Below are 72089 nucleotides of genomic sequence, written 5' to 3'. Positions count from 1 at the left end.
ATACATACATGGGATCCCAAAATATTACAAATAGATGTTTAAAAGGGTATATGCAATTCAAAAGTACAATCATCCAGCCTAAGCGGCAAAATAAGTTATACGACCCTAGTTCCTTTGAGGTCATGGTGGAAGAGCAGCCACATATGTAGACGTTGTCACCGAATCTCTCCCACTAATGGCTGGTCAAGCTTTCCTTTTCCCTTACCTACACCACATAGCACCTGTGAGCCAAGGCTCAGCAAGAAAGCTTAAACATGTGTGAACAGTAAATACATATTCCAAATACATATCTAGCATGCCCAGCAGTAATAACCTACTCATGCATGCATACAATTACAAATAAATGATCATTGGATCATTCTGGGGCCCGCTGCCTGAATAGTAGACCATAGAGTCAACCCGGGGCCCTATGCCCTAGCTATGTGACCATAGAGTCACCTGGCACCCTTGCGCTTTGTTTTCCAATGACCATAGGTTTGACCAACGTAATAGTATGTTCCTGATTAGGCATAAGCCTCATGACCAGCGCGCAACGCGCTATTGTCACCCTTGACTAATAAGTCAAGGCTTTAATCAGACATTTAGTTAACCAGATAATCAGATACATATACAAATAAGCATACCTCAGACAATACAAGTATGCATACATATAAATCATAGTATCTTAACCAATCAAACACAAACACAATAATAACCATGTTCCTTAATAGGGTCAAGCCCTACCTATGCATACAAGGCAACCATTCATTAAACAATTATCCAGATACAAAGCAAACAAGCATAACCTAAATCACATTCATTCTTAGGGGTCGAGCCCCATTCATAGTTATAATCAACAATCGAGCCAAGCCCTAATCACATATATCACGTATTGGGTGCAGTTTTCTAACCTCAGGTCCGAGTGCAAAGTACAATAAGAATGACCCTCGAGCACAATCCCACTTCCGAGCCGCTAGCGATAACCTAGTCACAACCATAATATAGGATCCCGTCAATAACGAGCAAATAAAGGCTTATGGACTGAGTTCTAGCCTCCGGGGCGTCGAATTCTACTAAACTAGATAGTGGAATCGCTCCCGGACCCTTAGGTTTGAGTTTCTATCACTAAAAACCTAAAGTGGCCAAAGTTGCCCAGGCGGGCCACGACTCAACCCTAAGGGTCGTAGCATGCCTCCCAAAACAAGAAACCCCTCCTATCTGGAAACAAGACACGGGCCACGACTTGCCCCTGAGGATTGCGGCAAGCCTCAAAAATAGAAGCCCCACCTGGCCCTGGGTTCAAATGGGTCGCGGCCCGAACCTACGAACCCAGAATTCCCCTATTTTTCCTTATAAAAAAATCACAAAAATCCTCTCAAATGATTTCCTAGAACCATATTTCAATCCTCAGAACAACATCAGCATAATACCAGCAACAAAACCAAACCTAAAACTTGACTAAAAACTCATAATCAACCACTTGAGCCACAAAGCTCAAGAACACCTCAAGAACTCTACAAAATCATGACAAAATTCAACTTAAAACAGGGACTAAAGCTTCCCTTAGCAGTGTTTAATGACCTCCCAGCTGCAACAAATCCAAATTCTAATCCAAGCCTTCAATTCCCTTAGCTTTCCTCAAGAAATCCACACCAAACTTGGGAGAGAGAGAGAGAGAGAGAGTCCGTTGGGGAGAGAGCTGATGAGAGTATTTTGTGTTATTGTGTAGTTTACTCAAGGTTCTAGTAACCTTAAGCAAATCCGAGGCTCGGGGTACCAAAAATGTTCCCATGTGCAAAATGGTCAAAATCCCCGATATTCCCTCCTATTCTCACTAACTCCAAATATATCCTCGAATATTTATTCTTGTTACCCGATAACTCAGTAATGTACTAGTTACCCAAAATACCCCTTGACTCACCCCGAGTCAGGTATTGGGTCTCGTTTGACTTTCCCGCTAACTTGCTCCCCATGATCGTCTCGTGCCGAGTATCCAAAATAAACCCACATAATAATGTGGTCTCTCACATATATGCACATATATACAATTATGTCCATAACAGGCCAAATTACAAAAATTTCCCTTATAATAAGAAACGGGCCCACATGCATATTTAATACACCTAAACATGCATATCTATTAATATTATAATATCACTCACATAATCACATAATTGCACACATATATATCACATAAACATATAATTTCCATAAATTTCCATCCTGGCCCCCAAATTAAGGCCTCAAGCCTTATTAGGTAGTTTGGGACGTTACATTAGGGGATACTTTCCTTGATTATAATTCAATTCAAATTAGAAAGATAATGGGAAATATAATAAATTAAATGTAAAGTTTGACCAATATTTACATTTATTGTGTAATATAATTTTAAATGGGTTTCCTATTTAATTTTAGGAAACCCTATGCGTTACTTTCCTATTTTAATTGAGGGGTTAGCACATTGTAAAGGATTGAAAAAAAAACATATACAAACATTCTTGAGAGAGGGCTTTGTGCTCAAAACTCTAGTAAAGACTCAGAAATAACATCGACTCATGGACTAGGTGGATTTTAACTTTTGAACCATTTAAAAATTTCTTTTGTTCTTCACTATCCTTCTATTAATTCGGTTTATATTAAGCACATTCTCCTCTATTTTAATTGACAAAAAACTGTGTAACATTTTGGTGCTTTCATTAAGAGCATTTTGCTTAATTTTCCCTTTTGTTTCATTTCTTCCTAAAAATACTCCTGAAATATGGTAATGACGACTAGGCACTCAGCTCGAGATGGAGAAATATTCCTTCCCACTATTCAAGAGGTATACGTGCTTGCAGTCCCCACTGAAGAAGGCGATTCATGACGTGCTGAGAAGCATCCTCACATTAGTTTTTGAAATAACCAGTGAGAATATGCAACGATGTAATCCTCTCCCTCCAAACCTTGTATAGAAGATCGTCCGTTGGTGTATAAGAGAATGCATAGTTTAAGGATCTGCTCAAAAACACCATTAGGTGTATCAATGAGATTGTGGTTAGATTGCCACCTATGAATGGACAAAATGTTTAAAGAGAAAGGACCAACAGAAGCGATAATTGTTCCATCAGAACTGTAACTCCCAACACTCAGGGGACTGGAGATAGAAGCGTACAACCATGAGGAAACAATCAACCTCAGGGTCAGACAACTAGAGGGATTATTCAATCCCAGTGCCAAACAGCCAGGAATATGGTAGCTCGAGAAGGGAAAAATGTCACCACCCCTGCTGATACTAGAGAAATCTAGATCGATGTTGAGCAACTGCAAGCGATGCAAGGGACGTAATGGAAAAACATGCATATCTCGTCTCCCATTAAGCATCCACCTTCTCCAATTAGGAGTCCTTCACCATCGCGAGCAAAATCTCCACGTCCAAGGTCTCATGGGAATTCTATTTGAGAATAAAGAATAAGTGTTTCTACTCTTGGAACAAGACAAAATAATGTTGAAACATCTTCAAAACCACGAGCCAAAGCAAGTTCTATATAATAATCCCATAATACTGGGATCAGGATCCATGTGAATAATCCTCTACATCCTCGACCTTAGCAATGAGCCATTATGTAACGCCCTACTACCCTAGAGTCATTACCATGTGGTTTAAAATGTGCATTTGACTCGCTAATTGAGGTGTTAGACCCAAAATTGTGATTAAATTAAAGTAAGGACTCATTCAATAAAAATTCAATATAAAAGGTTTGGACATTCATTAAGATCATAAAGGTGTTACATTGGGATCCCAAAATATTATTTAATACACATTTACAACTCAAAAGTTATTAGACAATCGACCTAGGTGACAAAATCATAAATTTATAATGTGTTCCTCAAAACTACCCCAGTCATGGTAGCCGAGTAGGCCAAACATGTATGCGCTGCTCTATGCCCTCCAACTCATGCTTAGTCGGCCTTTCCCTTCCCCTTACCTGCACCACAGAGCACCTGTGAGCCAAGGTCCAGTAAGAAAACTCCACAAATATAGCATATAACAATTCATTTAAGTAAATGCATAACTTAGTAAACACAACAGAGAATTCACAACAGCGGCCTAAGTCGATCAAGATGCGTTACCAAGCACCAGGTTCACAGTCCTAGCCAAGCGGGTGAGTACAGCACCCTTAGATGGCCATGCCATGGCGGCTTGCATATAGCATGCTTGTTGTCGATCCCATCCATTACCGATCTCAGCCCTTGCCACTCAGTCACAAACACATATATTGCATAACAATTAAAGACATTTACACATAACACTAAGCACAGATAATCAGGCCATGCCCTGCTCTACGCACACAGACATTTTCTTACCTTGAATCACAAGCTAATAGTACAAGGCGATCCCGAGTACGATCCCTAATCCCAAGCTTAGCAGTAAAACCACAATGAAGAATCACGACCCTGTGCTGTTGTTAATCACTTCCCAACTTCAATTCCCTACAATCCCCAAGCCTTTTCCTCAAAACAAAGATCAAACTTCCAAAGCCTTAGAGAGAGAGAGAGGGGGACACACGAGAGAGTGAAAGTGAGGAGTAACTGAGTGTTTTTCTATTTTCCCTTGCTTCCTCAAAGTTCTATGCCTAAATCTTTCCTTAACATCAAAAGACGAAAAAGCCCCTAGTCTTATCCTTAGTCCTCTAATGCCTCCAAGGGAAACCCGTCATTTTCCAAATTCCCGCTAATATTCACATTATAATATAACTCAAGTAATCAAGTAATGATACACATATATCACAAATAATTCACCTAATAATGCAATTAAATAATTTATTGCCCTCTTGGCACACTAATCAATGCATTAAGCCTTATTAGCAAATTTGGGACATCACAACTATCCCCTCCTTATAGAAATTTCATCCTCAAAATTTAATTGAATAGTTCGAGATGTCGATCCCGCATATCAAACTCAAGCTCCCATGTTACCTCCTCGACTTTGTTGTTTCTCTATAGCACTTTCACTAAGGCAATGGTCTTTTTCCGCAAGACTTTATCCTTTCTGTCCAGAATATAGACTGGCTGCTCCTCATAAGATAAATCCTGATCCAATTCAAGGAATTCATAACTCAGCACATGTGCAGGATCTGATACGTACTTTCAGAGCATAGACACATGAAATACGTTGTGAACCCTTGATAAAGCTAGAGGCATAGATAATTTTTACGCCACCTCTCCAACTCGTTCCAGAATCTCAAAGGGGCCAAAAAATTTAGGACTTAACTTGCCTTTTACTCCAAATCACTTCACTCCTCTCAAAGGAGAAACTCTGAGAAACACATAATCACCTACTTGAAACTCTACACTTCTACATTTCAAGTTTGAGTAACTCTTCTGTCAACTCTGGGAGGCAAGCATACGCGCTCTAATCTTCTCAATTGCCTCATTAGTCCTTTGAACTGTCTCAGGACCTAAGTAATTTCTCTCACCCATCTCATCCCAATGAATTGGTGATCTGCATTTCCTCCCATAAAACTCAATCATATGGAGCCACTCCAATAGTTTCCTGATAACTGTTATTATAAGAAAACTCCATCAAAGGGAGATACTTACTCCAAGATCCTCTGAAATCTGACACACATACTTGCAACATGGCCTATAGTATTTGAATCGTCCTCTCAGACTGTCCATCTATCTGATGATGACAGGCTGTACTGAACCTCAACTGCGTGCCCATAGCCTTCTATAGGCTTTCCCAAAACTTAGAGGTGAATTTGGGGTCCCTTTCTGACACTATCGATTTTAGAGCCCCATGAAGATGCACGATCTCCTTTACATACCGCCCAGAATATTGATCCACCATAAAATTTTCCCTAACAGCCAAAAAGTGGGCTGATTTGGTGTACCTATCCACAATCACCCACATAGAATCGTGTTGTCCCACTGTTCTCGGAAATCCACCACAAAGTCCATGGTAATATCTTCCTACTTCCACTCTAGAATCCCTAAAGGTTGTAGCAACCCTGGTGGTCTTGGATGTTCGGCCTTCACCTGTTGACAGGTTAAGCACTTGGCCACATAATCCACCACGTCCTTCTTCATTTCTCGCCAATAATATAGAGCCTTTAGATCTTGGTACATCTTCTTCGTACCTGGATGTAGAGATTAAGGAGTGGTATGAGATTCATCTAGAATCTCTTGCCTAATACTAGCATCCACCGGAACGCAAATCTAATTTTTATATCTCAACAAATCTGCATCTGAAACAATAAAGTCTCTCTCCAGTCCAGCTAAGACATTCTCCCTATGTTTCTTCAATTGAGGATCCTCCTTCTGCGCTTCTCTGATTCTCTCAAGGAGTGTAGACTGAAGAGTAATGTTGGCTAGCTGACCAACTACCAATTCAATTCCTGCTCTCGTCATTTCTTCAGCTAGCTTTTCTAATATCTATCTCAAACTAAACAACTTCCCTGGACCCCTCTGACTCAATGCATCCACCACCACATTGGCCTTTCCTGGATGGTGCGAAATCTCACAATCGTAGTCCTTTACCAACTCCAGCCAATGCCCTTGGCGCATATTCAAAACCTTTTGTGTGAATAAATACTTTAGACTCTTATTGTCAGTGTATATTTTTCATTTTTCTCCATACAGGTAGTGCCTCCATACCTTTAGTGCGAACACCACCGCTGCTAGTTTAAGATCATGAGTTGGGTACCTCTGCTCATATTCCTTCAGCTGTCTAGACGCATAGGCTATCACTTTTCCAGCTTGCATCAATACACAAACCAAACCCTGCCTCGAAGCATCACATTAGACCATAAACTTTTCCTTGTCTAATGGAAAACTCAGTACTGGTGCAGTAATCAGTCGCCACTTCAACTCCTTGAAACTGTTCTCACATCTATTTGTCCAGACATACTTCATCTTCTTACACGTCAACTTAGTCAATGGTGTTGCTATTCTGGAGAAACCCTCAACGAATCACCGATAGTATCCTACTAATCCCAGGAAGCTTCTAACCTCGAGTACATTGCTCAGTCTCGGCCAGTCTCTCACTGCCTCTATCTTGGTTGGGTCCACCAGAATCCCCTCCTTACTCACGATATAGCCCAAAATGTTACTTGGGGTAGCCAAAATTCACATTTACTGAACGTATCATATAGCATATGCTCCCTCAACCGTTGTAATACCAAACAAAGATGTTGCTCGTGTTCTGCTTCTTATTGGGAGTACACCAGTATATCATCAATTAACATAATTACAAACTTATCCAAATCCATGAAGGTTGTTGGGGTATTGGTTAAACCAAAAGACATGACAAATAATTCATAATTTCCATACCTTGTACGAAAAGTGGTATTTGGTATATCTTCTTCCTTGATCCTTAACTGATGAGAGTCGAACCGATGGTCAATCTTGGAAAATATTGGCTTCCCTTGTAGTTCATACTTATTCTTGATAGTCATCTTATTCAACTCTCGGTAATCGATGCACAATCTTAAGGACCCATCCTTCTTCTTGACTAATAGCACTAGAGCACCCCACGGTGAAAAGCTGGGTCTAATGAATCCTAGATCCAATAATTCCTGCGACTAAATCTTCAGTTCCTTTAACTCTGCTAGAGCCATTCTATAAGGTTTCCTCGATACCGGTTCTACTCCTGGTGCCAATTATATGACGAATTCAATCTCTCGGTGTGGCGGTAATCCTGGCAGGTCTTCTAGAAATACATCAGCGAACTCACACACTAACCTGGTCTCACCGGGTCCAACCAAAATAACCTTAGAGGTATCTACTATGTTTGCTAAGAATCCTATGCAACCTTCTTGCAACAGTTATCTAGCTCTCAATACAAAGATCATAGGTACTCGTGGCCCACTCACCGTCCCCACAAACACGTAGGGTTCCTTTTCTTCGAGCTCAAAAGTTACCATCCTTCGCTTGCAGTCTATCGTCACCCCATATTTTGCCAAAAAATCCATCCCTAGAATCATATCAAAATCATCCATCACCAATTCAATCAAATCCACAAACAACTCCCTACTGTTTATCTCCACTGGCAACGCTCTAACCCACCTCCTAGAGACTACCAGTTCCCTAGTTTGCAACAAAGTTCTAAATCCCCTATCTTACAAATCACAAGGCCTACACAAATAGTCTTTCACTCTAGCAGACACAAATGAATGAGTAGCTCCTGAATCAATCAATGCAGTAAACGAAGAACCATCACTAGAAATCTGAAATGTCATGGCCGAGGGACTAGTCTCAGCTTTGGTCTAGGTCAAGGTATACACTCTGGCTAGAGTGAGGTTGTTGTTCCACTTTGGTTCCTCTTTCTTGACTTGTGGACAGTCCTTCCTCAAATGACTAACACTCCCACAGACGAAGCATGCTCTGACTCTGCACTCTCCCAGATGGCATCGCCTGCACCGTGCACACTCTGGGAAGCTTCTCTAGTTCTCTCCCCCGCCCTGATGGCCACCAAAGGCACCCCATGACCTCCTATCTGGACTAGGAGGAACAAAAGAATCTGGGGCCTTTCTCTTTTTCTCACTGAGGCCACTACCTTGGCCAAAACCATTGAAGGGAGGCACCACCCTTCGAGCATCATGCCTTTTGGCGCTTTCCTTCAATATCTGATCTTCAGCACCCTCAGCAGTAAGGGATTTTTCTACTACCTAAGCATAAGTGGTAGTCCTTGGATCTAGTGTTATCTTGACATCCTGGGCTATCATTACATTTAACCCACGTAAAAATCGGTCTATCCTTGCCGTATCAGTAGGCACCAAATCTGGTGCAAGCTTAGCTAACTGGTCGAACTTCAAAGCATACTCTATTACAGTCACCATGTTCTGAGTTAGATTAGTGCATTCATCCCTCTTTGCAGCTCGAACTGCAATATTGTAGTACTTCTCATTAAAAACTTTCCTTAACTCATCCCAAGTCATAGTGGCAACATCTCTCCTCTGAGACACAACTTCCCACAAGATGCGGGCATCATCCCTTAACATATAACTAGCACATAAAGTCCAATATAAAGGTAATCATGTTCATCCACTGCTCTACCCACAGTGGGTCCTGACCGCCCTCAAAGGTGGGAGGGTGCTGCTTTCTGAACCTCTCATACAAAGGCTCCCACCTATTCTCCATCACAAGATGGGCTAGCACTGGTGCCACAGCCTGTGGAGCCTATAATCCAACATCCCGAGGAGGTGCCCGTTGTCTTAGCTCTCGAAATTCATCTTTAGTCCTCTGAAGTCTAGTTTGCATTTATGCAAACATCTGTTGCCAGTTTTGTAAAGCAGGTGGAGGGTCCTAACCCTGGTTGTTATCTTCGGCCATATTGTTGCGGAATTGGTTTGATCACCGAGGCATAACTTCAATATGCTTGCAATCAATGACGTCGCACATCAAGCATGATAACAACATCCAAATAAACCACCCCTATTTCAACCGATCAAACGCAATTAGCAAACCAACAAAATGCACACACAACATAATCATATAACAATCTAATGGGCCATGCCCTAGCATTATATACACATCATGCTCTATATATATCAACTGGCAGTTAGGCAATTCAGATGGGCCATTAGACAAATATTTCACTTAATACAGACCAACCCTAAGTCAAGCTTGTCTCTAGCAATAAGCATACATGTTCGGCAATCTCAAAGAACCATAAACCTTGGCACGCTCTGATACCAAGTTGTAACGCCCTACTACCCTAGAGTCGTTACAATGTGGTTTTAAAATGTGCATTTGACTCGCTAATTGAGGTGTTAGACCCAAAATAGTGATTAAATTAATGTAAGGACTCATTCAATAAAAATTCAATATAAAAGGTTTAGACATTCATTAAGATCATAAAGGTGTTACATTGGGATCCCAAAATATTTTTTAAAACACATTTACAAACTCAAAAGTTATTATACAGTCAACCTAGACGACAAAATCAGACATTTATAATGCGTCACTCAAAACTACCCCAGTCGTGGCATCTGGGTAGGCCAAAAATGTACGTGCCACTCCATGCCCTCCAACTCGTGCTTGGTCGGCCTTTCCCTTCCCCTTACATGCACCATAGAGCACCCGTGAGCTAAGGCCCAGCAAGAAAACTTCACAAACATAAGAGACAATTCACAACAGTGGCCTAAGCCGATCAAGGTTCGTTACCAGGCACCAGGTTTACAGTCCTAGCCGAGCGGGTGAGTACATCACCCTTAGATGGCCATAGTCACAAACACATATATGACATAACAATTACAAATATTTACACATAACACTAAGCACAGATAATTGAGCCATGCCCTGCTCAACCCGCACAGACAGTTTTCTTACCTTGAATCTCGAGCTGACAGTACAATACCTAATCCTGAGCCTTAGCGGTAAAACCTCAATGAAGAATCTCGACCCTGTACTGCTGTTAATCACTTCCCAACTTCAATTCCCTTCAATCCCCAATCATTTCCTCAAAACAAAGATCAAACTTCCAAATCCTTAGAGAGAGAGGGGGGGTCACACGAGAGAGAGAAAGTGAGGAGTGGCAGAATGTTTTTCTATTTTCCCTTGCTTCCTCAAAGTTCTATTAATCATACAATACTATTAATCATGAAACAAATATGTATACAAATATACAATATATTTATATAGAATATATAAACACAAAAATAATTCAAGAACATAAACTTTTACCTCTTAAATCCTATCAAGTGTCCTTGAGTCTTTTTGTAGTTTTCACGTTCTTCCTATCCAAATTTTTTAGCACTAAAACCACGATCTTTCAGAGTGTTCTCTACACCTCAAGATGTGTGTGGGCACATAGAGAACATGGGTTTGTATTTTAGGAAATCACAAGTATTTCTCAACACATGAGAACTTGGATTATGGTCTGAGAATGGCTAGAATAAAAGAAGAAGAAGGAAAAAAAACTTTTTGTCTAACAAAAAGCTCTTAATGATTTGTAATCTCTGTATTGTGTGTATGTTGTGTATTTCTCCTCTTCTTCTATATCATATATATAGAGATTTATATTACCATATTATTCATAATAATAATAATAATAATAATAATAATATATAATATAATAATGGTGATAGGATATGATTTGAGTAAATATCTAACTTACCAAATTTGAAAAAAACTATTTTCAAATTATTAAACAATTAAATAAATAAAATAAAAACTACACTGATACAATATCAGTACAAGTAGTACACGCATGGCACAGTCCTTGGACTGTGCCAAGCGTGTACTGCTATTCTCTTTTCAGGGATTTTGTATTTTTCTTTTATTTAATTATTTAACTAAATCAATCTCCTACAAAATAAGATATTTATCTTTTTAAGGAAAAGATGACAACCATATTTCAAATTTTAAATTCAAAATTCAAATTGATGATCATCATTATTATCATCTTTAAAATTTAATATCAAAAACTATTTTTGACTTACCAATTTTATTTTCACCCACTCAAATAAAATAATTAATTTCAAAACTTAATTTATTTATATATATATATGAAATTCGAAATTTTATATATTTAAATTAATAAATATATTGTCGAAATGAATAATTAATTATTCAATCTAAATTATCATATAATTGCATACTTGACCCGAAGAAAAAAATTCTTCTCAAATTCACAAATTACAGTTATACCCTTGTATCAACTCTTACCTTGATATGGTGTTGATAAAGCCACCCTAAGGACCTATAGGCCTATAATATCAAGCTCCAATAAATATTACATTATTAATCAAAGCACTTTGATTCAATAATTATATTTATTAATCTCGTGATTACTCCACTAAAAATATGAGATTGAACTCTTGATGATTATAGACATATATTTACTAATTACTTTATTAAGAATAAAGTGTTCATTGATATAATCATAACATAAAATGTTAATCCTCTATTAATGGTTCATAATTAAAAGGGAATAAAATCACTGTTTTACCCTTTTAGCTATATCTTGTTCCTAGAGTGCCATTGACCTTACTAGTGAAGGTTGTGTCACAAAAAATTTGCGACGTAGCGCTCATGACCTTTTCAGTTCCAAAAGTCAACCCAATAGGGAACCATTATTCAATCTATAAGAAGGTATAGATTCCATATCTGTTAAACTACATCCCTAACCATATACATCATTGAGTCCCCAAAACAATTGTTCTTAGCCTAATTATTCTGACAAACCTTAACGCATGAATCAAAGAATCAGATGACATATATAGGAGTTCATAGTAACCTTAGGATTAAGATCATCATTTGATGTGTTTGATTAATACTTTCAAACGGTGTTTAAACAAGTATTAACAAATCACATGTGGTCCAGTTCTACATACTCTCAACATGCAAAGTACCTCCACTAAAGTTTCCTACTATATTAGTAACCCAAATTTAGGTCACATGTATTCATAATACTAGTGGACCATACTAGCAGTAATTAATCTAAAGATTCCATAACTTTATTTTACTATGAACTATTTAAGTTTATTATCTTAATATTGATCCTCCCATACCAATATGAGATTAAGATCACATAGATAAACTTTGAAATTTTCTGATATTCACTTAATATTATCATATAATATCGGACATAGTTTGTATATATATATAATAATTCAATTCAATTATTTATTTCATTTAAAATATTTATTAACTACAATTTCTTTAAGGACTCTATTCCCAACATCCAATAGGTCCCCAATTAATCTCGACATACCCAAATTAATCACTAATAATTACATGTTATGTGATCAACCTTGAATACACACTACATTCCCAAAATACCCCTAGGCTCGCCCCAAGCTGTGTATTTGACTTTGTTGTCACTATTCTGCTAATCCGCTCACTAGGACCGCCTCGAGCCCAATATTTCAAATATGCTCACATAGTAATGTGGTCTCAGTCATAACACACACATAATTACACTTATGCCCTTAACGGGCTAAAATTACAAATATGCCTTTATTAACTAGAATGGGCTCACATGCATATTTAATACACCTGAACATGAATATATATTCACATTATAATATAACTCAAGTAACCAAGTAACGATACACATATATCACAAATAATTCACCTAATAAGGTAATTAAATCATTTATTGCCCTCCCGGCACCCTAATCAAGGCACTAAGCCTTATTAGCAAATTTGGGATGTCACACATTAACTTCCCAAAGGGAAGCTACTATCCTGAAAGTCGATATCTGAGCATATCAGTAAGTGTCTATAATACTGACACCATTCTGCGGAATTATTATAATCAACTGTGGAAACGACAATAGCCATATATGTGAGAGCATTTGAATAAAGACATCGAGATCAAACACCATCAGATATGTGCGAACACTTGAATGCACAATGAAGACTTTAGAATTACGGTCGATAGCAAGGATATAATTGGCATGGAAATGATCCAGCTAACCCATAAGTAAACAAGAATGTCCCTGATAACCAAGCTCTAGCTTGAGAGCACCCTAACTTGTAAAACGCACCCACGGAGGACAAAAGTTTTATTCAGGTCTCGTAAGTTTCTGTCATACACCGAGATCCAACTTAGGAGAGAATTCATTTCTCGAGGAATAAATGAGGCTTCTACTGGATAAAAAGAACAACGCCACAATTTATTATTCAGATAAGGTGCTCGAACCTCTTGCGCCCCATATAACGTCAGCTTCATATCCACCAGGATTCAAGATGCCACACATGGTATCATACGACTAAACAACTGATTTGAGTTGCCATGTAGGCACATTTAATACCCTGATGCGAGCTCATAATGTAGGGTTTAACCGACGATGTGTTAAGTTCCTTACAAAGTTAACTAGAGAAACCATAATGTGGTTTGACAAGTTTAGGAGGCATGTGATAGTCTCATAAGATCAGTTGTCATATGATTTCAAGAAACAGTTCCAGGCAACCAGAGAAAGTCGAATAGAGGCCGAATAGAAAACATAATGCAGTAACCGAGGAATCCATAAAATCTTTTGTGAAATGATTCACGAACGCAACCACTCGAATTTGAGATATTGATGATCGTGCAAAGTTGATGGCTATGTGAGCTAGAATCACTTAGAGAGGGCAGTTTTGGGAAGACCTCCAGAAGAAAGGAGTGAAGGATACTGAAAAATTCTTTTCTCAAGCTCAAGAATGAATTATCTTGGAGAAATCCAAGTCTAATATAAGAGAGGTTGCCAACTCAAACATTCAGCAAACTATGACAACAACATCAAAAGTAATTGTCGCTCTTGTTCAACACACCAACAGTGGGCAGAATGTAAATAATTAGAGAAAGAGAAATAATGGAGAGGAACAACCCAACTCGAACCCTAAAAATAATAGAATTGGAGAAAAATATGATTTGATCTACAAGGTGTACACCAAGCTAACTGATTCCCGAGAAAACATCTATTTGGCAAATGTAACACGTGTCTTGATGAAAAATCCTGAACCTATGAAGAATAAGCAATCAAAGAGGGACCCTACGAAGTTCTATCACTTCCACAACAACATTGGGCATACCACTGATGAATGCCAACAGTTGAATGATGAGACCAAAACTTTGATCAAGGCAGGCCCACTAGCTCATTACATAAAGAATCGAGCACTACAAAATTAATAGCCTGCATGTAAGACCCTGCTAATCAAGGACTGTTACACAGTGTGTTTAAAATAGTGCTTAGCTCGTTAAATGAGTCATTTGGACTAGAAATGATAATTAAAATTAATACAAGTTTTGGTATTAAATTTTTTTTTCAAAAGGTTTAAACTTTAAACATTTACAAGGGATCCCAAAAAGAGTTTTAAACAAAGTATAATGACAACCAAAGTTACAAAAATAGTTGACCTAAGCGGAAAAAATTGGACTTATACTCTAAGTCCCTCAAAATATCTCGACCGAGGCGACCGAGCAGGCTGAACATGTACACACCGCTCTAGAGCCCTCCAACTCATGGTTGGTCGACCTTCCCCTTGCACTTACCTGCACCATAGAGAACTCGTGAGCCAAGGCCCAACAAGAAAACCAACATGGCATAACAAATATCCAATTTAATATAAATAGAAAATAACATGCTTAACAAATAATAAACAACTCATCCTAGCCTATAAATCATTTACACGATTTGTGCTGAGCTAGTGGGTACAACACCCTTTTGGTGGCCCCGCCATCACGGCATGCATTTCGCATGCTTATTGACGAATACAGCCTATGCCAATCAACCATAGATAAATATAAAAGCAATTAGATGAAACAAATAGAATTACCAAACCATGGTATACAACCCTAAATAGATTCAATGCATGTTTATAACTGTGTCAAAATATTAGAGCCAATGTCCAACTCTAGGTGCATGTGCCAGTTTTCTTACCTCGGGTCTATTGTGAGAATCAAGACGACCTTGAGTGCGATCATCTCATGAGCCTTTCGAAAACCCTAGTCACAACAATCTAAGGTAAGTTTAGTTTCCCATAAACAACGACACATCATAATTATTTTGTAAACCTCACTAGGCCCTAAATACTCTTTAAACAAGTCTAATAATGTTAGGGACCTTAGCTAATGATCGCCTAAGGTTTCCCATCAAAATCCATTGAAAAGAAACTAAAAACCTAGCTACCAGTAGAGGTCGGTCGACCGCCTGCCCTAGGTCGGTCGACCGGCTGGCCAAAAATGGCCATGCCAACCTAACACGCAGGTCGGTTGACCGGGTACCCTAGGCCTCTCAACTGACTCAAGTCAGAGAGCTAGCTCATAACTTTTCCAAAATTCAGAACTTAGCCAATTTTGATCTAAACTTGTTTTCAACTAATTAAAAGCAAGAATTTAACCTAAAAAAAATACACAATACCAAATACATCACTTTGGCACCACATAAACACTAAATTTCAGGTTCTAAGCAAGAATTTATATTCTAGGGTTCTAAACCCAAATTTTTCCCCAAATCTGAAATTCAAACTTAATTCATTGATTAAATCCAAATTAAAGCCAAAAATAAATTAATAACTAGGTCTCTATCATCAACAACTATACAAAAATGACCTAGCCTCCTTAATTTCAAAAAATCAAACCAAAATCCCAAATTACACTATGAACATGAAGAACGCTTAGAACAGAGTTGAAAATCCATACATTATGAAATGTCAAATCCCTAGCTGGTGGTAGAAGACATTGTCGACCCTAAATTCCTTTAGTCCTATGAGTTCTCTTATAAACTCCTAATTGTTTCAAGAATTTGGCTTCCTAGCTTTGATGGACTCATGAGAATGAAAAAAAATAACACACTAGATGGAGAGGAAATTTCTTGAACGTGTATGGGATCAAAGCTTCAGCACTTTTTAGTTTCATGGTCAAAAGACCATTTTTCCCTTCTTCCAAATAGACTTGCCAACTAACCTCAAGGGTATCCTAGTAATTTTACCACTATCACTAACCACCAATTTAATTAATACATTAATCTCCAATTTATCACTACTATCTATCAATCATAATTTTATTTTCTCATATTCCCAAACTACCCCATTGCTCAACCTGAGTCGGGCATTTATCTGCATTGTGACTTTTCCACTAAAACCACTCGAAAGGAACCACTCATGCCGAATATTAAATATATCCACATAATAATGTGGTCTCAAGCACATAATGTTGGTATTAAAAGAGCAAATCAGAGATACGCAGCGGGGAATGGGTCCTTTTTAATAATTATTAATACCAGCCAAGATCATACACACACACACACACACACACACACACACACATATATATATATTAAATCATATACAACCTGATTAGAGATTACCTCTTGTTGCCTATCAAGTGTTCTTGAATCGTGCGTGGGCAAGTAGGATTCAAAAGGTTGCTTTATGACTCTCTAGATGTACTCAACACATGAGATCTGGAGAGGTTTAATAGAGAGAAGAGGAATTGAATAGTTTTCAAGTTTAGGAAAACTATCGTTTCTGTTTTCTGAGAGAGAGTCTGTTTCTAACAATAATTTAATTTTTAGGTTTATAAAGATAATTAACTTGTTGAATTAATCTTTATTTTATTAAAATAAAAATGATTAGTTATAACCTTATTTAATTATTTAATTTAAATAATATTTAAAAAGAATGATTAAATAAATAAATTATTTGAAATTCAAAATTCAAATCCCAATGATAGAAAATATCACTATGTGGCACCACTCACTGTGCAAAACAGTGAGTGGCATGAGCCACATTAGGGTTTTCTCTAATTTTCTCATTTGTTTATTTAATTAATATTTAAGACAATATATTTATCCCAAAATTAATATCAGTTAATTCAAATAAATAAATATCTTATTCTAAATAAGATAATTATTAATCTCTCTTTATATATTATTCCAAACAAGATTAATATTTATTTTAACCTATTGGTTTTTAAAATAAAAACTATATAGTTAAATAATTAATTAATTCATAATTAATCAATTGCCCATAACTATCACATAATTATTTCATTGCCATGGAATATTAATTCCTTTGCAATTAAGTCCTTCTCTCTACAAATCTTTCTTTTGACATCCTTACCCTTGACAGTATAGGACAAAGGTTATCTGAGACCATGGACCTATAATACGAATCTCCAATAAACCAGATTATTAATTAAACTCGTTAATCCAATAATCTTATTTATTAACTCCATGATTACTCCACTATAAATATGGAATTGCACTCTAAGTATTTATAGAATTATATTTACAGAGTTTTCTCTTATAGTCCATTGATATAATAAATAAATGTAGTTTTGTCCTGCATTTATTGGTTCGTTAATTAGAGTTGGTCAAGATTACCGTTTTACCCTTCTAATGACCTCTTGATCCTTAAGTACCATTAATTCACCAGCTAATAATTAATATATAATCAAACTATAGATGTGAGCTCAATAACTACTCAATTACAAAATTAACCCTTAAGGGAACTAATATTCGATCTGTTAGGAAAGTATTGATTCCGTTATTGTAATTCATGTTCCCAGCCGATCATGATATTGAATCTCCAAAACAAAAGTCATTAGTCTCATTATACTAAGAAACCTTAATGATTGAATCAAAAGATCCAATAAACACAAACAGGAGTTCATGAATACTCAGGATTTAGACTGATCTACAAATGATCATCTATTACTAACAATTTTATTCATTATATATGATCTTAATTCTCTCATATTAATACAATATCATACTCTCATTAATAAATAAAGAATTTTCTTGATATTGTCATATAATTAATTCAAGCAATAATTATAATATTCAAATATCTAATAAAATTTTCTTTTTATTTAATTCAATAACATGTATTTACATACTTTTAGGGCATTAATTCTAACGCGTAACACAAAAATTACAAACATACCATCAACGAGTCAAAATTACAAAAAAACGCCTTTTTTAATAAAAGCAAGTCTTTAAACACATTTAATACACATAATTATGCTTACTCAATCATATAATAATATAATTCACACAATTCACATAATTACCCCACTTGCCCTCCCAGCACGCTAATCAAAGTATTAATTCTCATTTAGGAGTTACGAGACTCTACAACTATCTCCTCCTAATAGAAATTATGTCCTCAAAATTTTCATGAACAACTCGGAATACTGATCCAACATATCCAACTCTAGCTCCCAAGTCGCTCCATCTACCTTTTTCGTTCCTCCATAATACCTTGACTAAGGGAATAGTCTTATTCCACAAGACTTTGTCCTTCCTATCTAGAATCTCTCATAGGACAAATCCTGTTGTAACTCTAATCTCTCATAGGACAAATCGATACATGAAACACGTCATGAACTACTGATAGAGCTGGAGGCATAGCCAATCTGTAAGCCACATACCCAATCCTCCCCATTATCTCGAATGGTCCATCGAATCTAGGGCTCAACCCAAACCATTTTAGTCATTTCATCAGTGAAACTCGAAGAAAATCATGGTTCCCAACTTGGAACTCCATGTTCCTACGCTTTTGATTTGCATAGCTTTTCTATCTACTCTGGGAAGCGAGCATTCAATCTCTAATCTTCTAATGGCCTCACTGATCCTCTGAACTGCCTCAGGACCAAGATACTTCCTCTCACCCATTTCATCCCAATGGATGGGTTCCTACCAAACAACATCTCATACGAACCCACTCCAATCGGTGGCTAATAACTGTTGTTGTAGGAAAACTCAATCAAGGGAATATACTTACTCTAGGATCCCTTCAAAATCCAATACACATGCCCATAGCATATCCTCCAGTATCTGAATCATCCTCTCAGATTGCCCATCTGTCTGAGGATGATAGGTTGTACAAAACTTCAACCGTGTACCCATAGCCTTTTATTGTCCTCTCCAGAAATTAGAAGTAAAGGTGGGGTCCCGATCTGATACTATAGACTTTAGTGCTCCATGCAGATGTACAATCTCCCTCATATACAACTCAGCAAACTGATCCATGGTGTAATTTGTCCTCACAAGAAAAAAAAGTGAGTTGACTTGGTATATCAATCCACAATCACCTATATCGAGTCGTGCTATCCAACCGTCCAAGGAAATCCGACCACAAAGTCCATGGTTATATCTTACCATTTCCACTCAGGAATACTCAAGGATTGTAGTAACCTTGTTTCCCTCTGGTGTGCAACCTTTACTTGCTAACAAGCAGGCACTTAGCCTTGTATTCGACCACATCTTTCTTCATCCTTGGCCACCAATACAAAGATTTCAAATCTTGATACATCTTCGTGGTGCCTAGATGTATCGAGTAGGGAGTGATATAAGACTCATCCAGAATCATTTTCTTGATACCATTGTCCATTGGAACAATTATCCGAACCTTGTATCTTAACATATTCATCTCGAAGATCATAAAATCCTTAGCCACTCTAGCTAGAACGTCCTCCCAATGCCTCACTAATTTAGGATCATTCATCTGAGCTTCCTTAATCCTCTCAAGAAGTGTAGACCATAGGGTAATATCAACCAACTATCCCACAATGAACTTTATCCATGATATAGTCATATCCTCTGCCAACTTTCCTGATATCTACTTCAAGCCAAAAAAACTTCCCCAAACCTCTCTGACTCAAGGCATCTGCTACCACGTTGGCTTTCCCTGGATGGTAGAGGATTTCATAGTCATACTCATTTACCAATTCCAACCAACATCTCTGTCTCATGTTCAAATCCTTATGTGTGAAGAAATACTTCAAACTCTTGTGATCAGTGTATATCTTGTACTTCTCCCCATACAAGTAATGTCGCCACACCTTCAGTGTGAATACCACTACTTCCAGCTCTAAGTCGTGAGTAGGGTATCACTACTCATACTCCTTCAAATGTCGTGAGGCATAGGCAATCACCTTCCCATCCTACATCAAAACACAACCTAACCCCTGTCTCGAAGCATCGTAATAAACCACAAACTTTTCCTAAATTGTAGGAAGACTAAGTACTGGTGCAGAAACCAACCGTCGCTTCAACTCTAGAAAATTATTCTTGCATCTATTGGTCCAAACAAACCTAGGGGTCTTACGTGTCAACTCAGTCAAAGGTGTTATGATCCTCGAGAACCCTTAGACAAAACGTTGATAGTACCCAGCCAATCCAAGGAAACTTATTATCTCTTAAGCACTCCTTGGCTTTGACCAATCTCTCACCACCTCGATCTTGGTCGGATCTACCATGATCCCATCCATGCTGAAAATATGACCAACAAACGTCACTTGAGGCAACTAGAATTCGCACTTCTTGAACTTAGCATACAATTTGTGCTCCCTCAGCCTCTGTAATACCAAACGGAGATGATCCTCGTATTCAGTCTCTGATTAGGACTAAATCAGTATGTCTTCAATGAACACAATCACAAACTTGTCCAGATAATCCTTGAACACCTTGTTCATCAGATCCATGAACGTTGTCAGTGCATTGGTCAGTCGAAAAGTCAACCAAAAACTCATAATGTTTGTACCTCATGCGAAAGGTTATCGTCGGAACATCCTCATCTTTGATCCTCAGATGGTGATAACCAGATCGAATATCAATCTTTGAAAACACTATCTTGCCTGGTAATTGGTCAAACAAGTCATCAATACTAGGTAGTGAATACTTATTCTTGATAGTCATCTTGTTCAATTCCAGATAGTCGATACACATCCTCAACTACCCATCCTTCTTCTTCAAAAACAACACTGGCGCACCCCACAGCGAGAAATTAGGTTTGATGAATCCCAAGTCAAGTAACTCTTGTAACTTGACCTTCAATTCCTTCAATTCTGTCAATGCGATTTTATATGGTTCCTCTGGTTCTATTTTTGGTGCCAGTTCGATAACAAACTCAATATCTCAATGCGGTGGTAATCCCGGTAGATCTTCTAGAAACACATCCAAAACTCACAGACCAATCTAGTTTCCTCTAGTCGGACTGGTACAGCCTTGGTTGTATCCCCCACACTAGCTAGGAATCCTATGCAACCTCCTTGCAATAGGTTTCTAGCCCTTAATGCTGAAATCATAGGAACATAAGACCCATTCACAATACCCACAAACACAAACGGTTCATCTCCCTCTGGCTCAAAAGTCCCATCCTCATTTTACAATCTATGGTCGTCCCGTACTTGGCCAACCAATCCATACCTAGTATCATATCAAAATCCTCCATTGCTAATTCAATAAAGTCAACAGACAACTCCCTACCATCTACCTCTACTGGTAATAATCTTATCCACCTCCTAGATACTACCAATTCTCCAATAGGCAACAAAGTCCCAAACCCCATAGCATACACATCATAGGTTCTACTAAGCCTGTCTATCACCCTACTGGATACAAATGAATGTGTAGCACTAGAATCAATCAATACTGTATAAGAAGAGCCAATGCTAGAAATCTAACATATCACCACCGAGGGACTAGCCTCAACCTCTATCTGCATCAATGTGAATACTCAGGCCGGAACCAAGTTGTCACCTCTCTTTGGTTCCCTTTCTTCGACTGCGAGCAATCTTTCTTGAGATGACCCACCACGCCGCATAGGAAACATGCCTTAGCAGGGCATTCTCCCAAGTGGCATCTCCTGCACTGAGCGCACTCTAGATAATTCTTCCAGCTTTCATTCTTGCCCTAACTGCCACTCTGAGCGCCCCGAAACCTCCTCTTCTGTCCAAGGGTGCTAACTGTGTCTGCGACCTTCCTCTTCTGATCACTAGGGCCTTCACTTCTACTAGAACCAATAAATGAAGGTACCACCCTCCAAGCATCCTACCTCGCGTCCCTCTCTCCATATGTTATCCTCTGCACCCTTAGCAGTAAGGGACTTCTCTACTACCTGGACAAAAATGGTCACTGCATGCACAGAGGTAATCCTTGCATCCCAAATTATCATGGCATTCAACCCCCGAACAAATTGTTTCTTCCTGGAAAAGTTGGTTGGCACAAAGTCAGAAGAAAACTTGGCCAACCTATCAAACTTCAGGGCATATTCAGTCATGGTCATATTTCCCTGAACCAAACTAATAAATTCATCCACCTTTGCAGTTTGAACTACGTCATTGTAGTATTTCTCATTAAATAACTCTCGAAACTCTTCCCAGCCCATAGTATCAATGTTCCAGGTCTGGGATACAACCTCCCACATAATCTGGTCATCATCCCATAACATATATGTTGCACAGGCCACTCTGTCGTTACCCGCCACCTTCATAATGTCGAGGATGGAACTATTCATACCTATTGACTGCTTTGCATTGAGTGGATCTAGGCCTCCCTCAAAGATTAGAGGGTGTTTCTTCATGAACCTCTCATACAATGGTTCGCACCTATTTTCAATTTGTGTCTATGCTAAAACTTGTACCACCACAGGTGGCACGTATGGGGCAGTGTTCCCTGGCAGAACCTATTGCCTCAACAATCTAATATCTTCCTTTTGCCTCTGAAGCGTCACTTGCATATCTGCAAACATCTACTACCAATTCTAAGGGGCAAGACGTGGGTTAAGTCCCTAATTATCATCTTCAGCCTCGATATTATTGTCGGCCACTCTGATTGATAGCCTTAGAGGCATAGCTTCCAAATTTTTTTGCAATAAATGACTCGACTTATCATGCAATGATAACATATCCAGAAACCGTCCCGCAGTCAAAACCGAACACATGCGGCATTCACATGCAACAATAATGATAATAAGCATTGCCATACTCACATGTAGCAATAATGCTAATAAGCATATCTTTCATATTCACATAGCAGTCAAGAGCCAGGCCCTATCAATATATTTCATGCTCCCTATTCTAGCATGCAGATAAGGCATATACTTCAATTAAGCAATTAAACAAGTATTCAACCCATTACCCACCGAACCATGAGTCGAACTTGACTTTAGCGAGCCTGCATGTTCGGTCGATCTTCAAGAACCATAAAGCCTTCAAAACTCTAATACCAAGTTGTAACGCCCTACTAATCCAAGACCGTTACACTGTGTGTTTAAAATAGTCCTTAACTCATTAAGCGAGTCATTTGGACTCAAAATTTTAATTAAAATTAATAAAGGTTTAGGTATTAAAATTTTTGGTCAAAAGCTATAAACTTTCTCATTAAATTTTAAACATTACCAAGGGATCCCAAAGAGAGTTTTAAACAAAGTATAATGACAACAAAATTTCAAAAATAGCCAGCATAAGGGAAAAAATTGGACTTATACTCTAAGTCCCTCAAAATATCTTGATCGTGGCGTCTGAGCAGGCTGAACATGTACACGCTGCTCTAAATCCCTCCAACTCATGGTTGCTCAACCTTCCCCTTACCATTATATGCACCATAGAGAACTCGTGAGCCAAGGCCTAGCTAGAAAACCAATTTAACATAAACAACAAATAGCATGTTTAACAAATAATAAACAACTCTTCCTAGCCTATAAATCATTTATTGTGTCGTGCTATTGGGTACAACACCCTTTTGGTGGCCCTGCCATCACGACCTGCATTCCACATTCTTATTATCGAATACGGCTCATGTCGATCAACCACATATAAATATAAAGCAATCAGATGCAACAGATATAATTGCCAAACAAGGGTACACAACCTAAACAGATTCAATGCACAGTTATAACTGTGTCCAAATATCAAGGCCAATGCCCAACTCTAGGTGCATGTGCAAGTTCTTTTACCTCAGGTCTTGTTCGAGAATCAGGATGACCTCGAGTGCAATCTCTTCACGCGCCTTTCAGAAACCCTAGTCACAACAATGTAAGGTAGGCTTAGTTTCCCATTAACCACGACCCATCATAACTGTTTTATAGACCTCACTACGCCCCCAAATACTCTTTAAACATGTCCAATAATGTCCTAGGGACCTTAGTTAATGATCCCTTAAGGTTTCCCATCAAAATCCATTGAAAAGGAACCCAAAACCTAGTTGTCAGCATAGGCCGATCGACCACCTGCCCTAGGCTAGTCTACCCGCTAACCAAAAATGGCCACGCCAGCCTAACATGTAGGCCAGTCGACTGCGTAACCTAGGCTGATCGACCGACTCAAGTCAGAGAGTTAATTCTGTGTTTTTCTAGAATTTTGAACTTAGCCAATTTCGATCCAAACCCTTTTCCAACTTGTTCCAAGCATGAATTTATCCTCAAAAAAGATACACAATGCCAAATAAATCACTTAGGTACCACATAAACATTAAATTTCAAGTTCTAAGAAAGAATTGAAATTCAAGGGTTCTAAACCCAAATCCAAAATTCAAGCTTAATTCATGGTGTTAACCGAGATTTTTGGCAACTCTATTAATGAATAATAATTACTGATAATAATAATGAAAATAGAAGATTGACACGGGGTTTTTACGTGGTTGGGGCGTTAACTAGCCTTAGTCCACGAGTCTATATTATTAGAGCTTGAAGAAGTTGTTACAATGGAGTTTTCTCTCAGTATCTGAATAGAGTTTTTCTTTTTTTCCATCCAAAATCCAGAGAGCGTTTACAGTGCTCTGTAGCTTATATTTATAAGCTGATGGGAATACCGAATCTGGGCCGGATCAGACCCAGTCCCATCGGGGAAACGGATACCAGCGACCTCTCTAGTGGAGGCCCAATACAAAAAGATATAAAATACACGAAATTCAAACCAGCTAAGGCCCAATAGGTTGACCTTAGAACTACGCCTCGCCCGACAAAACGGCGCTTTGGTTCTGATCACTTCGAGTCATGAGGCTGATTCAGGAGACAAGACCAGTCAGAGTACTTGGATGCGCAGTCCTGGCACATCAGTGTGTAATCCCGAGGTGACCTTTTCTGCAGGCGAAAAGTGGGGACAACGCCCACGCGGAATGAGGCGGCCTCAGGGTCCTAGATGCTTGGCCCCTTCAACTGGGGATGAGGTGATCCAGGTCCGTTTACCGTTGTCCCGCTCCATTTACCACAGGCCCGGACCACATCAGGGTCCGGGACCAGGACGCGTAGCCGTGATGATCCGAGCGCTCTGGGCATTGCCCGGACTATCTTCGCTGAGGACGGACCCGGAGGGATATCCCAGACCCCTCCAATGAGCCCAGTCTTGAGTCCCCGGTCCATACCTGTCCCCTTGGGCACTCTCCATACCAAGGGACCTTGGGCCGGGCCCACGTGCTGAATTGGCCTTCTGGCGGCGGGCCAAGACGAAGGCCCAGAGCCCATGCAGGAAATGGGGATAACATTTACCCCCCAAGCCTTCGCCCAGGCTTTCCGGGAGGATGGTTGCATTGTCCCCGCGGCGCTCGCCAGGTTGCCTCCCCAGTTCTTGTCTGAGTTCGGGGGTCCGGTCAAAAGGCCGTGGCATTGGTTGGATGCTTAGCCCGGACCGTTTACCTTCAGCCCGCTTTATGGCAACGATACACGTGTCACCGGGTGATTGCTGCACGGGCCTTGAAGGGTCGCCTAGACCTCCCAAGGGTCGCTAGGTCTAGACTAGGGTGTCAGTGCACGTCTCAAGGCGTCCCATCCGCACGGGGGGCCATCATTAATGTCCCTTGAACAAGGTGGACCATAGGATGGGGCGACCTTTGGCATCCGCCACTCCTGGGCCGTCGGATCTGAGATGGCGAGGATCCAACCTGAAAGGACTCATAAATTCCCCTGCGCGACTCCCGACCATCTGATGAAGAGACACTTGTCCGTTGGATCGTGGGCCAGAATTTGGGGCCAGTATAAATACCCCAAGAAAACCACATTTGGCACTTTTACCTCCTCTAACCAGCTCAAGAAAATGCAAACACTCTTTGAGCTTTATATGTCTGACATCGCCGACGACATACACCGCCACCTACTAGTTCTGCACCGCCGCCTGTTCCCCAGAACCCCAGCTTCTGTTCGTCTACCTGACGATGCTCCTCGGGTTTGTCCCATCGACGAACTACTACACTGGCTGCACCACTTCAAGAATGAGGTTCTGCCATCCTTACAGTCGAATATCCATCATCTTCAACGATCGACACCATTCAGTAAGTATTTTATTAACTCTTTTGCCAACTTTGTGAACTCGTGTTCTTTTGATGCGTGCGTTTAGGCTATGCTTTAGAAATCGTTAGGAAGGCTGCCTGGTTCAGGTTGCTCCGTGTCCGGATGCCTCCCGGACGAGGTGTGGGCCTTAGTAGTCTCCTCTCCCGATCAGGGCCCCAGGGCTCCCCGGAGTCCCGGACCTGATCCGACGGGACTCTAAGCAGTCCTTAGGAGACTCCCCGTACCTTGACCGACTTTCTTTGGTTTAGGTACTGACTGCTTGATCTTTCTTTCTTTGTTCCCAGATCATTAGTTATGGCAACGGGCGTTACGCTCCACTCTGAAGAAGAGGTCAATAGGGCCCCTGTCGTCGTTCCCGGATCCCAGACACCCAAGAACAACAGGTGGGAAATGGACGTAACGGCCAACTCGTTCCGGAATTACCGGATGATGCTACTCCTGGAGCAGCGACTGGGCATCGAGTAAACTCCGGGCCTCTTTCATAACCGCTTGGCCAGGCTTGAGGAGCGGACGCATACGTCCGTGGACGGATTCGGAGCCTGGAGCGCCGGTCACATCAGCGCGGGAGCTACGCTCCCGCTTCATGACTATTTCGTGCGGTTCCTGACGTACGTGGGGATCGCACCGTTCCAGCTGTTGCCGTAAGCGTACCGCCTGCTTGCTGGGTGGAGGGTGTTTTGAGTCGCGAAGGAGATCGCGAAGCCTACCCCTGCAGAAGTCTTGTACTTCTACAAGCTGGTTCCGCAGGTCAACGTCAAAAACAAGACCCTGGACGGCTTTTACAGGCTGCAGCCGCAGAGCGGCTATATTGCTCCTACCAGCTCCTGGAGGCACCCCCCGGATGTCAGGCATTACTGGTTCATGACATCCGGGTTCCTCATTGACAAGAACCCCACACTACTGTTGGACTTCCAGCGAGTGGGTAAGTATCCTCCGGACCCCTCCCTTTTATTCATCTTTTCTACTCGTCTCTTACCATGTCTTCCGGGTCGCAGGGCCCTTCGTTCAAACCCCCCTTACTGAGTTCCTCCTGGAAAGGAGGAGGTATTATGCTAAGTTGATCGCGGAGGAGCTGGACGTAGGGGGCTACGTCAGGGATGACAACCTCTGGCTAGTTGGGATGCTCGCGGCCACCCAAACCATCGTTAGCCCAAGCCTTCGGGGCATCCCATGCGAGAAGAACGCCAACATCCGGGAGCAGTTGGCCCTCGACCACATTGCCACGGTGGTGAGAGCGGTGCGGGCCAACGCGGCCCAGCGTAAGAAGAACCAACTCCCGGTGGAAGCGGCCACCTCGGAAGAGCTGGAGGAGCTTTTTGAAGATGCCCTACCAAACGTCAGGACTCCCGGGGCTAGCGTATCGGGGTGAGGTAACTCCCCTTTAATCTTAACTTATGCTCCCCAAGTTGGGGACTTAGCTAGGGATAGGCTAGTACCGCCGGGCCCCGCGTTTGGGGCCGATGGGGAGATAAGGCCTTCATCTCTGTCCCTGTAGGATCAGAGATCCTAATGTTCTTATCCGGGTTCCTCCAGTAAGGGGGGTTTCTGAACCCGGACGATGTAGGAGATCGGATCCACTCGTTCACTTTAAGGGAATTGAGTCTCTCCCGGGGCCTTGATGAGGTTTCGTCCCGGGCCGCTTTTTACTGCATTGTGTTTTTTCATCTGTTCGGCTAACCGTCCTAACTCCTTTTTCTGTACTTTGGCAGAGGATTCCGACATGTCTAACCCGGCCACGAAATAAGGAGACTCATCAAGGATCGGGCTACCAAGAAGGCGGCCCAGAAAATAAACGAAGTGACGGGCACAGAGCCCACCCCCACCAGTGAAGCACCCGGGACTGGGCCCTGTCCAGGTGAAGCTCTGGCCATGGTTCCATTCCAGGCCGTGGAGCCTGCTGCAGACGTCGCTTCTGACCAGCCCCCCATGATCGATTTGGAGGCGGGCGAAGCCGTCAGCCGGAGCTCCAGGAAGAGGGGCCCGGAAGTCCACGCCGGGGAAGGCAACCTCAGGAAGAGGCCCCGGACGACGCGGGTGGGCTCAACTGAGGAGTCGCACGGGAAGAGTCGGCTGACCGCGAAGGAAATCCCTGCACCGCCAGTTCTTCCCCTCTGCCCAACTCTTCTCGAGGAGGGGGAGTCCGCCTTGCGGGACAAGCCGTCCCGGCTAGTCAACCGGACCTGGGAAAACGGCCGGTGCTGGAGGGACAATGCTTATAAGGCCCTGACGATTCGTCGTCAGGTCGAGTTCTCGGATTGTCCTACCGAGTTCAGCATTCCCCAGCCAATCGTGGACCGGCTAGTCACCGAAGCGGGCTACCACCCAAAGCTCGGTCAGGACATTGCCCCCATGGCGGCTGATCTGCTGGATTAGGTTGGGAGCACTATGTCCAACCTTCAACTGAAGAAGTATGCCACGATAGCCAACCCGGACGTGCTATTCATCTCCCAGGCTCTCCGCCACCAGGCCACCGCGGTAATTTTCACTTCTCTTATACTCTTTCCAGCAATTGTTGATGGTGGTTTTATTTTCTAACTTTTCTTTGCTACAGGTCGATCTATTGTCCCAGAGGAGTGCTAATCTGGTGGCCGAGCTGGCCATAAAGATGGAGACGGCCAAGATGGAGCAGGAGGCGGCCGTGAACCAGAGGGAGGCCGTCAAGGAGACCCTTGGCAGGGAGACGGCCCATCTCCAGGAAGAAGTGGTCCGCGTGAAGACGGAGCGCGAGGAGCTCAGCCGCGCCAAGGTCGGGTTGGAAGAGGAGTTGTCCCAGAAGACAAAGGATGCCGACGAACGGGCGATGCTCTTGGAGACGGCCGCAGCGCAATCCGCCCTAGACAAGGAGGAGATCCTGGCCTTGAAAGCCCGAGTCAGCGAATTGGGCGACTCTCTGCTTCAGGAGAAGGCGGCGCATGAGATGACTCACAAGGAAAAGGAGGAAGCTGAGGGTCTACTGGATGTCACCTTTGATGAGGCCATCTACATGGCCTAGTGCAAGGATAAGAATATGAACCTTCTCATCTTTCCTGATCCTGAATCAAAGCGGGTCGAGTACGAGGCCAAGGAGAGGGAGGACACGGACCTCCGGGCGGATGCGCTGTAGGCCCGAACACCGGCCTTGAATTTTTGTTAGTGTTTTTGGTTTGTAATCATATTTAACACACTGCTACTTTCTTTAGTTTTTACGAAAGCTTCCTTTTATTGTTCAATAGAAATTTCGTCTAGTTGTCGCGACCAACTGAATGCAGGAGGTTTAGTTCCGGTTCCAATAGCCGGGGCTAGTCCCAACGACTTAATTTTCCAAGCAACTAGACTTGGCACTCAGTCCAGGGCCTTCGAGGCCCGGTTTAACCCGGAGATTTTCTCTCCTTTCACCAGTTGTTAGGCCCTGCCTTTGCCCTGGGGCAAGCTGGATGTTTTTGTATTCCGGAAGTCAATTTTTCCGGATTGGACGTCGTTCGCCCGGAGTGGACCGGCCTCGGGCAGGTCCTCTCTTTATTATACCCCCAGACATTGTTCGTCCGGGGCGGACCCGGCCTTGGGCGCGGTCCTCTTTAATTTATACCCCCGGACATCGTTCGTCCGGGGCGGGACCGGCCGTAGGCGCGGTCCTCTTTATTTTATACCCCCGGACACCGTTCGTCCGGGGCAGGACCGGCCTTGAGCTCGATCCTCTTTGTTATACCCCCGGACATCGTTCGTCCAGGGCGGGACCGGCCTTGAGCGCGGTCCTCTTTAATTTATACCCCCGGACATCGTTCATCCGGGGCGGGACCGGGCGTAGGTGCGATCCTCTTTAATTTATACCCCCGGACACCATTCGTCCGGGGTGGGACCGGCCTTAAGCTCAGTCCTCTTTGTTATACCCCCGTACATCGTTCGTCCAGGGCGAAACCGGCCTTGAGCGTGGTCCTCTTTAATTTATACCCCCGGACATCGTTCGTCCGGGCGGAACCGGCCGTAGGCGCGGTCCTCTTTAATTTATACCCCCGGACATCGTTCGTCCGGGCGGGACCGACCGTAGGCGCGGTCCTCTTTATTTTACCCCAAGACATCGTTTATCCGGGGCAAGACTGGCCTTGAGCTCGGTCTTATTTGTTATACCCCCGGACATCGTTCGTCCGGGGCGGGACCGGCCTTGAGCGCGGTCCTCTTTATTTTATACCCCGGACACCGTTCGTCCGGGGCGGGACCGGCCTTGAGCTCGGTCCTCTTTGTTATACCCCCGGACATTGTTCGTCCGGACGGGACTGGCCGTAGGCGCGGTCCTCTTTATTTTACCCCCGGACATGGTTCGTGTAACGCCCTACTTCCTTAGAGCCGTTACTAAGTGAGTTTTAAGACAAAACAGTGTGCAATGAACTCGCTAACCGAGGTTTTGAAACAAAAGTGTGACTAATTAAAAGTTAAGGCTGTAATCTTAGAAAAATGTGTTGTTTCAATAAAACTTCTAGTATTTAACATTTGGGATCCCAAAATGAGGTTTGAAAACTATTTACATCTTAAAATAAGTTTACAATTGATCAGTTATAAAATCATAGATTATTACAGCCATTTTCAAATAAACCCCCAACCAAAGCAGTCGGGCAGGCCAAACATGTACGCGTCGCTTCACGCTCTCCGGACTCATGGTTGGTTGACTCAGACATTGCCCTTACCTGCAAAACAGAAAACAGAGCACCCGTGAGCCGAAGCCCAGCAAGAAAACTCATGCAATACATAACATATGCAAAATATACAGTTAATCATATCAGATAATCCACAGATAAGTAAGTCAACCATTAGACTAAGCAAACACGGCCATGTCGCCCCAGAAGCCTTACCAAAGCCTGGGGTATCGGTCCTCACCGTAAGGATAACACATGTACCCACTGGTCCCTGCCCTGACTATAAGCATCCCATGTGCTAAGTGTTACTTCCGGCCCCACTGCCGTTCTCGGCCTTGCTGCCCTCGGCCATGCCGTACATTTCATTATAATCATATATAGCACAAACCAAGCAACATTCAAACAAATACCAATTTATTTAAATCTGCACCCTAACATGTAATGCAATATAGGGCCGTGCCCTTCAATCATCTCATCATGCAATATAGGGTCGTGCCCCGCAATCACACTATGGGCCCATGCCCTATCCTACGGGTGTTATAGTTTTCTTACCTGTATCCCGAGCTTTCCGATGCACCACGGTCACGAGCACGGTCCTCTAGCACGAGCCTCTCCGAAATCCTAGTCACAACACACATAAGACACTTTTAACAACCTTAAATGAGCTTCCAGGCCAAGTTCTAGTACTCGGAACGTTGAACTTCACCAAACATGGTAAAAGACTCAACCCCGAGCACCCTAGGTTAAATTCCTAAGCCTAAAATCTCAAAATCCCAAAATTCCTTAAGCGCCGCGGCATAGGCCACCCATGCCGCGGCATGGCCCCCAAACAGAACCCCCAAAGGCTCAAAAACAGGTAAGGGCCGCGGCATTGCTTGGGCCATGCCGCGGCCCACCCTTCTCCTTCAGCATGCAACTTCTTCGAAGGGCCGCGGCTCACTAAGAACCATGCCGCGGCCCGACCCTTCGAACCCAGAAAAAAAATCACCATTTTACTCTCTAAACCTCTCTTTAAACCATCCCAAACACATATCTCAACCCCAAAACTAAATTCCAAACTTCATATGAACAATCTAACAACCTATAGACACTAGAATCAAGATCAAAACACAAACATACCCAACAATCCACCCTTAGATTGCAAAATCAGCAACTTCAAACTAAAACTTTAAAAACTTAACTCAAGCTTTAAATTTCACAAATCAAAGCATAAATCAAACTTAAATATGCATAAAATCCTTACCTTAAGTAGAGAATTCACCCAAAAGCCTCCTTGATCTCCTCCTAAACTCCCACTTCAGCCCATTTTTCCTTCTTCTTCTTCTTCTTCTTCTTCTCATTGCCCTAACTTTCCTTCTCTTTGTTTTTAACAAAGCCATCAAATAAACCAAATGCCCCAAACCGTGCACCCTATAATCCCAGCTGAAAATTTTCTACACCCCTTGCCAAATGACCATGCTACCCCTCCAAATACTCCTTTCCCAACTAAGTCCTCAAGGGCACTCTAGTCTTTCCACTTATATTTCAATTCTACCATTTTCCAACTAAACTTGTTACTCACAGCAGTAACTAATGGTTACCCAGGTTACTCAATCACCAATAACCATTACCCGCTAAATCTCAACTTAACCATAACAATTCCCAAAGTACCCCTAGGCTCCTCCCGAGCCGGATATAAAATCCCGTTGTGACTTTTGAGTAAACTAGCTCTCTAGGACCGTCTCGGCACGTGCATCACAATAATAACACCACACTCTCGTGGTACAATTCACATAATACAATTATCATATATCAATGCCGTTATGCCCGATATGGCCAAAATTACAGGTATGCCCTTCTAACACGATCCGGGCCTACATGCATACTAATATACATAGTCATGCATCTCAGATAAACAAATAGTCATATAACATGATTTAAATCATAACCATGCATTTAACTCATCAAAGTCACACATAAATCCCATCATGCCCTCCTGGCACGCTAATCAAGGCCCTTAAGCCTTATTAGCGAATTTGGGTCGTTACAGTTCATCCGGGGCAGTACCGGCCTTGAGCTCGGTCCTCTTTGTTATAACCCCGGACATCGTTCGTCCGGGGTGGGACCGGCCTTGAGCGCGGTCCTCTTTAATTTATACCTCCGGACATCGTTTGTCCGGGGCGGGACCGGCCGTAGGCGCGGTCCTCTTTAATTTATACCCCCGGACATCGTTCGTTCGGGCGGGACCGGCCGTAGGCGCGGTCCTCTTTATTTTACCCCCGGACATCGTTCGTCCGGGGCAGGACCGGCCTTGAGCTCGGTCCTCTTTGTTATACCCCCGGACATCGTACGTCTGGGGCAGGACCGGCCTTGAGCGCGGTCCTCTTTAATTTATACCCCCAGACATCGTTCGTCCAGGGCGGGACCGGCCGTAGGTGCAGTCCTCTTTAATTTATACCCCCGGACATCGTTCGTCCAGGGCGGAAGCGGTCCTCTTTATTTTATACCCTCGGACATCGTTCGTCCGGGCGGAACCGGCTGTAGGCGCGGTCCTCTTTAATTTATACCCCCGGAAACTCTTTATTTTACCCCCGGACATCGTTCGTCCGGGGCGGGACCGACCTTGAGCGCGGTCCTCTTTAATTTATACCCCCTGACATCGTTCGTCCGGGGCGGGACCGGCCGTAGGCGCAGTCCTCTTTATTTTACCCCCGGACATCGTTCGTCCGGGGCGGGACCAGCCTTGAGCGCGGTCCTCTTTAATTTATGCCCCCGGACATCGTTCGTCCGGGGCGGGACCGGCCGTAGGCGCGGTCCTCTTTATTTTATACTCCCGGACACCGTTCGTCCGGGGCAGGACCGGCCTTAGCTTATGCCTCGCCAGGTATTTCGTTTATACCTAGGATGACACCCCCCTCTAGTGAGCGGAGACGGGTCTGGGGTCACTTGAGAAAGAAAATCGAAAGAAATTTTCCCTGAGGCGTACATTTCCATTGCGACAATAGCCCTTTTATGACGTTTTGCACTCGTCATTTTCATTGTTTGAAAGAAAATTCGCCCTGAGGCGTACATTGTTTACAGCGAAAACATTAAACTGGGACAAGATCTAGGACTACTGATAGTATTTGTGGAGGTGCTCCGCGTTCCAGGCTCACGGGACTTCCGAACCATCAAGCCGCTTCAAGCGGTACGTTCCGGGGCACACCTCATGCTGGATCTCATATGGCCCCTCCCAATTAGGGCCTAGAACCCCTACTCTCGGATCTTGAGTGGCAGGGAAGACTCTCCGCAGGACTAGATCGCCGGTTTCAAACTTACGGCTCTTGACTCTGGAGTTGAAATGCTGCGCGATCTTGCCCTGGTACATCTTCAATTGCACTTGCGACTCTTCCCGGATCTCTTTGATGAGATCCAGCGATTCCTGGAGTAAGGTGTGGTTCTTGGTGGGATCATATGTGTCGCGTCGATGGGACGGGATGGTCGTTTCAATGGGGATGATGGCTTCGCATCCATAAACCATCGAGTAGGGGGTGTGCCCGGTTGACGTCCTCTCAGTCGTCGGGTAGGCCCACAGTACGCGGGGGAGTTCCTCGGGCCATTTGCTCTTACAGACCTGGAGCTTTTTCTTCAGTGTCCCCTTTAAGATTTTGTTCACAGCTTCTGCCTGCCCGTTTGCCTGAGGCCTGGCAACTGCGGAGAAACTCTTTACTACACCGTGCCTTTCGCAAAAATCCGTGAAGTGGGCGCTGTCGAACTGTTTCCCATTGTCGGACACGATTTTGTAGGGGAGGCCATACCGACACACTATGTTGTGGATGATGAAATTTAGGGCCTTTTTGGAAGTGATTGTGTTCATGGGCTCTACCTCAACCCATTTTGTGTAATAGTCCACAGCCACAATGGCATACTTAACCCCTCCCTTCCCGGTCGGGAGGGATCCAACAAGGTCGATCCCCCATACTGCGAAGGGCCAGGGACTACTCATCAAGGTTATCTCAGTCGGGGGGGCCCGCGGGATCTTCACGTACCTCTAGCACTGTTCGCACTTGCGGACGTAGTCTATACAGTCTTTCTTCATGGTGGGCCAGAAGTATCCTTGGCGCAAGATCTTCTTGGACAGACTGGGCCCGGCCGTGTGATCTCCGCAAAAACCCTCATGCACCTCATGCATGATGACACTCAGCTTGGTTCCGGACACGCACCTGAGGTAAGGCATAGACAGCCCCCGGTGGTAGAGTTTTTCGTCCATCATGACGTACCGGTGTGCCTAGTACAGGAGTTTCCTAGCTGCGGCCCAATCGCTCGGAACTTCCCTGGTGGACAAGTATCTGATCAACGGGCCCATCCAGGAAGCGGAGTGGTCGGTGGTGTGGACTGTGGTCGGTGGGAGATGATTGACGGGAACCAGTCCAGCCAACTCGGCCTCTGCGTCTGTCGCCAGCTTTGCCAGTGTATCCACGAAGACATTTTGCTCCCGGGGGATCTGGCGGATAGAATGCGCTGTGAACGTTTGGAGCATTTCCCTCGCTTGAGTCACGTATGCCGCCATTCTCTCTCCCTTGGTCTGATACTCCCCTGAAATTTGTCTGACGACCAGCTGGGAATCGCTGTAAATTTCCAGGTTAGCTGCCCCTACCTCCCGGGCCAGGCGTAACCCGGCGAGGACAACTTCGTGCTCTGCCTCGTTGTTCGACGCTTTGAACCAGAAACGGAGGGCATTTTGTAGCTGGTGCCCCTGTGGTGACACCAGGATGATCCCGGCCCCGGCCCCATTCTCGTTCGAGGCTCTGTCCACGAAGACTTTCCACACGGGCGTCGCGGGGTTATCAGGGATACTTTCTTCTGGGGAAATCCCGGAACATTCGACGATGAAATCGGCCAGGGCCTGTCCCTTGATGGACACCCGGGGCACGTAAGATATATCGAACTGGCTCAGCTCCATTGCCCACTTCAGGAGTCTTCCTGACGATTCGGGTTTCTACAACACCTGCCGTAGGGGATGGTTGGTTAAGACCTTTATGGCATGAGCCTGGAAGTAAGGTCGAAGCTTTCGGGACGCAATCAACAGGTAGAAAGTCAGATTTTCGATCAATGGGCATCGAGACTCGGCGTCTAGTAGCCGCTTGCTCACATAGTATACCGGGAGTTGCGTCCTTTCTTCTTCTCGCACCAGCGCGGCGCTGATCGCGTGTTCGGTCACGGCCAGGTATAGATACAGTGGCTCTCCTTCTACTGGTTTCGGGACGTCTTGGACTTGACCAGCATATCATCGATGTACACCTCCATGTTTCGCCCTAGCTGGGCCCGAAACATTCGATTGACGAGCCTTTGGTACGTTGCTCCGGCATTCTTGAGTCCGAAAGGCATGACTATGTAGCAATAGATGCCCTTGTCGGTTCAGAAACTGGTATGCTCTTAATCTGCCACGTGCATGGAGATCTGTTTGTAGCCGGAGTAAGCATCCATGAAACTCAGGATCTCGTAGCCAGACGTAGCATCCACTATTTGGTCGATTCGGGGTAGCGGGAAACAGTCCTTCGGACACGCTTTATTGAGGTCTGTGAAGTCAATGCATATTCTCCAGGTCCCGTTAGGTTTCGGCACCAAGACGGGATTGGCCAGCCACACGGGATATACAGCCTCGCGTATGAAGTTAATGGAAGACAACTTCTCCACCTCCAGCTTCAGGGCCTCGGCCCTCTCCGTCCCCAAAGGTCTGCGCTTCTGGCGGACCAGGGTCGCGTTTGGGTCTACACTTAATGCGTGGCAGATGATATTGCGGTCGATCCCGGTCATATCAGAGTGGGACCAGGCCAGAAGGTCCTGGTTTTCCTGGACTTGGGCAATAATGGCGGCCCGAATGTCTATCGGCAGGCTCTTCCCTACTTGGATGATTCTGGCCGGGTCGGTTTCGCTGATGCATACCTCTTCTATTTCGTCCATTGGTTCCAGGACGCGATCGTCCCCTATCCGCAGGTCCAGATCATCCTCTTCCCGGACCGCTCGCTCAGCAGGAGGGAAGGGAGCTTGTTCGACGCGCTCCTCCCGGACCATGTATATGGGCCAGGTGGAGACATGGTAACACTTCAGGGCGCTCTTTTGGTCCCCCCGGACAGTTCCTACCCCTCCTTTGTCGAATGGAAACTTCATGCAAAGGTGGCGGATGGAGGTGATGGCCCCGAACTCGACCAGCGCGGGCCGGCCAAAGATGACGTTCTAAGCGGTGGGGCAATCCACCACAACAAAGGTGCAAAATTTGAACGAGTGCTGCAACTCACTCCCCAGCATAACCGGCAGCTGGATCTTTCTCATGGGGAGAAGCGCATCTCCATTGAAGCCGTAAATTTGGGTCGGGCAAGACGCCAGATCTGCTTCCGTCAAGCCAATGGCGCCGAAGGCAGCTTTGAACAACAGGTTGATGGAGCTTCCGTCATCCACCAGCACGCGGGACACCAACTTGTTGGCGATTTGTGCATCTATGACCAGCGGGTCATGCTGTGAGAAATGGACGTTGCGGGCGTCGTCCTCCGTGAAGGTGATGGGGAGGTTCATCAGTTTAGAGCGCTGAGCCGGAGCCTGGACAAGGGCGCAAACTTCTTGGTCATGGTCCAACTCGCTCAGATAGCGCTTTTGGTCATTTCTCGAAGGTCCTCCTAGGTGAGGTCCGCCCGAGATGGTCGCCACGTGTCCGTCCACTCGAGGGGGCGCTGCCCCGGAGGGATAGAGCATTCCGGGGCCGGGAGCCTGCGACGCGAGGGCTCCCTGAGGGGCCTGCGTTGGGGGTCCCTGTGCATACCCTCCCTGAGGTGGGAATGTTCGAGTCGTTATCGGGGCCGTGGATTGTCCGGGGCTTGCTGACACGCCCGGGACTCCCACGGGCATTCTTACCCACTGGTGGAGGTGCCCCAGCTTGATGAGATTTTCAATCTCATCTTTGAGCTGTCGACACTCGTCGGTGGTGTGGCCTACGTCTTTATGATAGGCATACCTTTTACTTGTGTCTCTCGGATTCCTTCCCCCATTAAACATGAGGCTAGGCTTCCGGTAGTGGACCGCCCTTTCTGTCGCCAAATATATGTTTTCCCGGGTGTCCACCAAGTTAGTGTATTCCGAATATTGGGGCTCGTAGCCCCTCTTCCCCTTTTTGGCCTGCTCGGGCCGGTTCTGGCCTTTACCCGATCGCTTCCCCTGGGAGAGATTCACGCTTGCCTCAGTCACTCCCGTTTGTGATTGCGGGGCCACGACGGGGGCCATGTTGTGGCCTGCCGGCGTGACGCCATAACCGGAGAAGTGGGTTGACTGGGTCGGGGCGTACCCTGATGTGGCAGGGCCGTATACCGTAGGGGTGTAACTGATGCTGAGCGTGACGGCCGACCCCGGGACTATGGGGGGCATGGCGTATGACTGCGCAGGGAACTGTCCCGCTCCTCCCAGAATCGTCTGAGGGATAGGGTGAGGAGCTGGGGGCCATCCGAAGGCCTGGATCTAAGCTTCCTCCTAGTTGATGAATCCTTGGGCCCTCCTGATGAATTCTTCCAAGGTGGTGGCTTTGCTGCGCTGCATGTCATCCCAAAGGGGGGATCCGGCCCGGATCCCGGACTGCAGTGCCACCAGGCGCTGTCCGTCATCGACTTTTGTCTTGGAGGCTTCCTCAGTAAAGCGCTGGATATAGGCTCTCAATGTCTCCGCGGGTAGTTGCTTAATGTTGGCGAGGGCGCTGATTTGCATGTCCATCCTCATGGTGGCCACGAACTGTTTCCGAAACGCTGACTGCAGCCCGGACCAGAATTGGATGGACCCTGGTTTAAGCCTTTTCCACCACTCTTCGGCGGGACCGCCCAAAGTGATGGAGAAGTAGAGGCATTTGCCGTCGTCGCTGACGTGAGCCACTGTCATGAGTCGATTGTACCGGAACAGATGATCCCTAGGATCGGTATTTCCAGTATAGGTGGTGAGGCTCGGTATCTTGAACCCCTTGGGCAGTACGGCGTCCAGGATGTTCCTCGCGCAAGGCTCTTTATCCTCTTCGTCGGAGTCAGTGTCCGCGCCTTCCTGTTTGCGGACCAGGCGATCAGTGACCTTTTTTAAAGCGGCCATCTGTTCCATGAGCAGCTTGGTCGTGCTGTCCTCCAGGGGGATTCTTTCGTTCCTCCTGTCGTTGATGTCGTTCCTGAGGTCCCCATCTCGAGGGAGGATTTTTTCCTTACGGGCCCGCTCTTTCCGAGCGTTCAGTCCATCGCGTAAATCTATCCAGGAAGTGTCGTTCCCTGAACTGAGAGCGTAACGATCCTCGCGGCGAGGTTATTCTCGATGGTTCTTGTTGACCGAGGCACTTGGGTGCAAAGACCTTTCCCGCCCGTTTGGCCCTGGGGCATTTCGGGGCTGTCCATTCCGTGGTCGCGTCCCCTGCGGATCGATCGGGTGGCCCCGTCCTGGGACGGGGCGCACCTTCTCTTTCCTAGTTAAAGGCCGTGAACGTGCCCCGGCTTTTTCGATGGGGGTGTTCTTCTCCCGGGTCTTTCGTCGTTCCTTGTCCGGGACTCCTTGAGCCGGCTCGGAGAAAGGCTCTAGGTGACAGACCGGGCTGGCACCCCTGGGGGCCCCAGGCTGCTCCTGGGGAGCGGGTTGCTGCGTTTCTGGAAGCGGGCCATGAGCCTGCGCGGCCATGAGCGCCTGCAGGGCTTAGAGAGACTCTTGCATCCGGCGATACGCCTCCGCCTGCTCAGCGATCCTGGTTTCCTGATCCAGGACTTGCTGCCTTAGTCTAGTCACCTCCAAATCCTGCTGATCGTCGCGGGGGGTCCTGGGATCTGCAGCTTCGTTGTGGTACTCCTCATTTTCCTCCTCATAGTACTCTTCCTCGTTTTCCACTTCGTACTCTGTCCTACCCTCGTAATCTTGCGACTCATCTTGGTGAGATGTCTGAGGAGGCACGTCTTCAGGCAGGTCTTGAGGAATATGCTAAGAAGGCAGCAGGTCTCTATTGCCTTGCTCGGGATTTGTAGGGTCGAAGGTGGTGTGTCGTGTGTTCACCATCGTAGTAAAGGCTTGACGTTAGCACTAGCTTCCTTCAGCTCTCAATGAAAGCACCAAACTGTTAACCGAGATTTTCGGCAACTCTATTAATGAATAATATTTACTGATAATAATAATGAAAATAGAAGATTGACACGGGGTTTTTATGTGGTTGGGGCGTTAACTAGCCTTAGTCCACGAGTCTATATTATTAGAGCTTGAAGAAGCTGTTACAATGGAGTTTTCTCTCAGTATCTGAATAGAGTTTTTCTTTTTTTCCATCCAAAATCCAGAGAGCGTTTACAGTGCTCTGTAGCTTATATTTATAAGCTGATGGGAATACCGGATCTGGGCCGGATCAGACCCAGGCCCATCGGGGAAACGGATACCAGCGACCTCTCTAGTGGAGGCCCAATACAAAAAGATATAAAATACACGAAATTCAAACCAGCTAAGGCCCAATAGGTTGACCTTAGAACTACACCTCGCCCGACAAAACAGCGCTTTGGTTCTGATCACTTCGAGTCACGAGGCTGATTCAGGAGATAAGACCAGTCAGAGTACTTGGCTGCGCAGTCCTGACACATCAGTGTGTAATCCCGAGGTGACCTTTTCTGCAGGCAAAAAGTGGGGACAACGCCCACGCGGAATGAGGCGGCCTCAAGGTCCTGGACGCTTGGCCCCTTCGACTGGGGATGAGGTGATCCAGGTCCATTTACTGTTGTCCCGCTCCATTTACCATAGGCCCGGACTGCATCAGGGTCCGGGACCAGGAAGCGTAGCCGTGATGATCCGAGCGCTCTGGGCATCGCCCAGACTATCTTCGCTGAGGACGGGCCCAGAGGGACATCCCAGACCCCTCCAATGGGCCCAGTCTTGAGTCCCCAGTCCATACCTGTCCCCTTGGGCACTCTCCATACCAAGGGACCTTGGGCCGGGCCCACGTGCTGAATTGGCCTTCTGGCAGCGAGCCAAGACGAAGGCCCAGAGCCCATGCAAGAAATGGGGATAACACATGGATTCAATCCAAATTAAAGCCAAATATCAGTTAATACATTTATCTCCAAGGGTAGCCTAGTAATTTGACCACTATCACTAACCACCAATTTAATTAATGCATTCATCTCCAATTTATCATTACTATCTGTCAATAATAATTTTATTTTCTCATATTTCCAAAATACTGCTTGGCTCAACCTGAGCCAGGCATTTATCCCCATTGTGACATTTCTTCTAAAATCGCTCGAAAGGATCCAATCATGTCGAATACACATATATCCACATAATTATGTGGTCTAAAGAATATAACATGGAAATTACAAATATACCCTCAAAGGGTCCTTTGAGGGTCAAAATTATGAAAATGCCCATTTTTAACAATAGTAAGTCTTTAAACACATTTAATACAGATAATCATATATACTCAATCTTATTATAATACAATTCATACAATTCACATAATTACCCCACGTGCCCTCCCGGAACGCTAATTAAAGTATTAATTCTCATGTAGGAGTTTTGGGACACTACACCAAAATTCCAAAGCACCAACAAGTTGTTTTGTAACAGATTTTGGCCCCGCAACCCGCTAACAATAATAACTCCCCCCCCCCCCCCCCCTCCCATATCGATGGGGCAAACATTGTAACCATCTCTGGAGGTCCTCATGTGGCAAGAGCGAGCAGGGGGCACAAAAAAGATACAATGAGAATCTATAAATGAACAGTAATACCCCCATTTATTTCTAAACATAGGGCTTCAAAAGAACAACAAGTTGAGAAACAACCTATAATCTTCACTGAAAATGATGCGGAACATGTCCAATTCCTACAATTCGACCCTTTGCTAATAACTATCCAATTGGAAAGCTAAAGAGTTTTTTGGGTCTTGGTTGATAATGATGTTCAACCACCTTATATTGATTTTCAAGCAACAAAATGGTTGTTGCAGGTTCCATCGAACTTGTGGTAATTGTAGAGGAAAATCCTCGAACAGTCACAAGATGTTTGAATTTATAGTGGTTGATTTCTCGTCAGCACATAATGCAATAGTCGAATGCCCAACTTTGATTAGGTTAGATGATAACCCTAGTTCTCCATCTTGTAGTGAAAATTCCAACTTTGACAGGTATTTGTACCATAAAAGGGGATCAAATGGTTGCTTGAGAGTGTTTCCATGCGAGGTAAGGCACAACCCGGAAAAAAGTTGATGGTAATCCTTGATGAAATACTTGAGTTAGATGTTATGGAGATCAATCTAGGAGAGCGAGAAGAGCTAGACCCTTGAATGGGAGAAGAATGATTTGCGCTGAAACCAGTGGAGGAACTCGGAGAAATTTTACTCGATGAGAAAAATCCTACACGTGTTTCAAGATAATAAAAACCTCAATAAGGAAATTATAGATCAACTAGTTCACTTCTTGTGGGCAAACAAAGATGTCTTCACTTGGTCTCAATAAGAAATGATAAGTATCAACCCAAGTGTAATTGTACCTACGCTCAATGTGGACAAGAATATTCCCACCAAACAATAGAAAAGAAGGCTAATTGAGAAAGAGCAAGCATAAGCCCTTGAAGAAGAAGTGGCCAAGTTGTTGGCTTGTAAATTCATCCGAGAAGCATGTTACTCAACCTAGATTGCTATCCCAGTTCTAATACGCAAGCCTAATGGAGAATGGAGAACATGCATCAACTTCTCTAACTTAAACAAGGCTTTTCCAAAAGACTGCTTCACTTTGCCTCGAATTGATCATCTCGTTGATGTCACTTTTGGTCACAAGCACCTAACATTCATGGATGCCTATTTTGGATATAACCATATTTCCATGAATGTAGCAGATTAGGAGCACAGAAGCTTTATGACTGAGTGTAACCTATACTGCTACAATGTCATGTCTTTTAGTCTTAAGAATGTGGAAGCTACCTACCAGCGATTGGTAAACAAAATGTTCATTAACTAGATCGGATGAAATATGGACGTCTACGTTGATGACATGATGGTCAAGTCAAAGATGACCAAAAACTATGTGCCCGACTTGGAAGAATGTTTCGTGATGCTAAAACTGCATGGCATGAAGTCGAACCCACAAAAGTGCATGTTTGGGGTATCTTCGGGAAAATTCTTGGGGTTCATCGTAAATTCAAGGGGAATAGAGGCCAACCCCGAGAAGATAAAAGCTATGCTCGACATGCCGTCTCCCATAAAGCACAAGGATGTACAAAGCCTTATAGGAAAAATCCTTAAACAGCTTTGCATCGAAGTCTATAGATAAATGCCTTCCTTTCTTCGACCTCCTAAGATGGATCCTCCAATACTATCAAAACCTATGGATGGTGAAGTCATATATTTGTATATAGTCATGACTGAGCACGATGCCAGTGCTGCCATAGTTCTAGAAAAAGATTGATCCCAGAAGTTTGTGTACTATACAAGCAAAAGGTTACTCAAAGCAGAAAGATATCCACTAATGGAGAAACTTGGCTTTTGTTTGGTGTTGGCATCAAGGAAACTAAGATCATATTTCCAAGCTCACCTGATACATGTCTTAACTAACCAACCTCTAAAGTAAGTACTACAGAAGCTCAAGGCGTCAAAACGATTATTAAATTGGGTGGTGGAGCTCAGCCAGCTTGAGATCATCTATAAACCTTGAACAATAATCAAAGGACAAGCATTGGTAGATTTTGTGGCTGAGTGTACAGGATTTCAGGAGGAAACCTTAGCAGAACCCATTCAGGAACTCTGAAAGTTATTCATAGATAGGTCCTCAAATGAAAATGGTTCAAAAGATAGAATAATATTGATTACCCCAGAGGGACATCGCCTCCACTCAACATTGAGATTCGGGTTTAATGCTTTGAACAACGATTCTAAGTATGAGGCACTACTAGCAAGAATACAAGCAGCTCGAGAACTTAAAGAAAAGACAATACAATGCTATAGTGATTCCCAACTCATTGTGAATCAAGTTTTGGGAGAATACCAAGCTCATGGTATTAAGATGGCTTCTTACCTCGCTAAGGTCAAGGAATAGATTGCCAAATTTAAATATTATTCTATTGAACAAGACACCGCGAACTGAATTCCAATGATGATGCCTTAGCACGGTTGGTTACAACCAAGGAAGCGGGCACGTTGAACTTGGTACCAGTCAAATGCCTTGAAAAACCAAGTATAAAGGAAGACATCAAAGAGGTCGATATGATCAGTGCAGAGTCAGCCTAGATGATTATGATCATAGATTACCTAAGCATAGGAAATTTACCTGAAGAGGGAAAATAAGCCAAAAAAAAATGATGTACAAGGCCCCCAGGTACATACTAATCTAAGGAGTTTTATATAAAGGATGAGTCACTCCATGATTATACTCCGGTGTGTCACTCCAATCGAGTTCATGATTATTCTAAAATAATTCAATGAAGGATTCTATATTGATCATGCTGGGGAGCAAAGCCTAGCAAAATAGGTGTTGCGCCAAAGATATTTCTGGCCGACCATAAATGAAGATTCGAGCTTATACGTACAATGATCTAATAAATTCCAACGTTTCTCAAGCATATCTTGAGTTTCTCCTGTCAAGTTAACCATGATGACCTCGCCATGGTCATTCATGGTCTAAGGAATAGATCTAATCAAATCATTACCAACTGGAAAATGAGGTGTTTGATATGTTGTAGTGGCAGCTAATTACTTCACAAAGTGGGCAGAAGCGGATCCAGTCGCGACCATAACATCAAAGAAAGTGCTAAACTTTGTGGTGAAAAATATCGTTTGTAAATACGACCTCCCTAAGAAAATTGTGTTTGATAATGGAACTAAGTTTGATAGCAAGCTTTTCACTAGATTTTGTGAAAAGTATGATGTCACCAAAAGCTTTTCCTCAGTGGATTTTATCAGGCTAACATCAGGTCGAGGCTGTTAATAAAACACTAAAAGCCTCTATAAAGAAGAGGTTGGAAGAATCCAAAGGTCGATGGGCAAATGAACTCCCCCATGTTATATAGGCATACAGAACCACTCATCGAACCTCGACTAGACACACCCCGTTCTCTTTAGCATACGGCAACGAAGCAATGCTCCCCATCGAGATTATTGTGGCTTCACATCACCAGACATTCTATGACCAGAAGAAAAATCACGAGCTATTTGCCACATCTTTATATTTAATCGAGGAAAGAAAAGAAGCATCTCAACTTTGACTAGCATCCTATAAACAAAGAGTAAAAGAGTGAGAATTCGAACTAGGTGACGTAGACCTGAGAAGAGTGTTCTTAATGACCAGAGACCCAAGTGTTGGAGCTCTTAGACTAAATTGGGAAGGTCTGTACCATATCATGGAAATATTTGGAGAAGGGGTATTCAAATTAGCTCGGCTGAATGGCGAAGAAGTACCTCAAACTTAGAATGCTCTACACCTTAGGAAGTATTATCAATACATTATTTAAATTTTATTTAAAATTTTCAATGTAAAGTTATTAATTAAAGCCAATATTCCCAGCTCATTTTATTTAATATATTCTTAAACTGGTTCGCAAGTTTCATGTGATTTAAATATGGTATTGTTTTGCCTAATTGTATTCAAGTTCGTGTCCAAACCCATAAAAGTGATCTGAAATTTCTAAAATTTTCGACCTAAAAGTAACATTTGGAAATGATTCATATGAGTTGATACAAAGCGAGAAAATCAATATAATTCCGAATAGAATTTGAGTCAAGTATACTAATAATAAATTCAAAGGGAAAGGATTGAACTAAAACATTTAGCTTTAAGCGACCTAAATGGCCTGATTACGAACAAGTGATAAAATGTCTTAAGTAACAATCAGTTTCGAAAGGATAAGTCTCTAATGTTAATAACAAAGCTAAAACTTGAGGGCATAAAAAAATCAAACAAAAAATGAGTGATTTAATCAAGTAAGTTAAACAAAATATTGATTAAGCAAATGAGGTCAACGACATAAACATAACTATCATAATAATTTAAAGTGCAAATATACTAACACAAGAAGAAATATAAACTATGCAAAGCACCATTTTTTTGGCCTCCAAGAGTGTATTACGACTAAAGAAAAAAAATATATTGTCTCGGCCTTAAGGGTCGTAATACAAGGGATTTGGAAAATCTCGATAAAAAAAGTGCACAAGATCAACTATGGCCAAAGTCAAGATCTCTTTGAGGAAACTTTCTCCTTACCCTGCTCCTCAGCAACTCTAATCTTAGTGGTTTCCACGGGCTCATTAGCTTGACACATCTTGAACTTAGCAATATAAGGGTCGAGGATGTCATTCCCAAGGAAAGAGAAATACACATTCTAGTTAAAACCCCAGACTTGGTAGAATACATCTTCCACAGACTTCTCCACCTCAACCTCATGAGATTTCTTGAGGGATTCCACTTCAACTTCATGTGAAGCCTTTAGTTCATCTTGAGCTTTGATTAGCTTTGAGATGCATGTCGTGGACTTTTTCTCATTTTCTTCAGACGTTTCGAGCTCTTCCACGGCCTTCTTAAGGTTGGCCTCTAGTTGGGTGATCCTAAGCTTGACCTCTACTTGTTGGACCTAGATTCTCTATTCAACTCTGATCTCAGCAAGAAAAGACTGTGTAAAAGAAAAAGGATTGACCAAACATATCAAGACATATAAAGGATACCATAATAAACGATACTCACTATCATATGCATCTGTATACACTACAAGAAATCTAGTCTTGACCTACCAATTTTAAGTGTTGGTAAAAATATCTCATTGGTAGGTAAATTCCGTTACCTATCAATTTCTACCCATATTGTATTAGTAGGTAAAGGTTAGTGGAGAAAGATACACTTACCTACAATTGGCATATTAGTAGGCGAAGGTCAACGTGAGTTCTACATTATTGAATTGGTGTTGCTGACTCATCATTTGACATGTCATCCTATGTGGAATCTGAGGTGGCATGCCACATAAGATGGAACATGGCACCTAATCATTGGGTCATAGGGCATAATTTTATTAGGACAGACATGGTTTTCTCATTGGCCCCCTCCAATTGTCTTTTCATTGGACTACCTAACTGTAATCATTAGGCCTTCTTACTAACTAATTTTCTTTTTTCTTTCTTGACAAATAACAATTTTTGTTAATTTTTTTATTTCCATAATTTTAATTATAGTTTTAATTGTGATAAAAAAATTAATGAAGATAAATAATTTTTTATAATAAAATTTATTACATAAATAATTTTAATTATCATGATAGCAGTACAAATACATAGTTACAATATGATAAATTCATAAACTTAAAATATAAGTAATACAATAAATCTTCCTAACTGTAAATACAATAAGTCTTCATAATTCTCTGCATGAAGTCGCTTCAGCGCCTTGTAATTTCCCTTTCACATGCCACCGTAGCCAATTTTAGTTTCTTTTTCTTGATATTCTTCCTATTCTTCATTTCGGCCTATTTCACGAGAACTTTTTATGTCTATTTTTCAGACTCTAACCACACAAGCTAAAAACCAAGAAAAAAAACTTGCAAGAAAAACATATTCTTTTTCTTAAACTTAACCCCCCCCGGCTTGGCAAATTCATTGTTCTATTAGTTCCACTCTATTATCTGTCAGCATGGACACACGTGGTTGTCTCTTATTCGTCCATGTGTTAAATAATAAATTATTTATTTATAAATAAATTTAAAATACTATTTTAATTAAATTAATATTAAAAATAAAAAATCAAATTACTTATTTTTATTTTCTTTTTCTTCTTCTCATTCTATTCTTTGTCGATTCTCCCGATATTTTTTTTAAATTTTCTTTTTCTTCTTCATCTTCTCTCCTCTGTCAACTGATTCTCCCAATGAATGCAAGCTTCTCCCACCATCATCGATGCCCACTAATGTCGCAGAGCCATCAAGGATTTGATGGTGAGGGGTTTGATTTTTGAGTATCTACAGGGTCAACAACCAACAAGGGCAGGGAGAAGTTTGGCTTTGGGTGAGGTGTCTGGGAGGAGGTTGGGCTTTGATGGTCCACCAACGAGGCACAGGGTGGAGAAGAGGAGAAAACATTGTCGGGGGTTGCCAGGTTCGCGGGGTTTCTGAGTTTGCCAAAGTCGAAGCTCTTGGGTTTTGGATTTTCTTCTTGTACTCGGTTATTCTTTTCTGTATTTTTTGGGTACTGGTTTATAGATTTTTCTTTTGATTTGTTTGAACAAATTTGTGTATAAATATAATATAAGTGTAGGTATGGGTAATTATTTATGAGTGAGATTTGTTTGAACAAACTTGGGGCATTTTTCAAATTTAATTTAATCTTCATTTACAAGTCTTGGATTCTGAGATTTTTTTTATGATTTTTTATGGTAATATTGTGATATAATGAAGATGGACAATCTCTCGTATTATGAAAGTTGTGATATTGAATCACAATTTTGTAAAATATGAATAAATTTGAAGAGTAAATATGGGTTCATCAAACTGATGAACATATGTTGTTTTTTTTTTTTTTTTAAATATTTGTTTTAATGATTTAAAGAATTAAATTTATTTAAAATTAGTTTTATTATTATAAATTATGATGTGGATGAATAAGAAATAGTCATGTGTGTCTGTCCTGGAACTAACGAAAACGTGAATTTACTGACAGAATGGTGGTTTTGGAGGATTTTCCTCAAAACTAAAGAATAGGGAGTTAAGTATAAGAAAATGCAAACTATAAGAAGTTTTGTCGTCAATTACTCACACAATAATAAGAGTATATTAGGGTTAGGATTTTTTTTTTATGTAATGATATATAGATAATATGGAAAATAAAAAAATGATTATATGATATAATATATGAGTCATTTTTGCTATGATGTGGTATATATATTTGACACGTAGAATAAATATTGACATGTAAGCAGATATATACTATATTTTTTAACACCTAAGTGCACACATAATTATTTATTTAAATAAAAATGTATAAAACAAGATAAAAATTGATGAAAAAATGAGAGCCAAATACTAATTTTTTTCCCCTCCAATATAGGTGAAATTCTATATCTACCAATATCTTTGATAGAAAAAATCAATTTATAAATATTATAACATTGAACAAATATTTACCTACCAATAATTTGTACTAAGGAAGAGTGTAATAAATATTATAATACATAAATGGATGAAAAATCACCCATTAGTCCACTGTCAAAATAATGAAGAATCACCAAATCACTCAAGTCAAGTATCAATTTATTTTATTTTTTTGTCAGAAGTTAAATATTATTATACAATTTTAATTGTATTTAAATTTAATTCATTGATTTTCCTATATTTAGATTACCATAATTATATCATACTTTTCTATTTAAATAGACAATGCACAAGATTTTACTTTCTATTTGTCTATTTCCTTTTCTGTATTTTAGTTTATTTTTAATAGTTCTATAACATGAATCAAATCAAATTGTAAGCACCTTATTCGTTATAATTATAAACCTAAATGTTTAAGTATTTTATATTTATATATACTGTTGAAATTTATTATGGAATATCTTAGCAGTCTTGATCAAAATATATCTATATATAGTAATCAATATTCTTAAATTATTTAGTACTTTTTTAATTTAAAATTAATCTAAAATATTAAAAATTGATTGGCAAGTAATCTTAGGCTTAACTGAAGTGGTTCCAGACCTCTGCTCTTATAAAGGAAGTCAAGGGTTCAATTCTTTCTTGCACCCCTTTGTAATAAATAAAATAAGAAAAAATTATTAGTGAAATTTATTTAATGAAATTACTCATTAAATTGGACAAAATATTAAAAATTATTTGATGAGATTGAATGAAAAATTTCGAAATCATTTCTCTAATTGGATTGGACAAGAGTAAAAGTAAATAATTGATGGATTTGATGACACTATTATATAATGATAAATTTAGTTTAGGCTGCTTTATTTATATGAGTTGGCAACAAAAGGGAAAATATATATTTATGATAGATCATGTACAAATTTATAAATTAAGCTTAGATAATTGTTGTATTGTGATTCATTCAAAATAGCTTTCACTTGTTGCACATCATCGCTACTTTTTATACAAATAAAAATATGAGCCGAGTAAACACTTGTAATCAATAATATAAACATGTTATAATTAACATAACTTTTAAAAATATATTATTCCCTACTCTCAGTTTCAAGTCTCAACATATCCAAAATACATTTTTTAAAAACAAAGATGATAAGTAAATAAGAATTTTATTGGGCCCTAATCCAAATGTGACCTACAGCTATGTTTTGTCTTGGAGAGGTAGTTGGGCTTGGAATGGAGGAGCGGGAGGCCCATAAGAATGTGTAACATGGGTCGATTCAGAGCGACCCCGGGCCCTTCCAAGAAGATAAAAAGCAAGGGCTACGATCAATATGAACAAAATCAACGGCAGTGACACCACCAAGATGAACCCCATTTCTTCGCCTGATACTCCAATCGTCACCACCACCACTGAAAATTATATCATCAAATTCAAAAAGCCAGAATTTGGTCATTTCAATTTCACACCTCATAAAATAAAGAAAAATTGGACAAAATATAATTTTATATATCTAAAATTAAAATCATGTGATTAATAACATTGAAAAAGCAAAGAAAAATAACATGTATGAACTAAGTAAATGAAAGAAAATTTAGATGAAGATTTATTCAAATTTTAATAAAAGTTATGAGTATTTTGATATTTACCTCTTTTGTTCGGAAAGCAAGCCGTTGAGATATGGGATTCAGGAAAAAAAAATGGAGTTGAGATATGGGAGAAAGATAGTGATCAACCAAAATTGAAGATGATAAACCTCATAAAAATAATATATAATAAAAAATGTATATTAATAATAATAAAGACAATAATATATAAATCTACTCCTACCACCGTTCTCCACGTGTCAGTATTTGATTATTTGTTTGCAAAATAGTCATTTACTTATAAATTATTTGTCAAGGCTATCGTTATCCCTCACCGACTCCAATAAATATATTCATGCTTACTCCGATGTGTAACAAAAACCTAAACATAAATTTGTAGCGCGTAACCTTTATAGCCTTCAACTCTTTTTTTTTGTTCCTTCTTCAAACAATCTTCCACCTCCAAAAATAATCTTCTTGGTGTTGTTATTGTTCTTTTTCTTTTGCAATCTTCTTCTTCATTAAATTTTTATATTCATATCTAGCTAAAGCTAAGTAATCGATTACCATTATAATTCATGCTTACTCTGATGATGTGTAACAAAAACCTAAACATAAATTTGTAGCTAGTGTAACCTATATGGGCTTCAATTGTTTTTTTTTCCTTCTTCAAACAATCTTCCACCTCCAATGATATTCTTCTTGTTGTTGTTATTGTTCTTTTTCTTTTGCAATCTTCTTCTTCAACAATTTTTTTTATATTAATATCTAGTTAAGTAATCCATTACCATTATAATTTAAAATATGTTTATTTTAGATTTTTTTTTTCTCAGATTTGGGTTGAGTAACTCGTTACTTAATAGTTTACCTTCACATTTTCATATTTGATTTTTTTTTCAAAGTTACAATTAGGGTAACTTGTTACCTATATTATTCCAAAGATATATATATTTTTTAATGCAATTTCCTTTTCTTTGTTTCTCTTTCTTCGGCAGTATTTTTAGTTTTTATATTGCTGTTCAAATCAAATTTGTTTTTTTAAGTTAAGTAATTGGTTACCATTATGATCTGAAATGTGTATATTTTAGATTTTTTTTCTTAGATTTGGGTTAAGTAACTTGTTACTTAATAGGTTTCCTTCACATTTTCATATTTGAATTTTTTCCAGATCTAGATTAAATAATGTGTTATAATCAGGGTAACTTGTTACCAATATTATTGTAAAGATATATTTATCTTATTTTTTTAATGCAATTTTCTTTTCTTTGTTTCTCTTTCTTCCACAGTTTTTTAGTTTTTGATATTTTTGTTCAGCTCAAAAAATAAATTTCTTCTTTAGATTTTTAGTTTAAGATACGATTTTGGTAACTAGGTACCATTAGGTTACAATTACATGCTGATATGTGTATATTTATAGATTTTCTAAGTAACTGATTACTTATATTACTACAAATATAGGTAACAATAACTCATATTACTGCAAATATGGGTAACTAATTACAATGAAATCGGAAATTAAGAAAAATTATAATTGATACGATAATTACTAGCGGTGCTCATGATCCAAACAAATTCAATTACTCCGAACCAATCCAATTACAAAAATTGGATATCCAATTACAATTTGATTAGATTGGATTTCTAAAGTTGGATATTAATTGGATGACCGATGAGACTATGAAAATCCAATTTGGAACCAATCCAATCCAATTAAAAAACATATATTATTTTGATATATGTCATATTAATTATAAATATATTTAATTTTTCTATCTTAATTCTTAGTTTTTAGTACTTTGGAGATGATACTGTTGTTATTTTTATGTTATGTTATTATAACACTTTAATTATGAGATATTTGCAGCGAAAATACCTAAGTTTTCATATTATAATACTTAAATACCCAATTCTTTTTTTGGGGGGCTAAAATACCTCCCGTTACACTTTCTTGGCATCCATAGGTACCTTGCCGTTAACTGCCAAGTAAGCGCATACGTGGCAACTTCTGATTGGTCCATGTTATTTATTATTTGATTTTTATTTAAAAAATTCACTTAAAGATTAAAAAATAAAATAAAAATACTTTAAAATATAATAGAAATTTATTAATGATTTAAAATTCATTTAAAATATTAAATTTAAAAACATCCTTTAAAAATAAAAATTAAATCCACTTTGTCCAAAATAAAAAATTCAAATTTGTTCATCTTCTTCAACATAACGCCAAAACTCAAAAATCAAACAAGCCAAGATTAAAACAAAACAAAATCAAATCAAAATATTCATGTTCTTCCATAAATTATGCAAAATATATCTTTTATATTCCAATGCATACAAATAAAAATTTAGCAAAGTTTGAATCCAAAACCCAGATATACAACCATTTCCAAGCACCCTTCTATCAACCCAGGTAAGCAAAACAAGATTGAATTGCACAAATGTATACAGATTGGTCCATTTCTTCACCAGATTTGTCGTCCATCCGGCCGAAGCTCCTCTGCCCACCTCATTTGAGGCTTTCTTCACCCACCCCATTGAGGCATCGTGGCCAGAACCTATTGCAGTTCATCCCAATTGTTGAACTGTATACTCATGCTTCACCAAGATCAATCGCATTCCAAGCCAGTCATGAAAAAAAAAAATGAGCCTATTGACCATTAAAGAAGATGCCTAAAACCCATAAAATTAAACCAAATCTGACAAATTGATGCCAATCACTAGAGAAGAGAGAGGTGGATTGATGGCAGATTGGGGTTCATGTGGCCACTGGGATGCTTAAAGACTTGAGGCTCATATGGATCTGGGTTAGAGAAAGTTATGTTGGGTTGATGTCGTCAGGTAAATATGTATGGCTTTGTGATGATTAAGAAAAAAATCTTGAATCTGATACCAAAAAACACGAGAGAAAGTTTGAGATAATTACTTTGCAACATAAATAAGGATTATCAGCTTTAGCAACAAAGTGTAGTTAATTTCTGTACAAGATTATATATAATTTCATATGCATATACATTGAAATATAGATTAACAGAACCAATTAGTTTCCAAACATAAAGTTGTAAGGATTATTGGCTCTGGATCCACGTCGTACAAGGTCTGAAGAATATAAATTTACTTTTAGTATAATAAGAATTTAAGTTTGTTTTTTGTATAATAAGAATTTGTGTGCTTAATTTTTAAGTTTAAGTGATGTCTCTAAATTTTAATATTTAAAATGAATTTCAAATTATTTTTTATATAAAAAAATTATTTTTTAAATTTTTATTACAATTTAAAGTATTTTTATTTAATTTTTTAATCTTAAAATGAATCTTTTAAATAAAAATAAAATAATAAATAATATAGACCAATCAGAAGTTGCCACGTATGCGCTTACTTGGCAGTTAACGGCAAGGTACCTACAGATGCCAAGAAAGTGTGACTGAAGGTATTTTAGCTGCTAAAATAAAGAATTAGGTATTTAAGTGTTATAATCTGAAAAATTTAAGTATTTTCGCAACAAATATCCCCTTTAATTATTAGTTTTGAGACAATAATAATAATAATAATAATTTAATGGACTTAATGTTGTAAACTTAATATTTCAATAAATTAATGTAACAATTGTAAAGAATTAATTTAGTATTATTACTCCACAGTGCCTAATTTTTTGTATATTTTGTTTTTTACTTGTTAATTTATATAATATTAAAATTTAGCTTCAAAGATAATGTAACCAATCTAATCCAATTACAATTGGATTGAATTTGATTTTTAGGCGAAATCAAATTGAATTGAATGATGATTTCCAACATCCAACATTTAATTGGATTGGATTGGTTAAGAATAAAAATGTTGGGTCGGATGGGATGAGCAACTCTAATAATAACCGGTTACCACCATCAAAATAAAACTTTTCTTTTAGTGAACCACCACATTAGTAATCAATAAACATATGCATTTGGAGCTATAACATAAATAAAAGTACACGTTTGAGTAACCATCATAAGATTAAGATGGACAATTGTCCTTATTTTTAATTAAGAGTCATCTTTAGTATACTTTAAGTGTTAATTAGAACTTGAATTTTAAAAGGGATTCAAAACAAATTAGTTCCAAATAGATTTTCGAGTTTGAAATTATTGAAGAAGGAGAAAACGTACACACAGTAAAGCTAACAAAAAAAAAAACTGATTTGTAAAAAAATATAAAAGAAAAATCATGCAAGTAAAAGAAATGGAAAATCTTATTGAAACAAATAAATACAGTAAAAAAAGCTAAAAAAAGAAATAGATAATAAACTTATTAATAATATAAATATGTATGAAATACATGTAAAATTACACATTTATCTTTAATCAAATAGTGTGAATTAAAGATAAATAATCAAGTTTTTGCTTTTGGTATGTTATATCATGTTTTGTTAATTTTGTTTCTACAAGTCACTCAATTTTACTATCTTCTCAATGATCTATCTACTGAAGGAGTTGCAATTACAGATAAGTTTTTTTCATCTTATTAATTTTCACTAATGTTAATTTTTTTTTCTTTCTCATTTAGTTGATGATTTATGTTTGATAATAATATTGAGACTTTTTAATTTATGTATTAATGATTACACCCAAATTTTTCTTCACAAAGCAATCAATTGTAGTGTAGGTTGGGCGGTTGTATCCACGAGCAAATGTCTAAAGTAAGCACAAAAAATTACAAACAAATAGCCTAGAGATAAATAAAGACAAACAAAAGAGAATGCAAGATGATTTTTGTGATGAATTAATAAAGATAAACATAAATACAAAATTAAAATAAATAATAAAAAGTGGTAAGCGTCGAGAATCCTTATATGTTTCGCTCATTCATTTGGATTTGATTTTATTAAAATAACCATTATTACAATCTATCCAAGATCGAAAATATATCACTTGACGATATTACAGTAAATGACTAACTTGCAAGACGATTTCAATAGCACGACATTGCTTGATGAACTTATATAAAAATTCGGCACCAATATTTTACTATTTCAAAATGTATTTGAGCAAATCAAATTCTAAAATTTAGCATTTTGTAAAATATTATATTATGAGAAATCTATGAGCAACAATATATCCTCAGACAATAATGTAGTAAAATAATTACTCATAAAATGTAATGCCCTGGATAACCAAAACCGTTACACCGTGTGTTTAAAATAGTGCAAGACTTGCTAATCAACTTGTTTGAACATAAATGTGTTTCTAAAGTCAACTGACAGGTTATGTTTACAAGATTTTGATCTTAAACGAGTAATTTTTATTAAAACAAGTGTTTGATACATGGGATCCCAAAAACAGTGCTTACATGGTAGATACAACCCTCAAACACTGATACAACAAAAGTCAGTCTAATGGAAAAATATAGTTTAGAGCTCTAATCCTTGTAAATCCCTCGGTCGTGGCAGTCGAGCAGCTGCCAATGTACATTCTGTCCCCAAAGCTCTCCAACTCATGGCTTGTCCAGATTTCCTTTGCCTTTACTTGCACTACGTAGCACCCGTGAGCCAAGGCTCAGCAAGAAAACCATATTCAGCAAGCATAGACAAAAACAAGAGTATATAATAAACTTCAATCCAATCAGTTCAATTAATCAGCAGAATACAAGTATTAAGCTAGGCAATGATAATCATATACTTTCAAACATATAATTCAATCTGTAATACAAACATTTAGGTGTCGACGCCCTTAGGCCGAGCCCTCTGGTTATTTAGCTGATCCCCGCTCGCTCAAGGCGAGCTGCGTTCAATACGCTTTTCTAGCTCCGATACCCTTAGGTCGTACTTTCACATCACACTTAACAGATATATAATTCACAAAACACATATGTTCAATTACAAGGAATCTCAGTCCCGTTCACAACCACTTGGGTGCAATTTTCTTACCTCGAGTCCCGAGCGATGGATAAAGAACGATTCCGAGCATGATCCTCAATCCTGAGACTTAATGGTAACCCTAGTCACAAGTAACAATGGATAACTATAAAATTCTAATCCAATTAAATGTTTTGGAAACAAATACTAGCCTCTGGGACCTCGAATTATACTAAACCATGTAGTAGAATTTGTCCTGAGTGCTTAGGTTTAAATCCTCGAGCCTAAAAACCAATCTAGGCTTTGGCTGCCTAGGCGGGCCGCAACCTAGGCCTAAGAGTTGCGACACACCTTAAGTCAAAGGCCCAACCTCTTGCTTCTAGGCGGGAGGCGGGCCGCGTCTTTCCCCCTAGGGTCGCGACGCGCCTATAAGTCAGCAGCCCTCCCAGGGCCTTCTACGACATGCGGGCTACGGCGCCCACGAACTGGGTCGCAGCATGCCCCCGTGAACCCAAAAATTCCTTGTTTTCCTGAGCATTTTTCCCAGATACAACCTCAAAATCCATCCCAATTATACACCAAACCCATACCAAGTCCATAAACGACTCTAGGACTCTTAATTACATAGTTTAGGCACAATAAATCACCTCAAAACCTACAGAAATTACCATCCTAAATCAGCTATAATTCATCACCCAAAAACCCATGCAAATTCATCCAACAATCTAAATTCTCAGCGGAAACAAAAATAGGATTCTTACCTCAATTTGTAGCTTAATTTCCCCAGCTGATTCTTGTCAACTTCTAGCCTCAATTCTCCATACTTTCCTACTGAATTCCCTAGGTTTCCTCCTCCAAAACCTCAAAATTCCCTTAGGTACAAGAGAGCGAGAGAGAGAGAGAGAGAGAACGTGTATGATGAGAGAGAAAGAGGGTTCTATGTGTTTCAGAAAATCAAATGGGTTCTGGTTATGTTTAGAAACTTACTGAGTTTATCCCTTAACCCCAAAAAGATCAAATTGCCCCTTAAACTAACTCAGCTTCTCATTGCCCTTAAGGGTTAAACGGTCATTAATCCCAATTCCCGTTAATTCCTCGAGTCATCATACAAACTCCCAATTAATCCCGTCATGTCCAACTAATCACCAAATACTTGCTCGTTGCTCGATAAATCTCAAATATATGTTAACATCCCCAAAATACCCATAGGCCCACCCCGAGTCGGGTATTAAACCCCGTTGTGACTATTCCGCTAATCCGCTCACTAGGACCGCCTCGAGCCATATACTGCAAATATATCCACATAATAATGTGGTCTCATCCATTTAACACATATAATCACATTTATGCCATTAACGGGCCAAAATTACAGATATGCCGTTATAAACAATAATGGGCTCACATGCATACTTAATACTTGTAAACATGCATATAAATATATTGATATCATCATATATATCATGCATGCCACATAGTCTCGCATTTAATCAATTAATCACACACATATAAAATTATGTCCTCCTGCACGCCAATCAAGGCACTAAACCCTACTAGCATTTTTAGGTTGTTACATAAAACAATCATCTCTTATTAATAGAATTAGATCATGCAAAATTGCACATAAATATAGTGTGACTAGAATTATATGAAAATGTGATAACACAATAATATTAAGAAGATGGAAGATAGAATAAGATGATTTAATTCAAATCTATAATCCAAATTGTTGACACAGATTTTCGTCAACTAAAAACTAGAACAATTAAGCTAATATTTAAAAAAAAATAAAGATGAACACAGAGATTTTACATGGTTCAGTAGTTAAATCTACTTAGTCCACCAGTCACTATTATTGATTATTTTGAGTTAAAGCTTGAAAAGAAATTTCCTCAAAGTTTCAATACAAGGTTTTTTGTGAGAAAATAAAATGAATACGCCCAGTTTAATTCTCTTCTGACGATTTCAGGAGGAAGTTGCAAAATATCTTATATTTGAATTTCAAGTATACAAGCAGTTACATCAATATAAATATCTAATTAATTCATATAAAAGTTGAATCATTTACTCAAATGATAACATTCAGTTATTTCCAAGCCTCCTGATGCTCTCTCAAACTGACTTGGTTGTAATTTGAGTTGAAATAATGATGCTCTTTCAAGCCAATTCTTTGTCTCCGAGCTAAAATAGTAATTGTATTTCAAGTTAATTCTTTTACTTCTGCTTGACAAAGTTTTTTTCCCAAGTTTTGATGCATCATTATGATGAACGTTAACTTGGTCTTCTAGCTTTTTATCCTTCTATTTCGAGCTAATAATATATATCTTGAAATATGGGTATAACATTTTCCCCCACAAAAGTGTTTGCTCGAAGTCTTGAAAGAGAGACTTTTAAATTTCCCTTATTGGGAAACGTGTCCACCTACTCTACTCAAGTGATTACACATGTTGTTTTTTGATAGGGTATTTCCAATACTCAAGTACTAGTTTTGGCCCCTGTCCCTTCAACTTCCCTTGCCACCATTTTGAGATTAATCCTGAACTGTAGGATTAATTATTTTTAATCCTACGGTGGGTAACCTTCCAAATACCTTTTATAAATCCTTCCTCTCTTTCTTTTTACCATTTACTTTTCCATTTGAGTTCTTCGGGTTCTTCTTCTCCAAAACAAAAACAAGAGAAAATATCAGTAAAAAATTCCCAATCTTCACGAAGAATTTGAGGCGTTCCTTAACCCCAGACTGTTATACTCAACACTACAATTTCATCATCGAATTCTTTCTTGTAAGTTTCATTTATTTTGAAGAATTTTTTTTTACAGGTGTATAGGCTTTTACATTCTTGTTTGTGTTCTTAATGAAACATAGCAAAAAGGGTAGGTTTTTAGCTAAAAAGTGTAGGTTTGATCTTATTATGAATAAAAATCAGTAGGGAAAATAACTTTTTGCAATTTATTGGTTTGCTAGGTTTCATAATGGCTAAGCAATAGAGTTTTTTATTTTAAGAAAACCATTAAAACCATTTTTTGGGTAACTGCACTATTTTCCTAAAAAATCGTGCAAACTTAAAAGAAATTCACATACCAAATCCGTCCAATTAGATTTTAAACTAATTATCTCGAGCCTATATCAACTCAGAATTTTGAGACAATTAAACTCTGTCTTCTCTATTCCATGCTAACTTTCTTAAGCAAGGGGCCCTCACCTTTATCTTTATTACTAGATGTCCCATTACTCTTCTGTAACGACCCAAAATCAATAATAAGGCTTAAGGACCTTGATTAGCGTGTCTGGAGGATATAATTGGTTTATGTATGTGATTTAATGATTAAATATATGATTATATGGATATGTGAAATGCATGTTTATCAGCATTAGATATGCATGTGGGCTCTGTTTAGCTTGTAATGGCATATTTGTAATTTTGGCCCGTTGAGGGTATTAATGTGAATATATATGTGATATTAGTGCGAGACCACATTATTATGTGGATGTATTTAGATTATTCGGTACGAGGCGATCCTAGTGAGCAATTAGCGAAAATGTCACAATGGGAACGAATACCCGGCTCGGGGGAGCCTAGGGGTATTTTCAGGAATTTAGAAAATATATTGGGGATTTTTAGACATTGGGGAAAAATAATGGATGATTAATTAGATGATAGTATTTAAGTGGTAAATATTAGGAATACTCGAGGAATTAGCGGGAATTGGGAGCAAATGACTAATATACCCTTATATTGATTAAAAGGCTTAGTTTTAATTGGGAGGGCAAAATGGTCTTTTGGTTATTAGAAGATATACTTGATATACTCTGTTTTCTTTTAGATTATAGGAGAAAGTGGTAGAAGTAGTGAAGGAAAAGAAAGAAACAGAAAGCACTTAGCTCACCCATCTCTCTCTCACTCTCCCATGTGGACTTTGAAGCTAAGAATTCAAGAGGAGTCTAGGCTAGGCCTTGGGGCTGTGATTTTTGGAGTAATTGAAGGAGTTGAGCTAGGAATTTATCTCCCAAGTTGAGGTAAGGTTTAAGAATTTTGAGTTTGCTGAGTTTTTGTTGAGGTTGATTTCTGAGTTTGGATTTTGGATGGAAGTTTAAGGACTTAAGCTTGGGGATTGGAGGAATTAAAGCATTGAAGGGCACTAAAGGCAACCTAGGGTCAGATTCATCCAACTGAGGTAACAATTTCTGGCCTTAATTATCTTGGGTTTCCTAGTTTTAGTTATTGTTCTTGAGCTTCAAAGCTTAATTTTTATTTCTGTGTTTGATGAGGTTGTTAGCCAAGTTTTGGTGTTATTTGGGTATTCTGGGTGAGCTATAGTGAGTTATGGGTTCAATTTTGAGTTTGGCTGAGGTTTGGGGAGGATTTTTGGAGCTTTGGCTCAGGAGATGCGAAGGGAGAAACCCATAAAATTTGCATGTTCTGGTTGCAATGCTGTAGCGCTAGGTTGGGAGCGCTACATCGCTAGGCTACATTCTTGGGGGGCTGGAGTCTCTGACTCTAGTGCTGTAGCGCCCATCTAGTAGCACTGCAACGCTACTCAACTTTCAGAACATGGTTTTTGGGTACTTTTTAGGGTTTTTTTGGGGTCTCGAGGGACGGTTTCACCACTTTGTTTGGTGGAATTAGAGGTCCTGAGAGCGCGAGTTTGGTCCTAGGATTGTCCTTTGGAATTTAAATTCATCGAAGTACCATTTATGGATTATGACTAGGTGTACGCTAGGGCTCGGAATGGGATTGTGCTCGAGGGTCATTCATAGTAACTAAAGCACTCATAATTAAAAGGTAAGAAAACTGCACCCTTGTGTGACTGTGTGGGATGCAGATTCCCTGTATTTCAATGCATATGTTGTGTAATTGTGATATGCCATGTGAGCATGAAATAAATGGCCTAAGAGTGCCGAGACTGATATTTGCGCACAGGACACGACTCGGCCAATTGTAGCTGAGGACAGCTAAATAATTACTAAGCTTGGCTTAAGTGGGCCATAGTCAGTGGGTTAAACACTGGGCTCGACCTTAGTGAGCTGGAGACAGTGGGTTAAATAGAGGGTGCGGCCTAAGGGCGTCGACCCTGAGTATTGTATGATGAATATTGATATGTTATCATTGTTGTATGTTGTTTATAGCTTGTTTAATACTAAGGTGAATGGCTTATGAATAATTGATTGACCTCTCTGATTAGATGACTGTTATGGCATGCTAAATACCTGGTTAACAACTTTATGGATTATTTGATTGTCTGTATTGTTTATGCTCTACATTATGGTTTTCTTGCTGGGCCTTGGCTCACGGGTGCTATGTGGTGCAGGTAAAGGCAAGGGAAAGGTGGATCAATCTTGAGTTGGAGAGCTCTGGGGTAGAATGTACATAGTCAGCTGCTCGTCCGCCATAGCCGAGGGATAGTGCAGGGACAGGAAAACCTGAAATGTGTATTTTTCCATTAGAGTGGCTTGTGGTTGTACATAAGTTTAAAATTTTGTAAACTGTACTTTAAAACCTGTGTTTTGGGATCCCATGTACTAAACGTTTATTTAAATGATAAATTTCCCATTTATGACCAAAATCTTTTACCCCTAACCTGATTATGACTTTAGAATCACGTTTTCAACTATATGACTTGATTAGCAAGTCTTGCACATTTATAATCACATTGTGTAAAGACCTTGGTTATCCAGGGTGTTACACTTTCGAGAAGAATTTGTGGGGGTTCTCAGCTTATGCCATTCCCTACCGTACTCCTCTCCCATGAGCAGAATATTCTTTCTCTCATAACCAGAGACTCATCCAAGAGTTCGATGATCAAAGAGAGGGGAAAGATATAAGTGCCACGTACAGACGCCAAGTGGTGGAAATCTGAGAAGGAAAAAGGAAAAGACTTCACCTTGCTGCTTGGACTGAGCTAAACTCTATTCCTCGAGCTCATCCTTTGGACTCCTCATTATCTGTTTCGATAGCCTTTAAACCTGGGGAATTATCCTTTGAGATCATGGAAGGTTCATAAGTAAAACCACTCAGTCCTTGACTGATTCTCCACTTCCATTGTTCGGTCCCAATGTTAACACTTCCCTTCCAGTCGCCAAATACAACTATTTGTAGGTGGATATTTATGAGAGTTCAATTAGCTCTATGAGACAAATATCAAAGTCCCTTGCTAGTCATGGTCTCAAAATTTCTAGTAACCTCATATTTCGAGCTCCTACTCGAGACGAGCGAAGTAGTTACGCTCCAGGCGAAGATAAGCCTAATAGGAAATACAAGCTCGAAGCATGGAGCAGTGAGCATATGAAATCCAGAGCATTGCTACCACTAAGACAATACTTAAAAAGCTTTACCGATTGGGTCAGCATAGCTCCCTCCCAACTCCAAATCAACTCGTATATGATTTTTACAGCCCTCAAGTCGTTATACATCGAGCTAAAATGGTTGGAACCATCTCCTTACGAAATTCTTTATCTCTTTTTCCTTAAAAGTATTCCACCTCGCAAACATGGTGGAAATGGTTTTTACTATCCGTCGAGCTATCCCAAAGACAAAAATATTTTGGAAGATATTCTGAATCACCCTCCGAATTTTAAGACACAATTTTTCTAGATAGATGGACTTCATCCATCCAAATTCTATTATTTCCAACAGATTCATAAGTTTCTTCAATCTGAAGTTTTAGCTTGATTTTTTTTTTACTATAAAAGTTTCGTCATTCTTCATAATCTTTTTCAACTAACTTCGAATGCCCCGAGGCCTCTCCTACCATGTCGGAGAGGCGAGAAAAGCTTGCCAAACTTCCTTATGGAAAATGATCTTCAAGCTTCTTACTTCATGAATACAAGCTACGCCATTGTGGTCTCCTTAGTGAAGGCGAAACCATCGATGACGACGGATTCCTAAAATTTGCTCGATGGGAAGACGTCCCTATTGCAGGCTCCTCGGAACCCAAGAAAAGATAGAAAATAGGTTCTGAATCAATCGATAACATAACCTCTCCTCTCGTTGAGCAAGCAGGCTCAGGTCAGGAGGCTCAAGATGAAGCCTCTTCGAGCTCCACCAACGGAGGTAAAGTAATTTATGATCAATCAAGATGGTCTCCTTGTTACGAATGGTGCCCTTGAAAGAATATGTATTGGAAAATGATTTATTAAATAAATAATAAAGATGAATTTTGGCACATATTGATTGTTTATTATTATTAGAATAATATTATATGAATATTAGAAAATTTCAAAATTCGTTATTGTGACTACAATCTTGTGTGAGTACGAGAGGATTAAGATTGTAGAGAATATATTTAAATAGTTCACAATAAAATATATTTATATGGAATCTTTGGATTAAATATTGTCAGTACGGTTCACTAGTATTATGGATACATGTAATCTAGATCTGGATTACTAACATAGATGGACATCTTAGTGGAGGTACTTTGTATAATGTGGTTATATAAGAACTGGAATCAATATGTTATTAATACTTAACTGAATAATGTTTTTTTTTTATAATTATTAATTAAACATATCAATAAGATGATCATATACAAATTTATCTTAATCCTGAAGTTACTATGAACTTCCTCTAGTTATGGTTTGTCAAAATGATGAGCCTGAAAACTTTTGTTTTGGGGACTCATTGATATAAGTGGCTAAGGACATTGTATAAAGATATGGAATCTGTATCTTTCCAAGAGGAATTGATTAATGGCTCTCTTAAGGGTTAGCTTTTAGAATCAAAAAGTTATTGAGCTCAAATTCATAAATCAATTTATGAATGTTCAATAGTAAAGTTAATGATACTTAATGAAACGAAAAATAATTAAATAGGTAAAATGATGATCTTATCACTGTTTTAATTATGAACCATTAATAGATAATTTAATTGCATGTAATGATTAAATTGACGAACGCTTTTTATATTTAAAAAGTACTCTGTAAATAAATGTCTATTTGGCAAGAGTTCAGTCTCATATTTTTAGTGGAATAATATTTATATTAATAAATTAAGGTTATTATATTAAAGATAATTAATTAATAATCTAAATTTATTGGAACTTGAAATTATAGGTCCATAGGTCCCCAATGTGGCTCTATCAACACTATTCAAGGTAAGAGTTGAAACTGGGATAAAACAGTGAAATGGCATATTTGAAAGAAATTTGTTATTGAGGGTGTAGTGTCCCATAATTTTTACTTAGCTAGATAGTAGTAGTATGTTAGTAGTAATTTGTAGTATGTTAGTTTCCGTAGATTTTGGTTCAAGCCGGGACTTAGTTGGAAAAGTTGTAGCAACAGTTATGGATTTTATAAGTTTAACATATAGTTTAGAAATATTAATTATAAAATAAGGTTTGATTAATATTACTGGTCCTAGAAATATTATTTATTATAACCTAAGGTTTAGATAGAATTATTAAGAATGTGACACTTGTCAAAAGCGTGTTTATTAAGGTTTAAATATTTGATGAATAGTTTAACTAAAAGAAAGATCTAGAAGCTCTAGGACCTTCTAGCAGCTGTTAGGATCACGTTTTGACTCAGGCAAAGCTGTTTAATCAATTCAAAATATGCTGAAAAAGTGCAAATACGTGTTTGATATATCAACGTATCCCGATATATCGCCTACGAGAGATACAGAAAACACATCGACTTTGCACGAATGAACGAGCAGGGCTTAGGATATAGATCTAGGTGATATATCGCCCAAGGTAGGCGATATATATCCCATGAGAGTAAATTTTTGAAGTTTGAGGATTTAATTTAAAAAAAAAAAAAAGCCTTAACCACTTGGACCTGCCTTTGAACGATTTTGACCGAGTTTTGGGCATCTATTGAATGAAAATTCAAATCTTTTTTCATTTTATATTCATATATTTACTCAAATTAAAAGGGGTTAGTTTCACTCCTTGAACTCTATAAATAGGACTCAGTACTCAGCCATTTCCTTCATTCTTCAAGCATTGTTCAGAGCCTCCAAGTTGCTAAGATTATTATAGAGAGAAACACTTGGGTTTTGGGATAAAAGCTTTTCTAAACACTTGGGAAGTAAGATATAGTGTTATTTTGGTATAGAGGTGTAGATCAAAGTCATAGTTCATCCAAGTTATTCCTATCCTTAAGTTCAGTTTTTCATGGTTCTTTAGTTTTCTTTAATTTTCTTTCAGATCCTAACTCTTGTTTATGATTCTTGGTTAGGTGTTTAAGGTTCTTGAAACTTAAGGTTGTATTCGCTAAGTTTCTTCTTCGATGGTTTAGTTCTCTTTTTCATCCCATTTCTTTAGAAACTCATGGTTTACTGTTGGTTTTAGGAGTGTTCAAAATCGCGTTTTTGTCTCCATATCCCGGTTTTTGGTAAGGAAAATATGTTAGATTATATGTGTTTATATGTTTATGTTATGATATGTTTTATGCTATGATATGTATATGTATAAATATGTTTTGTAGTCACTTGGACATATGACTTGCTTAGATAGAAAACCCCGAGAATTTTTGTTATAGTCGCTTGGGCATATGACTTGCTTAGATAGCAAGCCCCAAGAATTTTTATCATTTTCATGGTTTAGAGTTATGATTTACCCTACCTAGATTAGTAGATAGAGGACCTAGATGGGTTATCATATACTATAGTTGTGATCTAACCTACCTCGATTAGTAGACAGAGGACCTAGATGGTTTTATCACATACCATGTTAATGAGTTAATGGCCATTAATATTGTAGTCCTATATGATATATGTTTTATTTATACTCATATGTTTTATAGTATACGTTTATGATATAGTCTTATGTTTATGATTTCTGATATATGTTGTTAGTAGATTTTCCTTATTAGGCATTAGGCTCATTCCTTTCTTTTTAGAATGATGCAGGAAAATAAGCATGGAAGGCGGGAAAGATTCGTGGCAGCTTGGCATGTGTGTTGAGGATGAATGGACTGCTGGAAGATTGAGGATGACGTTGTTTAAATTCTTTTTAAATTATGTTCTTATGTATTTCCGCATTTTGTATTTAAACAATTAAATTCAAAGTTTATGTTTTATGTTTTATAAACAATGGGTTCCCATATCACATTTTATATTCCATCCCATATTTTGTATTTCGTACAATATTTTGGGTTTTAAATAAAGTTATGTTATTTCATATGAATGTATAGCCGTTATGTCATAGTAGTTTTTAATGGTCCAAGGTCTTAGAAATAGTCGGGGTATTACAGTTGGTATCAGAGCAACAGTTCATATGCATGAAGTTCTCCTTGATACACACGCACAAGCTCTGAATCTAACTGCCAAGGTAAGTATTTATGTTTGAGTAAATAGCTAACGTTTTAGCCATTATGTTTTTAGTTTGAATGGATGGAGCCTTGACCTATCAGGATATCCAAGCCATTAAGGCATTGAAAAGGATTAGAGAGCCAAGGAATAGAATAAAAGTGTTAGAAAGAATCACTCAAAGATTGATCTTATTCCACAAGGAGATAGTTCACCTTCAAACTACTAAGCAAATTATGATGAGGACTACAGAACAATATGTCTTAGTAATTAGGCTTTTTAAAGATTTTCCTTCTGTAATTTCAACATTAGAAGAAATATGGGAGACTATAGATGATGAAGATGATTTACCAATAGCCATGAGATATTATTTTCTCATACTTAGATTCACCTCTAAGTTGGAATTTAAATTCACAAATGAACAAAAGTATAGAATCTTTATATGGATCTTCCCCGAGGTAATTTTGAGGCTCAAGATAATGATGATTATGAAGAAATAGATGATGACATGTTAGATGAAGGGTCAGATGTAGAAGATCCTGATTTTTAGATTTACCCTAGTTATGTTAGTTTATTTATTTGCATTTATGATTGTACTTAGTGAAAAACCTTTTTTTTTCCAAATGAATATTATTGTTATTTTTGAATGACATATATGAATTTGATTTTTCTTTACAATCATAATAAATAATAAATTTAATGAATAATGACTGAGTTCAGTGAGGGTGGATACAAATCAATGGACCAGGTTCTATATTTGAGAGTTTAGGGGGCCATAGTAGTGGGAACCATTTTACTGATCCCAGCCCTCCCTCAATATGGTTAACTTTGGAACAACGACGAGTTTCAAGCCTGAGAATTAAGTCATATAGGATGATTAAAAACTGACTTAGAAGATAATAAAGATGGCTAATTTTCTAAGTATAGAAACACACCCTAATTATAAAGAAGGCTTACATATTTTTTCATAAGAAATCATAACTGATGGGTACGAGTTATGTTTTCATAGACTAAGTTTTGCCTTAGAATCTATTAGGGTAAGTTCTAATATGTTTTTCTTGACTGTTAGAAATTCGCTGAAGATGTCACTCAGAAGGTCTGCACGCACAGCCGGCAATGCCTCTAGCGCTGCCAATGAGACTAACGAAGCCCCTTCAGTTTGAAGAAGGGGAACACGTGCTACTAATGCAACTACTAACAGAAGTGCACCGCCTCCAGTTGACAACACCGCTGAGATTGTCCAACTGTGACAACAAGTGGAAGAATTTCTTTAGCAACAACGATAATAGACTTAGCCACAACCTCTGACTCAGCCCCAGCCTCAGCTGCAACCGCAGCCTCAGCCAGCGGTTCAAGCACCTCAATAAGTAGGTCCGTATGGGGGATGGCTAATGGAAAACTATGTGCCTTACCTAGCTCAGTACATAGAGCCAGTCTATGAGTGGTTTCGTAAGCAACACACTCCAAAATTTGAAGGGACAACCGACCCCTTCGAGGCGGAAGAATGGCACAGGAATGTAGAGCCGATCCTAGCACACATGAATCTCGGCAACGCAGACCGCATATCCTGCATTTCGTCTCTTTTGAAGAAGGATGCTAGAATCTGGTGGGATTTAGTACAGCAGACTCACGATGTCGCCACCATGACATGGACTAGATTTATGGAACTCTTTCACAATAAATATTACAACTCGGCAGTCATCGCTATAAGGGTAGAAGAGTTCACTAGTCTGAAGCAGGGCAACTTGACGATAGCAGAGTATGCTCGACAGTTCGATCGACTAGCCAAGTTTGCACCAGAGTTGGTCCCAACCAAATTTTTAAGGGTCCCCAAGTTCGTTAGAGGGCTCAGACCAAAGATTGAGCTAGGAGTCATGCTAGCAAATCCTGGAACCACTTCTTATGTTGATGCTCTAGAAACGACTATAGAGGTGGAGAGGCTTCAAGCGAATGTTAGTATGGAGGAGGCCATCAAGCCTGAGCCTAAGCAGCAGAATCAACCTCAAAATAGTCGGAACCACCCCAACAACAATCATCAGCATAGCAACAATAATGGCCTGAAGAGAAGGCATCCTAAAAATAAGCAATCCGACAATGACAAAAGAGCACAAACAAGCAATGGTAGCAATAGTTCAAGTTATGTACAATACTCGCAGTGCTCCAAATGCCTAAAGAAACAGCCTGGTGAGTGTCGTGCAAACACCAAAGTATGTTACAATTGTGGTCAAGAAGGTCATCAGAAGAGGGAATGTCCACAACTCAAGCAAGAAGAGAAAAGAGACAACAAGATGGTTCCAGCCAGAGTCTTTGCCTTGACCCAGGGATAAGCTAAAGCTAGTAACAAAATGGTCATAGGTCATATTCCTATCCTCAATAATATATGTTCAGTATTATTTGATTCAAGAGAAACACACTCGTATATCTCGTTAGGAATGATAGAGCAATTGGACAAACCTTGTGAAAGATTTAGAACTAGGTTTGTGACAGAATTGCCTTCAGGGGAAGTAGTCCTATCATCACGGATAGTACGAGGCGTACCGATCAAAATTGAGGACATAGAACTAGAAGGAGACCTGATAGAGCTAGAGATCAAAGCCTTCGGCGTAATACCGGGCATGGATTGGCTAGCAAGGCATGGCGCAACCATCGACTGCAGACGTAAGCAAGTGATGTTCGAAACTCCTGACGGTTAGAGACTATGTTTTATGGGGAAGGTTTCAGGACTACGAACACCGCTTATTTTTTCTCTCAAAGCTCAAAGGATGATAAAGAAAGGATGTCATGCATTCTTAGCCAGTGTCACAGATGTGGTAAAGGAAACACCACTAAAGGTTGGAGACATCCGCATTATAAAAGAATTTCCAGAAGTATTTCATGATGACTTACTAGGGTTGTTGTCGACTCGGGAAATTTACTTCACAATCGAAATAGTACCAGGAACCGAGCCTATCTGAAAGGTACCATACCAGATGGCACCAACCAAACTCAAGGAGTTAAAGACACAGCTACAAGAACTCCTGGACTTGGGTTTCATTAGACCAAGCCATTCGCCATGGGGAACCCCGGTTCTATTTGTGAAAAAGAAGGATGGAAGCATGCGAATGTGTATAGATTACCGCGAGCTGAATAAGGTGACAATTAAGAATAAGTACCCACTACCCTGGATCGACGACTTGTTTGATCAACTCCGAGGAGCGACCGTATTTTCTAAGATTGATCTACGGTCCGAGTATCACCAACTCAAAGTACGGGAAGAGGACATTCCCAAGACATCTTTTAGAACTCGATATGGACATTACGAGTTTCTAGTTATGTCGTTTGGTCTTACCAACACTCCAGTAGCATTTGTGAATTTAATGAATCGAGTCTTCAAGGATTATTTGGACAAATTCTTCGTAATGTTCATCGATGATATTTTGGTGTACTCCAAGGATGAAGTCGAGCACGAGGAGCATTTAAGAATGACTATGTTGCGACTGAAGGAGCATCAACTTTACGCCAAGTTCAAGAAGTGTGAATTTTGGCTATCGCAAGTAGCGTTCCTCGACCACATAGTATCCAAAGGTGGAGTTGATGTAGACCCAGCTAAGGTAAAAGTTGTGAAGGATTGGCCAAGACCTAAGAATGCGTCAAAGATTAGAAGTTTTCTCGGGCTAGCAGGCTATTATCGGAGATTTGTAGAGGGCTTTTCTAAGATATCCACTCCGCTTACCAACTTGACGCGGAAACAACAAAGGTTCAACTGGATGGATAGGTGTGAAGAGAGTTTCCAGTTACTCAAGGATAAGTTATGCTCAGCACCAGTACTTTGTGTACCGACAACCAACGACAAGTTTGTAGTATATTGTGACGTGTCGAAGCAAGGTTTGGGTTGTGTGCTAATGCAGAATGACAAAGTGATAGCCTACGCCTCAAGGCAGCTGAAGGAATACACTACAAGAAATCTGATCTTTACCTACCAATATATATTGGTAGGGAAAGTAGGGTTTTGCCTACCAATATTTATTGGTAGATAATATTAGTAGGTAAATGCTAGTCCATTATATTATATTTCGGAACATAGCTTTACCTACCAATAATATCAGTAGGTAATGATCTTTACCTACGTATATTATGGAGGGAAATTTTTTAACCATTCCCGCTCAATTTTCCCCCCATTTTTTATTTTCATTATATTATTTTATTATTATAAATGCTTATTTGGAAGCTTATGTGGAGTAAATAATATGATGTGTACATAGGGTAAAATATATACATTTGAGTATTTATTTCAGCCACACACAAGATGATTTTAATTTAAATAAAAAAGAAATTGTGTATTAGGTATCAGATTTTTTGTAATTAAATAAATAAGAAAATTTGTAAATAAAAAAAAATCTGAAACATAAAGCTTCTCTTTTCCTCTATCTTCCTCGAAGCCCTCTTTCTCTCTCTCTGACTACTGTGTTGCCTCTTCCAGGCCCGAACGGCCATCGTCCCATCGCTGGAACCATACACGCGCCAGCCCAATCGAACCGTCGGCCCTCGAAACGTCGACCCCCACGATCTCACCACCATACGCGCTGCCCAGGGCTGTCAACCAATGGTCCGAAGCCGTCCGCCTCTTGCACTTTCTGGCGAGATTCCGACTAGCCCGAGCCTCTAGTTTGAAGAAGGGCACGGGGAAGAGGTGTGGGTCTGGGCTCGTGGTCTTCCTCGTCTCAGATGCGGGCTCAATGGCGGGGATGGGGATCTACGTACGTTGTGGGGGCTTTGGGGAACAGCTGGGTTTGATCTCTCTCTCCCACTTACACTCACGGTAACTCACCTCTCTCCCATGGTATCTCTCTGTGTTGTTATATGTAAATATGATATATATATATGTATATATTGCTGCTGAAAGTAATATAGTTGATAGCATAAAAATTAGAGTTGTTGCTATTTTTTTTATTATGCATTCAAGTTGTTTGATAAAATGCCAAAAGAATATGCTTTTGTTGAATGTCAACACTATATATTATTTGGTGAACAACTTAGAGAATCCTTCTGCCTCCATAATCATTTTCCTCCATAATCATAAGCATAAAAATTAGAGTTGTTGCTATATGGTTTGTGTGGGAAGATGGGTCTGGTTTCTTAGATATAATTCAAGGTATTATTATGGCTTCTTTTACCCTGTATTGAATCTTATATTTAATTCTTAAAATTGATCATTTTATTTCTAGAAGTAAGAAAGGAGATTGTTTTGTTTATTAACTTTAGTAGTAGCACTTGCATGACTTAATTTACTTTGGTATATATTTATAATAGTGGAAAAGATCTTGATGTT

At 40.0% G+C, this 72089-nt stretch overlaps 1 long non-coding RNA gene across 1 annotated transcript; it reads right to left on the bottom strand.

Moving 5' to 3' along the window:
* Positions 1–50182: 50182 nt before the first annotated feature.
* On the bottom strand, positions 50183–51048 carry LOC133831100 (uncharacterized). Its single transcript, XR_009892391.1, has 2 exons — positions 50768–51048; positions 50183–50530 (listed from the first exon to the last, which is right to left on the bottom strand). It is a non-coding gene; the product is annotated as an uncharacterized LOC133831100 (long non-coding RNA).
* Positions 51049–72089: the final 21041 nt, after the last annotated feature.

This window comes from Humulus lupulus, chromosome 4 (assembly GCF_963169125.1).
Source record: "Humulus lupulus chromosome 4, drHumLupu1.1, whole genome shotgun sequence".
Taxonomy (NCBI): domain Eukaryota; kingdom Viridiplantae; phylum Streptophyta; class Magnoliopsida; order Rosales; family Cannabaceae; genus Humulus; species Humulus lupulus.
The sequence above is the reverse complement of the archived record's forward strand: the minus strand, read 5'-3'. Positions and strand labels throughout refer to the sequence as shown.